The sequence below is a fragment of the Pagrus major genome, chromosome 1, assembly GCF_040436345.1.
Source record: "Pagrus major chromosome 1, Pma_NU_1.0".
Taxonomy (NCBI): Eukaryota; Metazoa; Chordata; class Actinopteri; order Spariformes; family Sparidae; genus Pagrus; species Pagrus major.
The window spans coordinates 14,114,050-14,175,533 of record NC_133215.1 but is presented as its reverse complement, the minus strand read 5'-3'; the positions used below and the strand labels follow the sequence as shown (position 1 = coordinate 14,175,533).

Genomic DNA, 61,484 nt, shown 5'->3' with positions numbered 1-61,484 from the left:
TTTGGCTTTTGTTATATATAACCAGATGGCTTGTAGCAACAGCCCTGGTACCCCATACTTGTGTTGTAAAGAGATGGTCCACTATTCCATGATTGGGACAAATTCCGCATTGCTACCCCTGGAGATAAGCTTCTACAATTGGGCATACCATCTGGTTTCTGACAGACAGAAAAAGGGGGGGAGACAGAGGGATATTTCTGATGAAATTCTCCTGACTATTCAAACCCTGCCTCCTCCATGGAGTTGTTTAAGACAAAGTTTGTTTTTTTTTAACCCTCAACAATCCTATCTCTGGCACACTTCCCAAATAGCAAAATTGATGTGGCTCAGAACTAGCCCACACCAGACGCACTCATCTGGCCTGCATACCAGTGAAATGATGCCGCTTGTGCCAAGTGCCATAATTCTGCACGCAATGCAGGCGGGACAAACATGTCTGGTTCAATTTTGCTATCTGAGTTTGAGAACAAACTTCCCAGCTAAAAAAAGTACAAAAGGCACACAAACCCCTGCTGATTTGTAATATCCAGGGCAGATGTGTGCAGATCCTTCAGGACCAATCCATGCAAGGCACGTGGATGGCACAGACATTTTCAACCTCTTACTGCTGTTTGTAGTCTCCATATGCTTCAAAAAGACCACCATTGTCCGTGTACCCGAAAAGTCGAAAGCCCTCTGCCCACATGACTAGCACTCACCTCCACAATCATAAAGTGGTTTTGAGCAGTTCATTGAAACCTTCATTAACTGATTAACTGAACCCCTTACAATTTGCATTCATCCCAGTGCCAGGACAATAACATCCATCTCAATGTCAGCAAAACAAAGAAGCTGATTGTGGACTACGCGGAGTGACAGGGAGAGGGACCCCAGGATAATCTGCAACCTCTATAGGAGCACTATTGAGAGTTTCCCTACTGGCTGCATCCATTTACATTTACATTTAGGACATTTAGCAGATGCTTTTGTCCAAAGCGACTTACAATAAGTACATTTGTCACAAGATTGCCATACCAGGCATCCCTGCCATCGCACCGCCCTCAACCACAAGGGGAAAACTAAACAGCATATCACCAGGATGGAGCTACCTTCCACAGTAGACCTCTACCCCCAGTGGTGAAGGAAAAACAGATTAATCAGCGACCCCAATCATGTAGTTCTTCCATCGTTAAGCCTGCCTGGGCCCAATGGGTTAAGGCTCCGCCACCAGATGTGTTTTCCAGTTTCCCTGTTCGTCCCGATCGAGGTGCTGCAGCTCTCTCTTAGCCATTTCTTTGGTTCTGTAAATTGCTCTCAGTCTTGCATCTCCCCTAGGGCCATAGCAGCTCGAAACATTCAATTCCAAGGATTTAATAAATCTTAAACAATAAGAGGGAGATTAAGGTTGGTAGAGCATGAGATTAGGAGAGGTAAACATCCTAATCCACACTGTATTTCAGTGCCCTTTTTCTCACGTCAACTTCAAATACATGATAAAAAAAAAGTATTGAATCTTTTGGATGAGGGGTTGATGGGAGCCTAATCTAAGACCTTTAGGGTTCCCTTGACTTCACTCTGAGACTCTTTGTTAAAGGATGCTGCTTAAAAGACACAGTTTTATCTTTGATGACAACTGACACACAAAATTGTCAATAAAAGCTTTATGTGTTTCTTTAATTTTATGACAAGTTACAACAGGTAACCCAGTATAATATCCTCCATGAGATATTATACACATTTTAAAAAGGGAAAAACACAAATGATGCTGTAGAAACAGACATTGTTAACTTACTTATTCATCACGTTACTAATGTCGCAATAATGTTTGATTTTAGTCAATTAATTCCTAATAATTTCTTAAATGTTTCCTGAAAAGACTTATGTAAATTTGGTGCTTATTTCAGGGAAAATAAAGCTTCCAAAAGCCATGGAAACCCTAAACACCTTGTTTCCAGGACATCACAGGACAAACGCATTACAGTGTTTACAAAATATAAATAATTAACTGCATAGGAAATAAATTAATTATCCATTTAAAATTAGTAAATTTCATGTTCACTTTGTCTAATAGATGTCAACATTTCAATAAAAGGGAGGCGATGGACACAAGTCAGTGCAGAAGCTGTATCCCTGAGGAAATCTATACAGTAAGTCTGAATGAAGAGTTTATTGCTGGCATCCTTCTGTCAGTGTTGTGCTTATACACAGTCAATGTTTTCAATCAGTCCGTTCTGCAGTCTCGATCCTGTGCCGGTGTCACAGTTCCCTCTTCATTTCATACTGACACACACAAGACTCTCTCTGGCTGTCCAGGTATGGCTTACATCCCAGGTGCATAACAGCGTCAAACAGCAGAGTCACCGCTGACTCACAAGCTGCCAAGAAGAAGAGAAAGAACAGGAAGAAGAACATGAGCAAATACACGACAGGGGGGAGTGAAATGGTTTAAAAACAAGGGCCTGCTATTACTGTAAGTGACATCAGAAACATTTTTGTGTATATTTAAAACACAGCATGTGCTACTGATCAATACAGAATTCATTATCAATAATTTATATAATTTTGAATTTACTTTTGTTTGAACAAAATTGAAAGTGCCTCAACACAAGAGCCACAATCACAGCAGCTGAGAGAGCACGGTGTCGGGACAAATACAGAACTAGCGTCATTTTTCTAAAACCCTAAGCCAAGTTCAGAGCAATACAGATGTCATCTCATTAATCATAGACAGGATGAGTGTGGTGTGGTGCTCATGAGACACTATTAAAGAATAAAAGTCAATTAGGGTCACTCTGATACAGATAACAGATCGCAGTATCCAGATTACCAGTGTTTAAAAACTAGCTCTATCTTGCCCCCTGCTGGACATACTGTGTTTTCAACTGTCTGTACACTTATTCACTTGCATGCTCTATAACTTTTTTGATCTGATCATTTTATAAGACATCAGATGTGAAATTTTACAAATGTCTTCCAAGCTTCTTCCCTAAATTATGTCCTGAAAGTGTGCCCTCGTCCGCCACTGTTAAAGTGCACCCTACATAGAGCATACTGTATACTGTTGTGGAACACTTGATGTAAAGATGCAGCATCTAAATACCTATTTGTTTTTCGGAAAAATGGCCCTGCTGACTGAGTGCATCAGAGTATAAAAAGCCTAAAATTTTGAGTTGTCATGGTGGGAGAAACACAGGTGTTCATAACATCAACATGGCTCTGTTCTATTCAAGTGTCCAAGTCATGACAATTTGACAGTGAGTCGGCATGAACATACTCTAGACCCCCAAAAGTAACACGAATAACAAGAATCTTTTAAAAGTTCAACTGTATGTTTATAATTGATATCTGCATTTTTCTTCTGATGATTGACTGATTTCTTTAATCGAGTTTTGGGGGAATATCTTAATATTCCAAATACACACAGAAAGATCCATGAATTACATTCATTTATCAAATTAAAACTGAAAATACCTTTTAATCACCATCGTCAGAACAAAAAACAACCTAAGAATGCAAGTGAATAAATGTAGAAAGCTCATCTGCTTGCCCTTTGTGCAAATCCTCTTAAATTCGCTGCCAAATCACCTGCAGACCATCACCTGATCCTCATACCCAATCTCAGTCTGCACCAAATCTGAGCACATTGGCTCGGCCTCTTACCTTGGACACTCTGGGCCAGTCCCAGAGTCCTTTGCACATTCCTGCAGATGGTCTCGAGACAGTCCTGGAACTGCTCGTCACAGTCGTGCTTCTCCCGGCCGCAGGTGTCATAGCAGCGGTCGTGTTGGTTACAACATTTGGTCATGGACGGGATTCCTATATCAAACTGAAAAAAAAGAGAGTGTATTTTGGAATGGAATTTGAATGATGAAGGCAAATCTATTAACAATATATTGCCCGATATTTATATTTCAATGTTAACGCAAACAAAAATGAAGATTTTTGTTAAGGATCAGCTAACTTTTGTTATAAAGGGTTGAAACCAACATATCCACTATGTGGTACATTTAAGTGTTATGGAGAGTAAGAGGAAGTGAAGGCCAGCTCAGTAATTTTAGGAGTCGGAGATGGTGATGGACAAGAGGGTTAGGGTTAGACCAAACAGACAAACGTCATCCACTCCCTCCACAACATGCTGGTTGAGTGGAGGAGGGTCTTCTTATTGCCTTCATGACTCGTGTTTACATACTTTTCTTTACCTTTTAATCTTATGTTAACACTTGTGGTTTTGACATTTGTTTTCTTTTGCGCCATTCTTCGTACAGTGTGCTTCGTTCGTGCACTATTTCTGTGACATAAGAATTCCCCCCTGAGGATGAATAAAGCATCTATCTATATCTATCTAATAGTTGAGCATTGGGCTGTCACGACATCAGATTTTCATGGCCAGACAAATTCACGATAATGATTTTAGCTCGATATCCATAGAAATCTTTAACTTTAACTTCGTTTGTGGTGTGTTTTGCCTTGTTTACCCTCAAAATATGAGTGTATGGAGGTGGATAGTCTGTAATAATAACTGTAAAAAAAGAACAGTTGATATGAACTACTTGATTAATAGTTAAAACGCAACCAGACGAACTCATAAATAAAAGGCACACATGGCTGAACATCTTTGCTGGATTATTCAGATGATATTATCATATGTTGTGAACATGAACATGACATCAATTTATCATTTCTTTTATATTGATATTATGGTTATTGTGAGTATTGCAATATTGCCATACAACTAGTACACTTGTGTATGAACAACTGATGGACACTGTTAGTAAATGATCTCAAACATATACAGTATTTGTATTAGCTACGCCTTTACCCTGATTTCTCGTTACTTGTCAGCCAACATATAGACAGACAGCTTGGCTACGATCCATTTTTTTATTGAACGAATATTTTACACTTTATATTACCTTGTTGTAATGTGAATTAAGTATGTTGTATAGTGTGTGTACATATATCTTTTGCATTTAAAAACCAACATATCTAACTAGAAAGCTAAAATATTCAATGCAGAACTCAGTTTGGGTTGCTGTGTGCACCAGACACGGACGAAAACCTCTGTAAACTCTGCGAGACTACCTGAAATCCAAACACTGGTGACCCACATCCATTAGGTGGTGGATGCTTGTACCCGGGACGAGACACCGGCTTGTAACCTGAGAGAGAAGAGCAAAGGTGATGATGTGTCTTGTTCTGGCACAGTCAGTTATCTTACTGTCAGAGATAAACACATCAGTACAGACGATTTAATGGCTGACTGTGCCACTCAACTCAAGGGGTGATAATGTATAACTCCCAGGTGTTGCATATCTACATTCATTCAGCCTGTCTCCTGGTATTTCATTTTCACTTGATATAGCAAAGAAAAGCACAGGTACGAATTATATCCTTGAAGTAAGCCAGCTGGAAATGAAACACAGCCCCCATTAATGTTATTAGTTACATATAAAATCAGCTGTTGACTTGACAAATGTCTGTAAAGGAGAAAGAGAGAAGCTGGCTCACCGTCACTACACCTGTAATGACACAGCCCGTCATCTCCACCAAACAAGTCCAGTGCTGCGTTCAGGTACGTGTCAATCTTGTGTATGCCGTTACGGATAGTTTTCAGAGTCATCCTCCAGTCCGGAGTCTCTGGCTCATGTTTGCAGGCTGACACATGATGGAGGAGTCCACAGGAGCACAAACCCAGCAGAACAACACAGATGAAGCTGTTGGAGTGCATAATCCACTGAACGCCGACGCGTTTCCCGCCACGATTTAATTTCGGATTATTTTTTCCTCAAAATGCTGTTTTAACGGCATGTCAAGTTTCACTTATAGTTGTTTTCATGTCACTAAGCAGACACCGGGGAGGTACAAGCCTACCTTCAAGTTCTGGTTATCGCTTCCGGGTTTGCCGCCGTCACGTGACCGCTGATAAGCCAATCACGATGATGTCACAGGTAGCGACGGGTGCTCCAGGAGGAGCCTGCCATAAAATAATGTTTGTAACTATAATAATCCATAAATGGTTTTATTGATTTCTCATACAAATCATCCATCATCAGTCCCAAAATTAAGCTAGTTAGCTGCTAACAAATTAGCATCATTTTAAACATATTTGAATATTTTATATTCGTTCTAAAATAATCCAGATTGCATGTATACCACTGAAATTAAAACAGAATAGAGAACATGTAAAAGGTATGTTTCAGATATTACCATCTGTTTTGATAATAAAAAGATGCATTTCTTTATAGTATCCTTGCTCAAAACATCTTCTAAGTCATAATTGGTGCATAGCAAGTACTGTATTTAAGTACCAAATTGAGCAAGTTGTTCTTCGAGTATTGACCTTTTATCCTGCACTACATTTCAGAAGGAAATATTCTATTTTATACTCCACCAGTCATTTGACAGCTGACTGAAAATTTAGATTTTACATTACAAAGCCTATGATAAATTTAAAAAATACAATTTATTTTTATAAATTTAACAAACGACAAAATGTACCATTTTTAAAATACCTCCACACTGACCAATATATAAAACAATAACACAATATGTATCATAACATTATGAGATGATCCATTCTGCATAACAGGGTTAGGGTTAGGCTTATATTTTTCCATTTTTGAAAGAGGATGAATCCGTTTCCTAATTTCCATTCACTTCCGCTGTGCAGATGTGGCGGTGTTATCTCAGAAATGACACGTGGACAAATAAAACCCAAACTGTTTGCATGCTTACATACCACTATATCTGAGAAAATCTGTTATTTAATCTAATTAAATCTTATTTTGGTGGATTGATCCTCTTGATATCTAAATCAGACAAAAATAAATCCAGTCTATGGTAATAATTTTACTTTATTTAAATGATTAGGCGAGCACTGAAGAAAAACTTTGTTTCTTCTATAGTTACTTAAATAACTGCATAAAATTCAAACATTCAAAAATGAAAATGTACAACCATTTATGAACAACAGTTTCAATGTCCTTCCATGTTTAGTCCCAACCAACTTCTCATTTTGAAGTGGACAACATAAAATGTTCTCTAGTAGCAAAATCGCAGGTGTCTCTTCATGATCCATCGATCTTCACCCACACATGGAGGTGAGTCAGAAGCTTGAGAAAGCATGATGTTTTATTTTTAGTTCCATCTTTTGTTCCTGTGTTCTTCAAAGAAATGGATTTGGCTGGAGGACAGCACCTCCATATGAACCTACAAAGTCTCCCATCTTATATTTGTGTCAAGCAGATGATGCCGAGAGCTGTTTGTTGATCTTAAGACGGAGAATTGCTTGTGCAGAATGCCTCTTCTCACTACTTGAAGCACATGCCTTTACAATCAAGTGTCCTTGTCCTTCTTGATTTCAGGAAAACACAAGAAAAGCGGAGTAAAAAAAGGAAAGGTCTGGGGCTTTAAACCGTGTGTGTAGATTGGTTCATTAAGACGTCACAAGGCGGTTCCTGGGGTCAGGCTGGAGTGAGGAAGGAGAGGAGTTGGCGGGGGGAGATATGTGGAGGGGGACATTTTAAAACTTCAACAATAGAGCTAAATTATTTCAGTAAGTTTTTTGCTCCTAGTGTAAAGACTCTTTCTTAAAAAAACATGAACATACACATCTATTCATATACATTTACAGGATCTAAAAGCGTCCGACTCATCCGCCTCTGAATAGGTTATTTAGTCTGTCCAGCTCCCTGCAGTTATCCATGGTCATGAGCTCTGCCTTCTTGCGCATTCGGTCATCCCTGTATACCTTAGCAGCATACAGCAGGTCTGTTTCTGGATGAGACAAGTAGAAAAACAATGTGACTGATAAAACAAGAGTCCACGAGGAATAAAGTGCAAAGCAAGAGCTATTACTCAATTCAATTATCTAGTTCTGAGGGTTTATTATAACAGTGGTCACTCACTTGTCTGTCTCTCCTTCCAACAGTTATTTCTGACATTAGATACATAGTCCTCCTCCACGTTCTTCTCAATCTGCTGCAGCGCTGAGCCCTTAAACTCCGACTTGAAATCTCTAGTGACATAGTAGTCGACATGCAGGTTTTCTGTCTGCCGTTTTACAGTCTGACCTGTGGACCTGGGACAGATAGAGGCAGAAGAAGTGGTTGTGAAAAATGCTGACGAGCATAGTAATTTTCTCATGTATGTGCAATGCTCAAGTTATTATATATTATCTAGGGCTGCAACTTCCGATTATTTTCATTTTTGATTAATCTGCAGATTATTTTTCTTGATTAATCGATTTGTTGTTTGGTCTATAAAATGTCAGAAAATGGATCAGTGTTTCCAAAAACCCAAGAAAACATCCTCAAAACTGGCAATCCGGCTCATAAGGAGCAAGTCACAGGTATATAGGCAGGAGCCGGACCCTTCAAGCAGTACAATCTTAAAATTGATCTAAAACTAACAGGCGACCAGTGATTTAAAGTCTGTGAAGGAAAGAAATGACCTGATTTTGGTTAGCTGTCTGAGTTGTGTGTGTGTGTGTGTACGTACGGTCTAGAGTAGAGGCTGTAGGGTGGGGGGGACACCATCATCTGGCTCAGTATTGACACTAAAATCAGGACCACGATGGGCATCAGCTGGATAAACATTGAGAAACCCCCCTAGAGGCAAACACAGCACAATGAGTACATTTTCAGCAACGCACCCCTCTGACAATGTGCAGTCAAATATGTAGTTTCTATTGGTGCATAGCAATCAAAATTACAATGTACATTTGGCAAATAAAATGCTAATAATTACACACTAAATGTACAACCCAAAATCTGAGCCCATTTACGTACATCACCCCTTTCTTCCGTTCTCTCTTGTCGGTAATCCGTCTGATGGCTGTAGCTCGTTCTGCTGTTGTTAAAGGTGTGTGCGCTTGCTGTAGATAAAAAACAGCACGACTGAGGTCAGATACAAAGTTATGGAAGATGTCAGCAATTACACCCACCGTCAGAGATCAGTATTCAAAACTATATTTCATGCAACTTTAGTGACGAGGAAAAGGAAAGCGGGCACCCATCATCCTAACAAACATGAACTGGTCTGACTTACAACACACCAGAGAGTGGTCGCATAATTTGGAGAGAAAGTCCATTTGATGAGTGACTTTTTATGGGTTCAGTCAAAGTAGAATAATTCATTGTACAAAACAACACTTCTCAATAAAGTCAAGGGCATTTACTACTAAATTAACAACATGTCACATCACAAGAATAAATCAAACTTAAGTGAGAAATGACGACTGATGCGTAATGTAAACTTTCACACTTACAGGAGGGGAAGCCACCTCCAAAGAACATGTTGAAGAGGTCCTCAGGAGTGATGTCAGCCTCAAAGCCCCTGTGGAAGTCAAAGCCTCCTCCGTGTGAGTGACCCGGGCTGCTTGGCTCCTCTCCTCCCGTCAGGTCATACTGCCGTCTTTTGTCTGGGTTGCTCAGCACTGCATATGCATTACCAATCTCTGAAGGAGAACATGGTTGGTGAATCAAAGAGGGGATACTTACTTAGATACTTAAAGATTGCATTGTCTACAGTATTTGCAAGAATCATAATTGTTTTCAATTACTTTTAAAGGCCTCTGTTGCTCCAGTTGCATGATTTTTGTCTGGGTGGAACTTCAGCGCTAGTTTCCTGTAGGCTTTCTTTAGCTCGTCCTCACCCACTTCTTTACTGACGCCCAGCACTTCATAGTAGTCTTTACACCGCTTTATTCTGAAAGACAGGAACAGAGAGTGAAGCAGCTGAGTGGCATGCGGACTGTCCCTGAAAATAACATGTTGATGGTGTTGACCATAGTCACATAAATACGTGATGTTGAAGCACATTTCGCAGAGAAAATGAGGTCATAGATTTATAAAGCTTACCAATCTTTACATCCCCTGTTGTTCACTAATATGACGTTACTATGCTCACACAGACAATAATAAGCATTTAGAAAACCCATTAGCCACACAGATGTTCAATTCATGCATTTAGCTAGACAGAGTGAAAGACCGTATACACTGTATGTTTAGTTCTTCTGGAGTCAAGAACAGGAAGGAGGGATTCAAGCCTGTATATTTTATTTATCATGGAAGGTAGCTAGGCACATACACTGTCCTGTGATGTATATTCCAGTCTGTCATTAGGGCTGGACTATTTGGTCGAAGGCAATATGACAGAATGAATATCAGTATTTTCCAGACATCAATTCAGAATAATTAACTGATTATCAAGTAAAATAACTGTGTTCCACTGTTATACATAGATCATACACATATCCACACATTTGTAAAGAAAATCCAATACATTTTTTATTACAAATAGCTGGGAATTATTAACTAAACTAGTGCTGACCCAAATGTTTCGAAGCTTCCACTGTTGCCATTGTAATCGATGTCCAAATAAGTATGAATAGGCACATAACAGGGGTTTAATTATCCATCAGTCCCGATCGATATATCAATTAAATGATTAACGATCCAATGTGATTGGTGCAAAGTGAAAACACTGATCTGCATCACAGTTTTTAAGATGCGTCTGTATGCGTCCAAGAACAACTTGATATGATATGACCTCCCCTCTCATGAATAAATCAGCAGTGAGAAACGATGGGTCAACAGACTAACAAGGCAAATCGCTCAGCGGTCCACTAACTTGTTGTTCGCTCTACAGCAATATCAGCTGCTCTTTTTCAACAACGTTAGGCTGAAAAAACATGCAGGCTGAATTTCAACCGTGGTGTTCCTTCAGGAGATGACAGCTGAATTTTATTATTTTGTTACATGTTCATGTAGTTAAGCAATGTTTTATGTGTGTTAGTGTAGTCAATTAAAAGTAAACTTTAGTGAGCAGTTACAATTATACATGTGTTGTTATTTCTGTTATTATTGGCCAAAAGCAGAAAAGAAAGTGGTGGCAGCCTCTCCTGTAACTGACTATGCTAAATTAGGCAGATGATCTTGTTTCATATCGACCACAGGCCCCTGAATTGAATCAAAATCGTACAGTGACAGATTTGTGAAATGAACAAATATCAAACCGCTGTCTAAAGTATTTACATTAATCGTATTGTGATTAACACCCCTCGTAAATAATGACCGCAGGTTTGATAGCCCTAAATGTAACAGAATTTATTAGATCTACTAAACATTGAGTTATTGCCTTGCCTACCCGTCACTGAGTTGTGAGAGGAGTAAGCTTGATGATGAGGTCACATGGGAGACAACTGTAATGTAAACAGTGCACAACTGGTCTTATTCTTAGAAGACATGATGCAATTTTTAACCCACTGAAGCCTTCCCAAAGGATTTAGCATAAAAACACCAGGGAATACAATGACTACCTATGTGTAAGAGCAACACACTGTTAGGATTACATAATGACGAGCAGCATGTTTATCCTTTAAATGAACTCAGTTTGCCATCGCCAGCTCTCTACGATCTAATTGGAGGCTATATGCTGCAGATAAAACGCACTGCCTTCCTACCTCTTTCTCTCTGTAGTCGTATCTGGCGGGCTAAAATTAGAGCATGTAGTGGTTACCTGGTATCTAGTTCACACTGCTAAATGTCTCTCACTTTCTCCTCTCATTGGCTTGGCACCAAGCTGAAGAGGTTCCCATGGCAATAGGTGTGTGTGCACAACACTGCAGCCACAGATGAACGGTCTAATCAAGCATAATAGAAACAGTACTGTTGCCACAGGGCCGATTGTAGGAAAGCACCAAAATAGCCAACAGAAGCGGGATTACGGGTTATAGTGCCAACCAGTGGGAAAATAAACACAGCATGAAATGGAGGACCCAGTGAATGGTAAAACTCTCACCTTTGCACACCTTCCACCTGCTCTTTGGTAAAGCCTTTAGAAGAGTCGCCTCCTGCAGACTCGTGGCTTTCCCTTTCTGGCTGGGCGCTGGTGCTTTCTGAGCTTTCTGCTGGTCGCCTACGATATGCCCCATTACCCGCTGAGCTGCCGTTCCTCGTTAACGCGTCCAACAAAGCTGAAGAAGAGAAGAAGAAAATGACAAATTATTAGCTTCAGTATCTTAAAGCAATATCATGCAACTTTTTAAAATTAAAATAACAGCTTCAAAATCATTTTGATGGTACAGTGTCTTGTAATAGGTTGAATTGTGTCTCTGAAATCGCACAAAATGCCAATTTCTACATAATGTTGCTTTAGGCAAAAAATTGTCAAAAAAGAAATCATACTGCAATGTTTTTGACAGATACTGTAGTTGCAATACAGTATATAGTTTATTAACAATAAATGAGAATGATCATTTTTGCATAACAATTTAAATTTTGTATTGAAAAACTACTAAAACCATGATGATGTGACATTTGTTGGGGTCTCTACCAAACCAAACATGTTTTCTTACAACTGGAGAACAAGATTTGTATGCCAAGACATCTCTGCAGCACCACAATCCTCGTTACAATGCCGTTCTGTCACACATTTCACCTGCAGCTCCTGCGTTTTGGATGCAATTCCGATAATAAGATTTTACATGAAAAAGTTTTAAGAGCAATCGGACGGTTTCTCTACCACTGATGACACGAGTTTGGATTTTAAGACCATGAATCAATATAATTTTGATACACAGCTCTAAATGATATAGCATAATTACACTGCACAGCTTTATGTAGAAAAAGAAAAGTATGACAGTTACTTGCGGTTGAGAGATTTTCAAGTAGCCCATGTTAGAACAACAGCGCCCAGGCAAAGTGTCATGATGTGTTGTTAGCTGAACTTCTACCTCACAAGGTCCCGCTGGAACACTGCCCAATCAGACCTTTAAATAGCTCTTAATTCAAAGCATAGTTGAAAAGGCCACACTTGAGCCAGAAAAACAGACAACAAAATCTAATTTGGTGCAGTGCAAGGAAGTACTGGCTTCGATCACTCAATAAAGAAGCTTGCGAGTGCATCAAACCAAGGAACAGTGAGTGTGCAGCGCATTTTGTTTACACGCCCAGTTTTCCTTTCCATAATCACAATCAATTTGAATACGGTTGCCAGATCTCAAACAGAAGGCACAAAGCTGACCACAACCAAGTTGTTGGTCCATAACATCACTGTTATACATTAAAAACACTACAATTCTTTGACAGGACCCATTTGACGGTAACTTGTATTATTAATTGTATAAATACAAAATATGCCTATTGTACTCTGATAACAGGTAGTTTTAGACTTTAAACTCATAATGAATGCAACCTTAACATGTGCCCGCTGTATTTTATTCACAGTGCATCACAGAGACCTGGATAAAACTTGCTATCCCTCTGGGAAATGTAGTCAAAAATACATACTGAAAGACACGGCAACAGTAGAGCAGCCTCATCATCTCTGGCTTGGCAGCAGAAATGCTTTTAACTGTTATTATGTTCCCTATTGGTTAACAATACATTATTCATCATTACACAGTTTGTTCTCATGTAACTCAAGCACACAACTATTGCCTTTTACACAACCCTAATCCCTCTTTCCTATAGCACTCAAGGCTACTTAACATGTTTTCTGCAAAATCCATTGTTCTGCTTTGTATGCTAGCAGTGTGTTACAGCTTTTCCCAACTTCTGCAGCTTAAACGCCCTAATTTGCCCACAGTGATAAAATACATTCCTCTTGAAGTTGTATTTTAATGTATTATTACAGTCTACAATCTTCCATCTTTAATCTGAACGCATTCACAGCAGAATGGAGAATGCCGGGTTAACTTAGCCAGTTAATAACTCACTTACTGACATAGCTGAGATAACTCGAAGACAAGTGGTCACAAATATCAAAGGGCTTTGTGATACAGGCACAACCCGCCATGTGGCTGCTGTGAGGAATGCTGGTGTGCAGGTGCTGCCTTGACCTGCCTTATTCTGTCAAACATTTCTGTGTGATGCCCCGGATTGCGACATCAGGGGATGTGACACACTCCCGAGTCACTCACTGTCAGACCTGTGCAACCTCTCCACGACCTTGTGAACGCCTCTGCAGGAATGGGGAGACATCTCACGACTGTAGGTTCACATACTCACTGACTTTTAAGTGTCAAACAGCACTGTTCAGCATGACTAAAAGGTACAGAGGGACCTGGTGTTAATGTATATATACTCATGTTACTATTTTCACTGTTTGATTACTTCTTTTTCCTTATCAGTATAGCCTATTTTAAAGACGATGACCAGGGCACTACAGATAAAAAACAGCATCATGGCTACTTCTGGCATTTTTATTCACGTATTATCATGCGTTTTATTAATTTGCGCTGTCCCCTCACAACTAAACTAAACCAAATATTTATTTTCCTGTTTACGTCAGTAGAAAACAGCTAGGATTTCTTCTTCCAACACAGATATTATTCTGTTTTTACAGCAAGTCTGTCTGTTAACAAGATATCAGCAAAGTAGGGCTAGGTGGTATGGCCTTCAAATAATATCACAATATTTTTAGGACATATTGCGATACACAATATATACTTTGTTAAGTTGAAATCTTCTCAGAAGCACTTTACAAATGTTACAACTCGGCGACAAAATCAAATATCACAATATTTTACTTTACTTAATGCAGCCTTTAAAACCAGGAACAGGCAAAACTTATGCCATATCATTGCTCTCTTCTGTTTTACTATCACCTATATCTTTACTTCTGTAAAATGTGATCCCTTTTCATTCTGATGTTTTTTTTATTGGTAATTTTGGCCTGTCCTTTTCCAGGTCACCATGGTGGAGTGGAGGTCGCGTGACTCGGGCACCACTTGGCGATGCCTTGCCGGCTCAGCCATCCTTCCTGGATCCACACTCTTCACATGTATTTTATATCATTTCCTTGTATCAGATATTCTGTCAGTGAAACTTGTAAAGTGTGATTTTGTTGTTCTGTACAGCACATGTCTGTCTGTCCGTCCTGGTAGAGGAATCCCTGCTCTGCGGCTCTTCCTGAGGTTATTGCCCAGCTCTACAACAAAGTTACTAAAAGTAACAAACACCTCCTGATCACCCATCAAGATGTTGACCTCTAATCTCACACAGTCCCTTTACTCTCCTTTCAATACACAGTGTGCTTCGTTTTTCAAGGTCCAGCCTTGGCAAGCCAGTTACCTACCAGCTTCCCCTGGAAATCTTGGTCATTACTGCTTAGTACACATAGCTGGACCTGTGCAGGTTCATTACTATGCAACAGGACACAGCACTGGACATCTACCTGCATGCCAGGTTACAGTTTAACAAAGGCTCCCTTCCCACACAAGTCTGTATATCAAACAGCCTTAAGGAACTTACAATCCACAACACTTATGCCAGTCCCATCCTTACTTAAACCCTGTTAGCAGTCATTCCGCAGACAGCTGAGTGGCCTGGATTAGCCTATACTTCGAGGCTCTCTCTGGGTCAATCATTCAATTAAAGGATTGGACTGGAAAGGACTAGCTAGCCCAACTGACGCTACATCCCTCTCCAGGCTCCACTCGCCTGCTTTGCCCTCACCAAAATCCCTGGAAAGTCCACAACCTTGACACAGCAACAAAGTCTATACCTTGAATTGTCAGTAAAATTACAGCTAACAAAATGCTTTACATGTCAGCCCGACTTCAAGACGCTACAATGGCAGTTGTGACAGCTAGCTTTTTCTGCTAGCTCTTGATGGTTTCACGGTTAGCTAACTTTAGCTCGTAGAGGCATTACAGACTGCTTCACTGATAGCTAACACAAGCTGAGTTACAGGCTAACCTTTGGTCACTTGACGTCCTCTTACATCTAGATTATAACCCCAATTTAGGCTACTTACGAAGTCCACTACTGCGAAGCGCTAGCCATGTTAGCTAAGACAACGCTAGGCCGACAACTTAGCCAACGCTAACTCGGATGTGTGTTGCTTTATTTCCTGTCTTTAAGCCACCGTATCTACTTGACTGTCACAATGTATTCTTGACTGACCTTAACTCATCATAGAATAGTTGTAATCGTTATATATTGGTCAACAGGTGACCCGCTTTGAGCTTAAACGGCGGGTGATGTTATCTATCAAACGTCGGCTACTAGCGAGCTAACGCTTGGCTAGGTTAGGCTAGTCAGTCGCAAACGGCCTCACCTTTGACTCTGTCAGTCGGGTACAGCTTATCTGCTTTGTTGAGAAACTTCAACGCTTTCTCTTTATCTCCGGCTTCGAGGGCTTTCGTCGCTATTTTAATACATTTTTCTGCTTCGTCCCTGTTCCCTTCCATCTTCGTTCCTCTTCCTCCTCCGGCAGAGTCAGCTGATCATGTCAAAACACGTGGTCACGGGCACTGACAGGCAGCAGTGTAGTTAGAGATGCATGTTAAAGGCCCCCTACTGACATTGCCTGGGACTGTTTTGTCATCAATACATACAGCAGTGTGTTACTGTTAGTTTGTTTTAAATACGTGGAAAAAGAAAGAATCATCAGATCCTTTACTCAAGTGAAAGTACCAGTACAGAAATGTCAATATACTCCATTACAAGTAAACTCAAAATAAAATCAAATGGCTCCACACAGTTTGCATGGCATAATCCAAGTCTCTGGAAGCCCAAAAAGATTTGAAAAAATGATATTTACACCCGTTTTAAACCGAAATCTTCACCGTTGCATGAGCTCGACTGCATGTCTAGGGATCAAATGCTGTGTATTTACATCAGTTATGGACCTCAAGGCTTCCAGAGACCTGGATTATGCCGGACGAGCTGTATGAAGCCATCTTATGTTTTATTTTTGCTTTCCTAACATTTTAAAACCAGTCTTCATCTAATTCAGTTGCTGTGAGGCTCAAAAGATGTTTTGTGGACTACGAAACTTCACCGGACTGTCAGTCCTCATGAGGGGTGAGTAGATAATGACTGAATTTTCATTTTTGGGTCAACCTTTCCTTTAATCTATAGGGTCAGGCTCACTTCAAAGAGTCACAAGATAAATCTGGGGTTGCGACACTTTTTATGTTTTACTTTTCTCTAATCTTTGCTTTTTGTGCCTCAAACTGTTCTTTAAAATCAATCTATTTGAAAAATGACTGCAGCGTGACAAGGGGCCCAGCAAGACAGGGGAAAAGGGGGTCACAAGCCAAAAAAGTGTCTTTGTATTTAATAAGTTTATAATCTTTTTTTATGTAAACATCTACAGTTGTCAATGAAATGTAGCGTAGGGTTAGGGTGGTGGAGTAAAAGTGCAATACGTCCCCCTGAAATGTATTTTGTGGCAGCACATTGTTGTTACAGATATTTTCTAGGAGTAAAAACCTGGATCCCTAATCCCTAATAACAGATGAAATATAAAACAACATGACTCATAAGATTTATTCAGTAAATACCATTTACCAAAGCAGATTAATACATACTGCACAGAAAGAAAAACAACATATTTATATATTTGTTATGTACAAGAAGATTGTTAGCTGTAAAACATGGCTGAATTGTACCAGGAAATATAGTTTATAAAATCATCCACATCCTTAAAATATTAACAAAGATTTAATTTCATGAATTAAATAAGTAAGACAAGTAAAATGTTTCAAATTGGATATTGCATTATTGGAGACTGTTCCATATATTTTTCTTTCCCCTCATTCACAAGACATTTTGCTTTACTTTACTCTTTACTTCCAATTCTGACAAGCTGTTGTGTATTCACTGGAAATAACCAACATCATCTTCAAAGCCAATCATCAGGTCTCCAGCAGAGTCTACGTCACGGTTTCTTCCTTAAATTTAAAACTCATTTCAGATATATTACAAGATTACACAGGGTTGCAGCTCAGAGCTCTGTTGTACCATACTGACAAAGTAAGTGTGTAGTTATACCATTATCAAAAGGGGCTGACAGAAAGATGTACCATCTGGAGTATTTCAAGTATAGTCAGAGTTGAAAGCACCGAACAGGGTTGTGAGACTTTGGCCCTGTTCGCATTTGGCATCATCAAGCGTCCCGAGTGATCCGATCACAAGTCAACAGCTTTAAGTACGCTCTGTGAGCACTCCCAACATGCCTTTGTGAACACATTGTCTGTTTCAACTAACCATTGAACTACAGTTGTAACGGCAATATCCCAATCTCCCTTACAAATTGCATGATTTTAGGAGTTGCTTCATACAATAAATTAAGACGTGTATATAGTGCGTCTTACCCCCCAGCAGCAGCTGAGTGCACACTTTCAACTTATTTCACCATTTACACCAAATTTATGAAAGAAAAAGTCGCCTGACTCCCTTAAAAAAACCTACATTTTGCGATTGTTGTGTTAAAGAAACTGTATAAACTTTGTGAAATGCCGTCTACAACACAGTCTTAACTATTTAGGGCTACTTGGTAAGTCTGCTAAGGTTATACATGACGATATTGCTATTTTTTGGGAAAAAAATGTTATCTATTTCTGTATGTGGAGTAGGGAAGTGAGACCAATCACTCAAAACGCATGTGACACATTTTATTCCAGGTGTGAATTATCCACTTGTGATCGGATCACTCAGGATGGATGGTAAAACCAGATGTGAACAGCCCGTTTGCGTCAGGTTAACACTGTGTTGTTTGTCTGCCAGTCTTTAAGCAGGCGTACGTGAAGGCGGAAGTTTGGCCGCGAAAGAGCCCATGGTGTTGAGTGCTGCGTGGATGCGGAAGTGAAGCCTCGACTCCATGTTGTAGTCTTTGTAGTTCGTCCTACAAATAAGATCACTTATTAGCTCTTTGTGTAATACAGCAGTACAGATGCTGCTCTGACAGTTGTGCCTTGACGAAAAGGAAGAATACTTACTTGGCATTTTCGATCACGGTGATGGCCGTGTTGATGTCACCTTTCTGCTTGTGCAACAGGCCCAGCTCATACATGGTAAATGGCACCAGGTAGGTGTCGTGCTTGATATCATTTTCACTGCAAATAAACATTAAAAAATTACATTTTATTCAGTTGTATTAGAAAAAAAAATAAAAATACTGTTAAAAGCCCTGAGATTGATGGTATTGTACCGAAGAACTGCATCAAACTTAATTTTTAAAATCAGCTTAAGAACATTAATTTGATTAACTCTTGGAAAATAGTTGATTGTTGTAGCTGAATGACTCGTCGCTGATATAAATCAAAGATGAACAGTGATTTGATTGAATTTGTGCAGTAGACGCCCTCTCCAATGCTGTGTGTGTATTGCAATGGTGTTGAGGTGACCGCACCTGGAAATGACATGATTGAAGCAGAGCTCAGCCTGGACCAGACGCCCCAGCTGTCTTAGACACAGGCCTTTCAGCAGCTGGACAACACACAGGTCATCCAGGTGATACTCTGATGGGTCTACGGATTAAATTAAATGCTGTTAAGTTTCATGTCAGTGCTACAAAGTAAACATACTGGTCAGTGGTTAAAAGCTCTGCTGTTCAGCTCACTTGGATTCTCTCTGAGCTGCTGCTCTGCCTTCTCTAATATGATCAAGATACTTTCAGTCCACTCTGGTCTTTTGCCGACTACCGTGAAACCGTTCCATACGTACATCATTTCCTGTGGTACAGAAAGAAAAAGTTGTTTGAAAATGAGTGCTGGCTTGACAACAATGTTGATTCATTGAAAGTAAGAGCGGACATGTGTCCTCACCAAAGCCGGGACGACGAGTTTCACCGGGTTAGAAGAAGAGTATCGCTGCGCCTTCTTTGCTGCAAACTTCTCTGTTGGGATTGACTTCCCAGCAATCCTTATTCTGAATCCATCCACCTGCCTGCAAACCACATGTTTCACAGTTACTGCGTAATGATTACCGACCTCAAACCAAATTGTGCACACGAGTAACGTTACTTTCTAGCACACCTGAATAATTCCACCACATTTTCCCCCAGTTGAGTCACTTCTTCCTCTGGCATCATGCTCAAGATGGCAGCCTTCTGGAATACATAGATGGCCTGCGAAAGAAGAGCAATCCTCTTGTCATAAAAGGGTAAACAAAACAACAAGGTAAAGAGGGAAAGGTTACATTATTTACCTGCGACCATTTGCTCTCTTTGCAGAGCAGGTCAGCGTATCGATACGCCTCCCTCCAATTTAGCTCGAAGGAGTAGGCCCACATGAGCTCCCAGTAACACAGGTGGTGAATCTGACGCCACTCCTGCTGTGCTGCGATACAAGCCAGGAACTTCTCCTGGGCCTGCAGAGAGACACACGGGTTTCCTGTTTTCTTTCACTTCAACAGAAACGACTTCATAAGCAGAGATTGCATTTACTGTGAATACTCACAAATGTGAAGTTTCCTTTGAGCAAAGCAATCCTCGCAGTGTAGAAAAGCATAAGGGCTCCCTATATGGACAACATACAAGCAATTTCATTCAAAATAATGCAATTTCGCTGAAGGGAGTAAAAATGTGTGACATCTTTCATCAGTATAGCATCAGGGGGAAAAACACACTGCTCACATTAGGGAACTTTTCAGTGTAAGGCTGCAGCAGTGCTTCAGCCTCAGTAAGGTTTCCGTCACCAGTACCTGACAGAAGAACATGAGAACAAAGATTAAGAAAAAACTAACGGAGGCATGGGATTTAGATCCCTGGAGAGAAATTTGTCAGCGTCTTCTTACCCAGAATCACTGTAATGTAGAGGTGAAACATGAGCAGCGTCAGGGTGCTGAGGATGGAGCGCAGGCTGTTGCTGGCTGCTCCCTCTCTCAACGCTGACAAACCCACTTCCTGTAAGATTATTAGCAAATGACTCTATGATTTGACAAGAAAACCTTTATTCTAGAAACACAATCAGCACATTATGAGTTGTACTGAAAAGAGACGTGAGCTCAGTCTTTGTCTATAGACTGATAGCACCTACCCTGTCTCCTGAGAAGCCCAAGAACTCCATCAGTCTGAGGACTCGGGATGGGAGCAGAGACAGCATCTGATAAAAAGAAGTTCACAGACGGTGTATTGATTTGTTCATAAAATAAACTGCATTCATAAAAACATGTCGACAAGATTTAGCAGAAATACATTTTTATGGAGGCCTACTGTATGACTAAAGTTTCCATAGCTCTCACCAGATTAAATGACCCAATGCCCATGTTGACGCCGCCCTTAAAATGAATGTGTGTGCTCTTCTGATTTTCCGTCTCTTTTGTGATATTTGCCATGGCCTGACATTCCCTGGTTGGGGACACAACAGATCGTTTCAAAATATACTTAATATGATAATGTTTACTTTTCATTTTCTCAGCGTCTGGTTATCGCCCCCTTTAAGTTTCTTACTTGTATATCTGATAACTGTTTCGGATTTTCATCCCTCCTTTGATGAAGCCGATTATACTCTCATCCAGGAACGTGAGAGCTGCTTTCTGCAGGAGAACTTCAGCATAGCACAGCTCTGCATGCATCTCTTCTGTTAAAAAGGAAGAAAATATCACATATTGGGTGATTTTTTTTGAAAGACATTGATCATTTTGCAACAAGGTTGATTTAACAACAACAACAACAACAACAACAATCTCTGAAGTTAAAGGGTAACTTCACCAATTTTACACATTAAAGTGTGTTCACAGGTCTTGGGTAGTACTACTGCATACATGAAAAAAAAGTAATATAAAGTAATATTTTGTGGCTTCAGAAGAAGCTGCCATGTAATCTGATAAATTGCCTCCAGTGATGTCACTAGTGGCTAAATTGCATTGTGGGTAATGTAGGCTCCAGGTTTTGATAAGGAAGAAGTATACATGGAATAAAAAGGGAGATGTAAAGCAACACTGATTCTGCTGTGTCAATTTTAATCATTTGTTTTTAAACAGTACATAATGAATTCAACAATGGACTGCTTTTCAAAACCTTGTGCCTACATTACCCACAATGCAACTTAGCCAATGAATGACATCACTGAAGGCAATTTATCAGATTACATGCAGCTTCCTCTGGAGCCACAAAAGACATTATACTACTTCTTTCACATATTCATTAGTACTCCTCAAGACTGTTAGCACACCTCAAGATTATTGACAGTATGGGAAAATACAAGTTGAATTATGGGTAATGTAGGCACCAGGCTTTGAAAAGCAGTCATCTGTTCTGGCTATGCACTCTATAACACTGCTAGACTGATCAAAATTGATGCAACAGAGCCAGAGAGATTGACTTTGTTTATTCCACGTATTCTTCTTCCTTTTCAAAATCTGATGCCTACATTACCCACAGTGCAACTTAGCCTATGTAACCAAATGACATCACTGGAGGCAATTTATCAGATTGCATGCAGCTTCCTCTGGAGCCTCAAAACTTTTAACACATACGCAGTAGTACTCCCTAAGACCTGTGTAAAATTACTGGAGCTACCCTTTAAATTGTAATCAGTGGTCTAGGTTAACAGATGCAAATGTTTGTAGGACAGCAGATAATACCACTAATCCCGAGCGAGAAATTTGCAGCAGCCCATAGCACAAAAGATAGGTGATAAACATTTGATATTAAAAAAGAAAATTCCTGTATGTCAACATGGTGATCGTGTCACACAGGCTCAATAATGTGTATTCATTAAAGTCTGGAGATAGTAGAAGCTCATCACTTACCTTCTGTCAGGCTCTCAGCTGGCTGTCTGTACCACAAGCTGGTTAAAGTCTCCACTATTCCAGTTTTCTTCCGAAATCTAAGTTAAGAGACAAACAGTAAATGGTGACAATTTATTAAAACAGCAGGTTTGTGTCTCAGCTCTTTAGATCAAGGTAACCAATGAATTAATTCCAGTAAGTCTGGGATGCACCACATGTTGTCCCAATGTTGAACGTAAAAACAACATCCTGAGCTTTTATGAAAACTTATATGAAATTGTTGAAACCTTTCGCATGTCTGCAGGGATTCTCTCAGTGATGTCATGGCAGCATCCATGTCCTTCGGCTCAAAGGTCATGCCTGCCTGCATCACCAAGATGCTGCTGTAGCCCATTGCGTGGTACATGCTCTGATTCTTCCTGAAGAAGACAAATGCAGTCATTTTTTTAAAAAAAGGGCATATTAAAAATATGATAGAAAAGATTGTAGTTGAGTGTCTATGACTTACCGGGGTTTTAAGCGTGCCAGAGCATCAGCAAACCTGTTGTTCAGAAAAAGCTCTAAGGCGGTGGAGCATTCCTTCAGTGCAGATTCTAAATCCATTTTAAGTGACCTGGATGAAAGATTGGCAAATTTAGGCATCTATAAAGACACACAAACATCCAGCGTTGTAAAGAGTACCCAAAAGTCATACTTGAATAAAAGTAAAGATATCATGTTAAAGGAGACCTATTATGCTCTTTTGTTTTTTCCTTTCCTCCAGTGTTTTATATGGATCCTTGTGCATGTAAAATATCTTGAAAGTTATAAAGGTCAAGGTCTGCACCAACAGAAACTCTCTCCCACAGAAAACACTGCTCCTGAAACACCTCGTCAGTAACCCCGCCTTTAATTTAGTGACATCGAGACGTCACGCTACGTTACTGTGTCACATAATTGCATAATGTATGCCTAGCAGCTACTTTGGCATGTAAGAAATTATTTAGCACAGTTGCTCTGTCGTTGTTAGCGGTGCATAGTCAGGCATGTGTGAGCTGACCAATCAGAGGAGACTGGATATTCGGGGGGGCCTTAAAGAGACAGGAGCTAAAACAGAGTGTTTCAGACAGAAGGGGAATACAGAGCTGCAGCACTGGACAGTATGAGAAAACTGATGTGTTTTTCAGCACTAAAGCATGTAAACCTATTCCACTAGTAACCCAAAATAAAATTATGAACCTGAAAATGAGCATCCCCTTTAAAGTACTACTTTGGTAAAAGTGAAAGTCACCCATAGAGTGAAAGTCTTAAAGTGCCTGATGCTAAATATACTTCGGGTATCACAAGTAATTTTCTGGCAATAAATGTACTTAAGCATTAGAAATACAAGTTTAAGTAAATTATACATTGTTTTAAATCTATGTACATACTGTATACTATAGGTCATCTGCTTACCTTTCTAGGCAATAAATGTCCAGTGTTTTTTTTTTTTTTTTTTTAATCATCCGATTGCTGATAAAATACATTAATTTAAAAGTGTAATACTTTGGCTCTGACGTAACATGCGATCTGCAAAGTAACTCGTGACTACACTTAATAAATGTTGTGAGTAGAAACTACAATATTTGCCTTCAAAATGTTTTGGGATGGGAGTATAAAAGTAGCGGAAAATAGATATACTCACAGTATTTTGATGTGTAGTACAAGAACCTCAACATTGTACAGTAAGTACAGTACTTAAGTAAATATACTTAGTTACATTCCACCACTGAATACATCTGACATGAAAGTTTAAAAGTTTAAATCTGGAAAACTTCAGGCTTTACTTCTTGAATATGTGAAAAAGAAAGTATTTTAAATGTACTTATGCACAGTTTGAAGAATGAATAAGATCATTTACACATATCTACTGACCTCTAGTGTACTATATTGTGCATTGCAATGATTACATTTCATCATATTTGCAAGGATAATTTGTTCCTGTAACTATATACAGTATATCTTATTATTATTTACATCATGTGCCAATCACAAATACAAGCACTGATTCCTTAAAAACCTATAAATTAAAAATGACTTACATTGCGTCCTCACTGGGATGGCTTAGGTCCACCTGAAGAAAGGGGGGGAATAAAGAAAATTGTAACTTTAAGTCAGTTTTTTTAATTGGAAACTGGATTCGTGTGATCAGACCTCCGTGAGCTTATTGTGCTACAGGTCCAATCACCAATGATCAATGACACTGGTCCACCAAGTGCTCAGATCTTTACTTAGGTGAAAGTTTAAATACACCCATGTTAAAGTGTCCCATTACAATTAAAAAGTCCTGCAGTGAAAGTTGTTTTTTAAGTAAAAGTCCAGAAGTACCATCAGGAAAATGCACAATATATATTTCATACCCATGAAGAGCAACGCTTGATCTTTTTGCAGGTGAACATGAGGCAACATAGAGAGGAAAACATTACTTTTATGTACATCCTCCCTGCTCCTGTCTCACAACTGAATGATGTGATTAAATAAACAAGATTTGAAAACATTTTCAAAATGATTTTTTCTAAGTCTGCAGTTAAACACCTACCTGTTGTAGTGAAGCATCTTCTGTGTCCATTTTATGTTGGAATCGGAGTCAGAGTTATGAAGCAGTGCTCTCCTACTTGCACACAGGACGCTCCTCTGGCCTCTCGCGATATTTATAAGGTGAAGAGAGACGGGAGTGGCCGAGATAACCAAAGCCAACCGACACGTGTCTCTTCACGCCACAGGACGTTTCTCCACGCACGACCAACCCTTTAAAGCTTTTTTTTTTTTTTTTTTACTCTCAAGCTGACTGTTCCGGCAATTTGAGCAATTTTTCCAAGATATATTTTATCCAGATGGCATCAAGATAAACTTACTGCAATCCAAACAAGGTGATGCAGCTTCAACTGAGCGAAATTCAATTAAAGTGCGTAATTTAGGATAAACGGACGTGTTTGATGTGATGTTATTAGCTTGTTAGAAAGATTTCTCATAGACTTAGAGGCAGCTCCTGTGTCGTCCACATACTGAGAGATAACAATGAGCTGCAGCTGCAGAGGCAGGTAGCAGGTGAGACTGATGACCCCACAGGTGCCCAGAACAAGGGTGTAAAAAGGGGATAATGGCCCTGATAATGATCTGACAATGCCTTAACAGGCTAACATTAATGTCTTTAATTGGTTGAGGTGTGGCTCCTTCACACACAGTTAAGTACAGTGATTCCCAACCAAGGGCCCATGCAAGATAAATCTTGGGGGTTGTATGGGGACAGACAGAGGGGGAACACCAGGCCAAAAGGGCCCTCTAACCCTTAAAATAATATGCAGGGGTGATCAGCTTGTCCTGGGCACCAGCTAGACTATTGGGGGCCCTGGTGAGCAGAAACACACATTTTTCTCATGTACATTTTTAATTGTTTTACTGTGTTTTCTTTTCCTTCTTTCATAAAGCTTACGGTAGAAATCTTATTTCAGTGGAATTGCTAACAACTCATACACATTTAAGAGGAAAAAAAGGTTTGAAACCACTGAGTTAATCAGTGTTAATTCATTGTATTTTATTATTAAAGAAGATATTCGCACATCAAACCAACTCAAATGTAGGTGTGTTGGAAAGTGTCACTACAGTCTTGGAAAAAGAAGATCCTGCACGTCGCTCTTGCATCACAATCAATTCATTTTACTGACGTTTCAGTCCCTCTGGATCTTCCTTAAGAGTCTTATTCACCGATCAACCACAGCATTAAAAGGACTAACAGGTGAAGTGAATAACATTGATCATCTTGTTACAATGCAGCGTTCTGCTGGGAAACCGAATACTCCCCCAGTACTGAAATAAATATACTTTCCACCACGGGGAGTAAGACAGGGGAGGAGAGGCAGAGGAAGGAAAGGCATCACCATCACAGATTACTACAAACTATTAATACATTTTGTTACTTAAATTCCTAGAGCTGTAGTAAATGACGCACTCTGACGGCACAATGCCTGTTTTTAACTTATTTGGTAACTGTTTCTAGTAATCGGCATGCATGTAATATCCCTGCCTAACAAATTAGTTATGGTTTTGTCATTTCTCTAACTTCACCACATTCATCTTCATTCTGCCTTTTATTCTTCAAACGGATAGACGTCATTAAAAGAATCTGAAGAGGTGATGGAAGATTAGTTTTTTAAAAAAAAAGTCTTATACAGGCGAATGGAGCAGTTTATGATCAGACGAATATGAAAGGAAATGTCAGGAACATTTATTTTTTTATCTTTTTGTCCTTTTTTACTACTTCTTAAAATATTTGATGTGTCCACGCTGGTGACAGCCTTGGTTAAAGGAATATGTTTTCAGATTGTCTCTCCCACAGTTCACCTATTTGTCCGTCCCATTCTCATGACGCAATAATTGATGTTGAAGGCTTAATCTGAAGACAAATAAAAACAACAAATGTTTTTCCTGCTGTTCTTTGCTATTAGCCATGAAATGTTGTATCTATTTATCTTTTCATAAAAAATCTATCATTTCATGCCCTATTTGTTGTCAGTCAATTTTTCCCAATAGGATTTGAAAATCCTATTGAATATCAGCTATCAATTTGTCATGATACTGTCTCAAAGTTAGAAATTCCAGTATTGTGGCAACATTCAGGAACGCTTGAAGGAAATGTCCACTTGGACTCAGGATGAACTGAATAGATTTCAGTGGTTAAACATCACTGTGACCACATGTCCATCCCATTCTCGTGAACGTGCGGTATCTCAGGAACACCTGGAGGGAATTTCATTACATTTGGCACAAACGTTGGATGGACTGAGGTCACTGAGACCCCACAAAACACACTTCTGGGCTATAACTCGAGAATTCATACGCTAATTATGACAACATTTCACAAATGTCAAATGTCTAACAGGAAAAAAAAAGATTAAGTGATGACATGTTATACCCAAAAGGACAAAGGTCACTTTCACTGTAACATTTTTTGCCATTATTCAACGCCATAAATCAGGAACAGAAGGGGAGATTATTGGTGTCACTAATCTTGAGTGCCCACCTAGAAACTGAGATGATTGTTAGATCTTCTCTGCTGTCAGGTTGAGACGTGTGTGAGGCGTCCACATTTTATAATTTGTAGCTTCATGTTCTGCTTGAATCAGCTTTATTGGCCACGTGAACACATACAAGGAATTTGACTGTTTTTAGTCTCTCTCAATGAACTTACTCACTAGTACACATAAATCAATAGTCCGCCACAAGCTCATTGGTTTTGCTGATACTGAGCTTCAGGTGATTGTCTTTGCACCATGTGATGAAGCGCTCTATCAGTCCTCTGTACTCCTCTGTTATAAATAGTCTCTTAAGTTAAGACAGCATGTTTCTCGTTAGAAATTAGTCACCATATACCAAAAAAGGTCATAACCATTCCATTTGACTACAGACCCCTATGTGTCTTAATACCCATATTTATTACTTATATTGTAAATAAAAATTCACTGCTGTTAATTTTGTACAATATCATGTTTATATGTATATACAAGCCTGTTCTATTTCTTACCTTTTTAATTTATATTGTTAATTTTTGGCTATTGTTATTGTTTTTTGTAAATATGCTGTCCTTTGGCTGCTGTGGCAAACAAGTTTCCCCGTTGTGGGACAATATAGGAATACTGATTCTGACTGATAGATGTGTATGTAAAATGCAACTTGAGTGGTTGGCATTGGGGGCATACAACTGCAAGGCTAATTCTAGTTTCTTGTCAAAATGAGCTACTACACCTAATATCTGAAGGTAAAGGTGATTGACAAATTGCATTACTGTGAGCCCCATTCTTCACATGGCAATGAATTTGATCATTATTTAAACCATGTAACTTATAAAGTCTATTTTAACCACAAGGAAGATCAGTCAAGAGGTAAGGTAAGGCAAGGCAACACAAGGCAAATGTATTTATATAGCACATTTGTTACGTGTGGCCACTATTATCTGTTGATGCAAGTGATTATTATTGACTGTGCTGAGTCGGCGTCCTTCCTATATGTTACTGGCCTCCTTGTGTTCGAGTCGTTGTTTCGTTTACTGTAACAACATTGTATACCCAAAGTGCTTAACAGATTACCTAGAAGAGAACACAAGAGAGACATTATAAAAACAATCAAATCAGGCACAGTAATGAGTGTAGAATAAAACTATAAAAGCAAAAGCAGATGAAATAAAAAATATAAATAACAATTAAAACAAACAATAAAAAGCAGGCCTGTCTTGTGGTTTGTTCATTGCTGACTTGTAAAGATAAAACTAGAAATAATGAAAAATGATGTTAGAGATACAGTGTATTGTTTACTGAAAACAAATTAGGGAAACATCATAGTATATTTTATTACATATGCTTTTAATAGCGCAGCCATATTTAAATATATATATATATATATATATATATATATATATATATTAATATTTAATTTGTAACTACTGGCTTAATTTTGTAAAATTAGGAGAAAAAGGCCAAAATTACACCAACCTGTTGCCTCTCGTCGCAAAAACGACATTACCCATGACCCACCGCGCACAGCGTAGTCGCAGAGGAAAACATGGCGGCGCCCAAGCTGTCGACAGATACCAACGCAAACATCCCAGACTATGAATACGCCGACGTGAACACCAAACCATTTCATATCGGCTCTTTTAGGAACGAGTGGCTGAAAAGCCTGAAGCCGAGCAACTACTCCTACGAGCAGGAGGACGAGGACGCGTTTGACGCCAACTTTGCCAAAGACATGGGGATCAGTGCGGAGACGATGGCTGACCTGAAGTCCGTCTGCAGGTAGGCAGAGCATCGTCCAGCCTAGCTTAGCTGACGGTTTGCCAGCTATTTAAACGTTTTTAGAAACGGCAAACGTGAACTGTGTCTCATCGTGAAAGTGTTTCTTCTTTCCTTTTCCTGTCGCTGCATTTCAATGTTTACAAAGCATCACGGAATTACACGTTAACACCTCAATAAAACACACTCTCCAAGCTAACGTCACTGCTAGTTTTGGGTAAACTCAAGCTGTCATTTTCTTTATTTCCGTGGCCCAACAATGTAAATGAGGTCTCCAGGAAATACAAAACAAGAGAAAATGAAATTGTAGCCACTTGATGCAGGGGGGTTTCAACCCGGAAGTTATTGTCAACAAACACTGTGATTGGCTCTTTACATATACTAAGAATTTGACTCCAGTGTCGAGAATAAATAAGATTTGTCACTTAAGAATAGCCCACAGAGAATTTACAAAACAAAACAATCAATGAATAACAATAACAGCATTAAACCATTGGAGTAAAGACATAACCAGTCTTTTCTTTGCATGCTGTGATGGATGTCACTAAGTGCATTTACTCAAGTACACTTTTTAGGTACTTCTACTTGAATATTTACATTTGTCACATTGACTCAGTCTCACACACAAATTCATACAGTGATGGCAGAGGCTGCCACGCAAGGTGCCGACCTGCTCATCAGGAGCATTTTTGTATTTGGTATCTTGCTCAAGGGTACTTCGACTCGCAGCGGGCGGGGTGGGCTTTTACTCCACTGTGTTTGTTTGATAACTTAAGTTAGGCTAGTAGTTACATGGAAGATTGCTTGCTGCATCAGAGCAGAAGTGGTAGAGCATATACTGTACATCTACCAAGGCCCAACAGTCCCCTCATAGATACCAGCCACCTAAATACACTTGATGATTTTTTTTTCATCAAGATCCAATCAGTATTCCTTGTCAAATAAACAAAAATGATATATATAAAAAAGATCTATCGTGCAATGTTAAAGACGATGAGAAAAAGAAACATTCTTGGATCCTTCCCTTTTTCTATTCTGGGCCAAGACCCAGCACAACCAACCAACCAACCAACCAACTAACAAACAAAGGGACACGGGTGAAAACACAAACCCTTAGCAGAGGTAATAATAATGACCGGATGAAAGACATAATCAGTAGGGGAATCGAACTAAGTACATTTACTACAAGTACAAAATTGAAGTGCTTCCCGGCCCTTTTTTACTTCTACTTCTACAATACTACACTACATTTCAGAGGGATGTTGTTCGCTATGCTACAGTATGATGTGACAAAGGGAAATGTATCTCCTTTATCTGTTAAAAGCTGACTTTTGCCAGTTGTTACCATGTTTGCAAACTAGTAACACAACTTTGTTTTTCTCCTTTCAAGTGTTGATTCGCTCCGTTGCCATCCTGAGGATCAGCCGCCCGATACAGACGTCTTACCTGAAGATCCAACGCTGAAAACACTAGTGTATGATTTTTCCCCAATGTGACAATTGATAATTTGTCTTGGATAAATGAAGAGTGTGTTATCAGATTAAATGCTCTGTGATTTGTTTTGAACAGACAAAGAAAAAAGAGACAAGATCACAAAGCTTCTCAAAAACTCACCAAGAACAGACACGACCTCTATGCAGATGAACTGGTAGGTCTATTGAAGTATTGCTGGAATGCCGTCATTCATGTATGCTTCAATACCTATTGTGCTGATTGACAGTGGAGGTGCCAGACATGTGTAGCCTTTCATGTTTCTTAAGATAGGGCTGTTTGATCCAAGTCTGAAGGCTTCGTTCTCTGTGTGATTTCCAGGAGCGTTTAACTTTCGGCAGGGCACCAGAAGCAGTGACTGACATGATCCCTGAAGGAGAGGTCATTCTAACCATCAACGTCTACTACCCCGCGATCATTGAGAAGGTGAGCCCGGGTGCCAGAAACCCTTCAAATCTGACAATCTTTTCCGGGCATTTTTATCTCAAATGTTATTCTCCACACTGCTGACATTTTCCTTCCATTCCCCCTCAGTTTTGTTACATCAGACCCCACATGACTCTGCTGATGACGGGCTCCCACAGCTTGGCCGAGCTCAGGGATGCCATCTGCTGTGTCAGTGACTTGCAAGTGTGCGGAGAGTTCAGCAACACCCCAGACATGGCTCCGGACTTCATCAGCAAAGTGAGCACACGTTGAGTTCTTTTGAGTTCCGAAGGACTCTGCAGGATCCAAACATGATTATTTTGTCACACTGTGTATCCACACTTAGAGGAAGTGGTCTTCTGTGGGTTTCTTGCAACATTCAATTAAAAGTGTCTATTGTGTGGTTTTCTAAGGTCGTCATTTCATTTGTTCTGTTTCAGGATCATTTCAAGTCAGCTTTCTTTTTCTTCGAAGGAGTTTTCTATAACGACATGCGATACCCAGAGTGTCAGGATATCAGCATGTAAGTTTTTCATGTGGCTTTCATTTGAAACGTTTCCACTTAGTCTTGAACCAATGAACCCTCACCAAACTGATTTACACAGTTTTATTTTTAACAAACAGTGTGCAATTATACAACATTTACACTGTAGAGGCAGGTCAAGAATTATTCAGACAAAAGTTCAATGGAAATATATTCTTAAATATCACTGTGGTGCTTTTGTTAACACTGCAGATTATGAAATCAACTGCTAATAAGAACAAGGGCATCTTGGTTTTAGAGGATTGTACCTGATGCCTTGTGATTCTGGCTCCGGTGAAGATGAAGATCTTGACAATGACTAAAATAACTGTTCTCATAGACAGATGAGAGACCACAGTTAGAAATAGTTGGAGCCGAATATTGCTTCGATTCACACTCTGAAACGTGTGCTGGGATAGAGTTCTTTGTAGACGTGACTCTAAACATTTATGTTTAAACCAAAAGTCACACTTCAAATAGATGAACATGGAAGCTCCCAGAAACTGAAATTTACTTTGGTTTAATATGATGTATAACTTCAAAATGAACAAACATGTATTTGAAGGGACATTTCTATGATGTGCCTATGATACAGGACTACCATTGAATGGGTGAAGGCCCGCAACTTCCCGTCCTACAGCCAGGCCAAGATGGAGGACACGCGATTTGCCGATCTGACAGTTAAAGTGGGCTTCCCGTACCTCTACTGCCACCAGGGAGACTGCGAACATCTTGTCATCATCACAGATGTCAGGTTAGTCCTGTGTTTTTTTTCTCATTATTGTTCAACAAGTGGTCAGTTTTATGATTCAGCAACTTTTTAAAGACCCCCTCACCCTCGTACTAAAAGGGGTAATAAGAATGAATGTTAACATCACATAGCAGAAATTTTAATCATCTCATTATCATGTAATGTTCTGCTGGGAAACCCTGGGTCAAGGCATTCATGTGGACACACACCACCCACCCAAACACAGTTGCAGACCAAGAACACTACGTTCTAGCAGACAATGCTTCCTGTCACACAGCCAAAACTGTTAAGAATGGCCCGAAGTGTGTGGAAAAAGAGCTCAAGATGTCGACCTGACCCCCAAATTCCCCAGATGCTAATCCGATCTAGGAACAGTCGGATGTGCTGGAACAAGTATGATCCACAAAGGCTCCACCCTGGATCAGACTCGACTCTGACCCTTCGAGGGATGGACACAGGACCTTTTGAAGCAGACCCTTTGATTCCCGTGGGTTACGAGTTCCGGCACACCCCACAGATGTTCAGTCAGATTGGTATCTGGGGCGTTTAGAGGCCAGGTTGACACCTTCAGGATTTAGTCACGGTCCTTGGGTGTAACAGGGAGGGATCCTAACAGGCCTCTGATGGGCCATCAGTTGGCTATTCATCTGCCTTAATGGCCAGCCCAAACAATTGCAAAAACAAAGCCACAGAATTCCACAAATTCCACAAAAGTGTTTTTATAATGCAGCATGCAACAATAAATCAATCAATAAATACATAAATGCTGGTAGTGGAGTAACAACTTTGCATTTTGTATTGCTGTATTATTGTTCTATTAAATTATTTTGAACTTCTGCTTTGATAACTATTGGTCAGTGTTTGAATGACACTGTGGCAGTATGATCTTCTTCATGCTTATTTTATTTGGAATCTGGGGGGAGGGAGAAAATATTGCGCTGCTCCATCCCCTCAGCACTCACAGACATTGTGCTGGTTTTCAGGCTGAATTTCTCCTTGTAGCTGGATAATGGTTTGAAGGTAGATCCTGGCACTTATTTATGATGTATATGAAGAACTCAGCAGTGAGCTTAACACACCTCTAATAAGGGTAAGACCAGAGTTGGGCTTTGACGTTTTTGCAAATCAGAAAAAGATAACATAAACATGATTTTGACCAAATTAAAAAAATGAATTAACTTATTCAAGCAACAACAAAACTGTGTTTACAAAAATAAATCAACAGTAACGTAGGATGTTGTATTAGTGACACATTAGCTTCAGACAGCTAGTAGTTTGGCAGTCAACTGATCACAGGAATATTCTACTAAATCACAGACGCACAATCACAAAACAGCTTTAATAAAATGAATATCTAAACATAAAGGCCCAACAAAAGTGTAGATAAAAGACGAACGGCAGAATTTGCTTGATTGCTTGAATTTTGATTTGTGCTAATTTTAGGACGTAACACTTAGTTGAACTATTTCTGCAATGACAGAACATTCAGCTGACACCACAATGTTTGCAGTGTCCTAGGAAAATATTGAAATGGAAGCTAGTGGAAAATATTTAGAGTTCAAGTGCATGCCTCTCATGCCTCCACATTTCTATCTGCAAATTAAAAGAAAATCATAAACAATCAAGTGATTCAGCAGAGCTGCTGCGCTGAATCATTGACCGAAATCTGACACAAGGTGCCTCTCAGCCTGCCACACTCAGCTGTGGTGGTTGCTGCTGCTTGCTTACACACCTCTAACCTTTCTCTTGCCTAACATAAAATAACATAAGTAGTTGCAACAGCTTTGTGTTGATCTCATACAGCCGCTCTTTGGATACTTCTTGACTTGAATTTAATCATTCTTTATATTTACATTGGACCCATTACTTCCCTGTTCATGATCTTTTCATTTGAGCCCGAGTTGCGGAGCCCATTGTAAAGTCTGTTTCAGTGTGAGCTTTATAGATTAATCATTGATCATCCATCTGACATTTGAAAATGAGGATTGAGATATTATACAATTATGGCTCACACCTGTGCATAATGACAGCTCTTCTGATGCAGTTGGAGAACCTCGCTGATTCTCATTGACGGGCCTAAGGAGTGGTGGAGTAGGGCACAAGTGTCCATATGCACGACGATTGTTTAAAGGCGTTTTGATATCCATTTACGGATTATTGTGGGAGTAGAAATGAAGCTCATGCGCCTGTTTCTGCTGTGCTTATTCCATCTTGGAAAGGGCTCATTGCATGGGTATAATATGGTCTCAGTAAAAAATGTAAAATTCATGTCAGTTAAAGATAAGATCCCTTTAGAATTAATTAAGCATCATCACAGGGACTACCTCTATGTTCTTAGCCACAATAGTGCCATGGCTCCACTCAGTTGGCCCAGCCCTTTGGTCTGGACTGAATGTCTCGTAAACTATCAGAAGGATTTCTCTAAACTTTTGTGCAGACAGTCAGGAGTATTTCCTTCTCTACCTTAACAAGCAGTGAAACTACTTTGCAATTATAAATGGTGGTTTCATTTATCACAAGATGTGATTTTGCCGGCACTTTCTGCATCCCTGTTTTATTGCTACAAGCCTTTGAAATAAAGCACTTCGTTGTCAGACAGGATCTGACTGCTCTCACAAGACCTCGTTGCTCATTTCGTTTCATCGTACTAGGAAATCCAGAATAGTAGATGTGTCTCATCTTTGTGTGTGAGCAGGGTAACCACTCATGAAAGCAGCTCTAAATGTCACGAATGTGAGACCAATCTGTGTTAGCACTCAGGCTCTTAATGGCCGTGGTCCTTTTTCCACTCCTTGTACTCATTATAGACTGGCCCACAAGAACGACTGCCGGGACAAGAAGCTGTATCCACTCCTCACACACAAGCACAGGGTCATCACAAAGAAATGCACCGTTTGCCATGTCTTCATCGGAAGGTGCGTGAAAATCGTCATTGCATAACATCTTGGGATTTTTCAAACTGTGAATACAAGTTGAACTCTTTACCAGTGGGGGGAGAAGTATTCAGATCTTTATTTAAGTAAAAGTAGTGATCCAGTACTGTGACAATACTCCACTACAAGTATCAGCATTTACTTAAAGCGTCAATTAATGGTTAATGGTCCTTGTCAGTGTTTTACTATTATATATGTGATGTTTTTTGGATTAGTATTCATAGCGAATTGTTTGTTGCCTGTGAGAACGACATATCTTATCAATGCATATTCCATACAATCCAAGGGATTGTCACTAGTTTGTTTATCTTAAAAAAATCTAATTCAAAATCTCCAAATGTGGAGGTGGTTTCACTGGACAGGGTATTAAAAACTGTTTAATGTAGTCGAGTAACAAGTACAATACTTGTGTTATTTGAATTATTGTGTTGTCGAGTAGAAATGTAGTTACATAAAATGGAGATACTCGAGTACAAGTAAATGTACTTAGTAACATTCCACTACTGCTCTTTCCAGATGGTTTACCACCAATGACCAGTTTGCTCCGAGTGACCCGTGTCTCTTCTGTGACAAGTGCTTCCGGATGCTCCACTATGACGCCGATGGCAACAAGCTGGGAGATTTCCTGGCCTACCCCTATGTTGACCCTGGTGCATTTAACTAACTGAACTGCTCGGGTCACTGATTTAATGCTGTATAATACAGTTCATAGTTCTATATTTCAGAAAGAAATGCTTTGACATTTGTTAATTTATATTTTCTTGAAGAAGAAAAACATTTTGTATTTTTGGACAATAATATGTTGACATTGTTTGAAATAAATTAACATTAACTGGAAAATGTATTTTACTGGCCTGGGAATTTCTTCTTATGAAGGCTTCTTCATCAATGAAACAGCCCAGTAAACAGCAGTCTCTTTGGTTTAGTGCTTAGTAAAGTAGCACTCAAGTAATCATCAACAAATATTTAAATGCACATATTTTGAATGTAATGGTTAGAAAACACATCCTTAGTTGTATTCATTACGATTTTAACAGTCAATTTCTCAGTTAATCTGCTGTGATAATCTGTGGTTTGATTAGATTTGACAGCATCCAGGCTACATCAGCAATCGTCATCAGATGACACGACACAGCAACAGCCCCTGTGGTGAAATGGACAAATGCTGCATTCACGTGCTCCTCTGATGGTCCCATTTCCCGAGTTGGGACGTCGTTCTTACGACTTCATACGTATTCATGTCAGCATGTGGGAGAAACATGGATGCCAAAATTCTGTTTCCAGTTTTTGAGTGACAAGGAAGAACAAAGGAAACTATACAATGACTATATAAAACATGACCAACATAATGTTTACTTTTGTCCGCCATGTTTCAGCGTCATATGACGTCATCCCGTGCAACAAAATTTTCTCCGACCTTCCAAATTGAAAGGGCATTCACATGAATTTTCCCTGTCTGAAAAATGTTTTTCCAATAATTGACAGTACGTTGAACGCACAGAAAGTCAGTCTAGTGTACTAGAATGAGATTTAGTAAGTCCCACCACATAGTATGTCAAATGAAGTAAGTTTAAATACCAGGATGCCCTACTGCATCTGGTCGCGATTTGCAGTATGCAAGCCAGCATGCTTTTCTGACCCAAAGTCCTCTGCATGGAGGATGATATGTCACATTGACCGAACTGCCGCGAGCTGCTTTCCAAATTGCATTCCTTTTCTTTTTACTTCAAAGCTCGTGCTAGTGACTGCAGCGGATAAAAGAGGGTTAAAAGATCAAGGTGCAATGCTATGACGGGTAGTTTGTCCCAATTATACTTAAAGTGCAGCTGCAGCAAGCTCTTAAAGTAAAAAGAAAAATATGCGATTTAGAACGCAGCCCAGATCTCCCACCATAGCAGTGTTTGAGATACCATGCGACTTCTGTGTGAATATTATTAAAGACAACAAGGAGTACTACACTGTATGTACTACTTTATTATCCGATGCTGAAACAGGTCAACAGACAGGCACAAAAAATACTCTTATTTACATCTATGTTAAAAACTGACAACTTTTAAAAACACTTGAACATGGTTGAGGAAACTTGGCAAAAAAACTTTGGCAAATAAATTTCTGTTATTTTTGTGGTAACGAAACACATCACTATGACTAAACCTTAGTGCTTCCCATAATCTTTCAGTGAAGTTAAAATCCAACTGTTAAGTCTGTAAAAGTAAAAAATCAATTTAAATGCATATGAATTGATAGAGCACAATCAAACCATCTACTCCTATTGAAAGATAGGACCTAAGTTCACGGTGCAGCAGATCTACGAGTTCTTATTCTTTAACTGTCATTAGTTAAATTAAAACAGATGGGACATGAGCATGTGACTAAAAGCGTCTGAAAGGTAAAGATAATACAAAGTAAAAAAATAAAATATGCAGTCAGTCAGTTCACCTCTGGAGGGGAGGGGTTTGATGAAACCTTTGAGCAGCCAACACTGACAAGAACAGTCAGCAAACTGGGAACCAGTGATCAATATCAGTCATCAAAAGGAACTGGACAGGAGATCCCAGTTGCACAGTCCAGTTTGGACAAAGGTTGTATGAGTACAGCAGCAAATATCCTCTCTTTCTTCAGGCATGTAGGACACTCCTCAAGTGGACTCTTCCTGAGCTTTTGGGGCACTAAAGTACATAAACAAATATGTTAATGGTATTATTGTACCTCAGACCTATTAAAAACACACCAACAACACTCTTGACATGCTCCTTCCACACAATAATCATGGTTGTTGTAGTTTATCTTGAGTTAATCCCACATATACAGTCCTGAGCACCAAATGTGTATTAATCTGCTGCGAAAAAAAGTCTCCAAAAATACCATTTAGCGCTGTTTGAATAACATTTGCATTTGCACATTTTTTCTTTAAATCAACGATACTTATACTTGTTTTTAAAGATTTACATCTTCAGTAGGAACCATTGGGCTTGGGTCTGACCACCTCTCACCTGCATCCAGGCACCAGTAACCACGTATATATTGAGGAAGTGGATCAGATGATTGATCGTGGATGTTTTGTTTTATTTTGTGATCTTTGCATTGTCAAAACGTTACCAACGGAAACACTACTCTTTGTTTCACATGATCTACAATGACAATTTTCAAAAACAATATTTACGTCCCACAGTTGCTCCTTGTTTTAAAATTTTGTCCCACTGTCTCCAAGAACGGTTGAAAAGTGCTATAAAATGGTCACAGTCTGGAGCCCTCTTCTTATATGATGCATTTGAAACACATTTGTCATGCAGTACTGAAAGGGAACCCCAGACAGAACTACAGAAAAGAATCTGATACCGTTTTAAGGGCTAATTTTGAACGTCACAAAGCAAAGGTCAATTAGATGTGTGTAATCGATTTTAACAGTTTTGTTCTTCAGTTTTTACTAAGATAATAATACACTGTTTTCTGTGTATGTGTTGTTTGTATCAACTACCTGTGATTCTCTCCCACTGAGGTGTCCTCAAGAAGCTTCTCTCTCTCCGTCTCCTGCTTCTTGTCTTCAGGGCTGGTATCACCGTTTGTCATCTTGTCTTAAGGCGGTGCACAAAAAGACACAGAGTCAGTCAGACAGAACATCACTACACAACCTAAAACACCGCAGAGAGGAGAACTCAGGAGCATGTGATGACACACATGCCGTGCTCCCGACCTTACTGGGATAAATACGATTTTCCATCGATTTGGCATGCCTTGCTGCAGAAAAGAGACCTTTCACAAAGACACTCCTTTTGGTGGAAGTACAGTATTTACATCAATGGAGTGAGTCAACAGAGCAAGGATGTGGGTGCAGACCTCTGATCACACTCAGTGTTTCCAATGAGAATGTTAACCACAGAGATCCTGTGACGTCCTCCAGTCAAGGACAGAGGAAACTGACTCAAAGCTTCAATGTCTCCGTTATCTAGTTGGTTTTCATACATGACTGAGCTGCTCATAATCGATTTACCAATAACTAGCAGACAGGCCTTATGATGCAACTTCATCACCGGACCAAGCCAACTGTCACTGTACCAACCACACTACACGCTTTAAAATAACTCAAAGGTAAAGTAAGATTCCTTACTTTTACTCTTCCTGTACATTTTTTACTTGTATACAACATTTACAGCAATCTTTATCATAAATGATGATAATCAGCAGCTGAGCCAAAAAGAAACTAATATACAGTAGGATCAACAAGTCTGAGACCTCGAGTAAAAACACGTCTATTTTTCCCACTACAAATGATAATATCAGTTAAATTTGAGAGTTGTCTTGGCTGTGTGCTTCGGGTCATTGTCCTGTTGGAAGGTGTCTGAGGTCCTGAGCGCTCTGGACCAGGTTTTCATGAAGGATATCCCTGTACTTTGCTCCAGTCAGCCTGCCTCTACCTTGGCCAGTCGCCCAGTCCCTGCCGCTGAAAAACACCCCTAAAGCACGATGCTGCCACCACCATGCTTCACTGTTGGGATGGTACTGGGCAGGTGATGAGTGGTGCCTGGTTTCCTCCAGACATGACGCTTAGAACTGAGGCCAAACAGTTCAGTCTTGGTTTCATCAGACCAGAGAATTTTGTTTCTCACAGTCTGAGTGTCCTTAAGTTGCTTTTTTGCAAACTTTCGCTGAGGAGAGGCTTCTGTCTGGCCGCTCTGCCATAAAGCCCAGATCGGTGGAGTGTTGCAGTGATGGTTGTCCTTCTGGAAGTTTCTCCCATCTCCACACAGGATCTCTGGGTCTCAGCCAGAGTGACCTTGGGGTTCTTGTTCATCACTCTTACCAAGGCCCTTCTCCCCCGATTGCTCAGTTTGGCTGGGCGGCCAGCTCTAGGAAGAGTCCTGGTTGTTTCAAACTTCTTCCATTTAAGAATTATTCAGTCCACTGTGCTCCTGAGGACCTTCAATGCAGCAGAATTTTTTTTTTAGCCTTCCCCAGATCTCTGCCTCGATGCAATCCTGTCTCTGAGCTCTGCACAGTTCCTTCGACCTCATGGCTTGGTTTTTGCTCTGACATGCATTGTCAGCTGTGAGACTTTTGTGTCAAGGTGGAGAAACATCTCAAAGATGATCAAGAGAAATGGGAGGCACCTGAGCTAAATTTTAAAGTGTCATAGCAAAGGGACTGAATACTTTTGTCAATGTGATATTTCAGTTTTTCCTTTTTAATAAATTTGCAAAAAACTCTAAAATTCCACTTTGTCATTATGGTGTATTGAGTTTAGATTGATGAGGGGGAACATTTTATTTAAATGATTTTAGCATAAGGCTGCAACATAACAAAATGTGAACAAAGTGAAGGGGTCTGAATACTTTCTGAATGCACTGTATAATAAATAGTACCCGAGTTGTTTTCCTTGGCTTGCTCCACTCTCTTCAGTGCTCCTTTCTTGGCCTCCTCGTGCTGCCGCTGTTCAGCTATAGACTTGTTGAGCACCTGGCTGAGCACACAGTCACCTTCTCCGACCAGAAACATACTCTTGAACTTGTTATACAACATAGTTGCCTTGTCCATGATGTCCTGGCTGGCTTTGAATCTGCGAATCTAGAACATGGATTAAAAGAAAAAAACATGCATCACCGCTCAGCAAAGCGCTTAAAACACAGCATGGCGTTATCTGGATCTTCAATTTAATATAGTCTTACTTAATCTACCTTTTTGAGCGTGGCAATGAGTTCACTGTGTTTCTGCAGGTGCTGGGTTGTGACTTGAAGTGCACCAATCTCATCTAATGCATCCAAGCACTTCTTCACATCCTAGTGAGGTGGAAGCAGGGGGCCATGGAATGAAAGTGACAGAAAAGCAAGAAAGGATGTATAGGTATTTAGAAGTCAACAGAAGTCAAAAAGCAAAATAAGTAGGATGCTGAAGTAAAGCAGCCAATGATCGAACTTAACCACAGTGTACTGAAAATTCAACATACAGTATTCATGGTGTAAATGTAACTTTTCTGGCCATATCTGTCCTTTATTCATCAGTATCTATGGGGCAAGAAAATGGATGTAGCGAGTAGCATTTTAAAATGGTGGACATAAAAGGGTCCGCCTGCTCGGCAGCAATATAGACACACAAAACAACTTTCCCAAAGAAAGTATCAGTCTCACAATACCCAGATACAGCAAAGCGAAGCTTGTCTGAAGGCTTTGGAGGGACGCTGAACAGTGTTCCTAGAAGTGCCTTCCCCTTCAGGGCATTACTGGAAACTTGATGAAGGACATGGTTTGTTTTTCTGTCACTATATGTCATAACCACCATCCCTGTTAGCTCTAATTGAAAAGGGCATTCATTTTTTATGATCTTAAAACGTCCAAACATTGTTGTTCTGGTGCAGGGTGCAAAATATTTTTTTATTCCCACACTAAATTGCTTTTGAATGTTCAAATTCTACCAGTCACTCAATAGATTAATATTGTTTTTTTGGGTTAGTGAGTGAAGCAAATCTACAAGACACCTGCACATTTTACCAGCACTTGGCTAGTTACTGCCCCGTCCTGGGGTCACTAACACTGTCCAAGTTGAGTGTCTGACTCTCATACTACTGGAGGTCCCTCCATGGTCCACTTGCATTAAATTACTGACCAGCTTTTGTGTCAAAACAAAATTGTTTTGTTCGTACTTTTGAGGTCACGCACACGTCTGTGAGGTTTAGTAAACAAACAAATAATGGGAGCTGTCATAGTGTCATTCATTAGGGTACTGTTACTTTATAGTGTGATGATGAAAGGAATCCATGTAACGCTGCTTTCAGTCTCGCAGCATTTTATGGACTGTGTCTGAGACATCTGTCTTTGTTAGTCAAGTGCACAAAGGAGAAAATCAAATTAGTGTTAAATTGATTTGCAAGGTTGTCAGAGGACAAGGATGACTGATGATGTGTGAGGTTTAGGATCTGACAGTGGAGTGTAAGTGGAACTTACAGCGTTGTCAATTTTCAGTGAAATCTTGATTTCACTGTGCAGTCTCTGGAGTTTCAAGTCAGTTGATATTTCTGTGAAATATAGAAGAGAAACAAAAACATTTTATCAGTGTCAAAAACGTGTTTTGGGATATCTATCAGCTTTACACTCTACACTTATGTTTGGTTTTATTTGGCTGAAATGACTTTGGATTTGTTTTTCAAGCCACCAAGAAACTGAGTTCTAAATGCAGTTAAATTTGTCACAATGAATTGAATTTAAAAAGAGCCTTCACATCAGGCTACAGCGGTGCAAAACAGGGAGACAACTTTATATTTAGTCTGCAGGAAAAAAAACCCTGTGGAGGAAAAACTATGAAAATAAGGGGTCACATTATCTCATGACCTTTTTACTACAAACAAGGTTCTATTACACAGGTCTGACGGTCATCTGATCAATATCCAAATCAGCTCATGTCATTTTAACCATATATTCTATTTTATGGGATTAAAATAGGAAGATATGTTTCATACCATAAACATGAGCTCTGAATTGCCGGAATTCACCTCCCTGTACAAACTAATTGCATTCAATATTTGAACTTAAGTTCTCACCCTTTTTCTTCACTCCTGTCTTCTCTTCATTTTTCTTCCCATCATCTTTGTTTGGCCTGCAAGACAGAATAACAACCATGTCAGAAATCTATTAACTTCTCTTCTCCCTTTTACACGTCAGTGTCATTAAGAACTTCGACAAGTGTAGCTGATAAATGAAATAAAATGTATTTTTAATCCATTTAATATATTAAAGTATTAAGTCATTTCTCAAGTCAAATACCTTTAATTTAAAATTATCTGGTTCTTCCTTCTCAGATCCTAGCTTTTCTAGATACCAGCTTAAATATATAAGAATTTTAGATTAAAACATGAAATAAAATGATAAATTAACAGGTATGAAGTTATGTCACAGACTGCTATGAATTGAGTTGCAGAAATATCTACTGAAATTAGATATCTCTGCAACACTCACCCAGTAGTCTGGCCAGCTGCAAAGCTAACTGAGCTAACAAGCTAACAATAGCTATAGTCATAGTAGTATAAACAGAAAACAGTTAGCATTTAAACAGGTGATATGCTGCCCCTATTTGTTTGGAGTAGGAATTCAATAGGCGGCCAGTTTTTATGCACCTTTAAATAGTTCGTGATTGTTGGCTGCTGGTCGGACCACAAAAAGTAATATAGTATGAGATCATCATTTCAACTGTGATACCCTCTGCTGGGTACTGTTTGTATACGTACTCTTTCAATTCATCTGCTTTCCGTCGACGCACATCTTTGTCCACTTCTGAGTTTTGTTGTTTCTTTCTGCCTTTGTTTTTCTAAAATGAAAAGAAATCACAATCATGTGCGTGAAAGCATCGCAGCACACGGACTGTTGGGCCTCTTAAACAGAAACAATGTTGATGTTTCTAAATGTGATGATATTTGTGAGGACTGGACACCTGCCTCTTCATCGTCAGAGCCTGATGAGCCGTCATCTTTGGACTGCTTCTTCTTCTTGGTTTCAGGCTCCTTCCCCTCTGCATCCTTTCCTTTGCCCTCCTCCTTCTTTCTCTTCTCCTCCTCTCCACTCTTGGACTTGTCCTCAGGTGCCCTCTTTCTCTTTCGCTCTGACTCTGCAGTGTCCCTAAATGGGAGGGAAAATGAGGACTCCATACTCAGGACATCAGACTGTAATTATGGTGACTTTAATAGTTCAGAAATAGCTGTAAGCATCCACGAGTACAGACCATATCCATATCGACTACGGTCGATTAGTGACCAGAATTTTAAAAAATGTTAGCATTATTTCTTCCTTGCAGAATCAATCATTCTGGTCCCACCACCCAGGCAAAGGTAATGCACTGGAAACACAGACTTGTGTTATTTTTATTTTTTGTTTTTTTTTTATTAATGTGTCATTGTAATGTACGTTTTTTCAAAATTCTGGTGGATTGTTGTCACAGTCTTTCTCATTCCTTTGAAAATAAAAAATTATAAATCTTTAAAAAAGGACTTGCGTTAATTTTCGATTGTGTGTGTATGCCGTGTGTATATTGTCGTGTAGTTACATTTCACTTCCTGAGCCTTGCTGTTCCTGCTGCTGGAGCAAAAGTAGCTTCTCACTTTTCGGCTTCCTGCCTCTTCGTTTAGGACCCTCTGCGCCTGGTCACAAAACACACAGACGCAAAAAGGAAGCTGAATGCAAAGAATTCTACTTAAAGGTTAAATAAAAGTTCAAATGTCCTACAATGCCACAATGCAATATGTTTATATCTGATTAATGCTTTCTCTCCAAAATTGTTGTGTATACATCCATGAACATCATGGGATACTGCTTACCTGTGGGACTAACAGGACTAGCAGGAGCATCTTCTTTCTCAGTCTCCTGCTCAACATCACTCTGGAAAGAAATCGATAACGCACCATTTTATAAAATGTTTCATACAAACCATTTTTAAGAGATTATACGCTCCATTAACAAACACTACTAACCTTTTTTTTTCTCCCTCTCTTGGGTTTAGGAACATCTGCAGATTCTTTCTGTGCCGAGCCCTAAAATACAACTTTTTATTAATTTCTTTGCGATCCAGACTTTTAACTATATTCTCTGAAACAGCTACTGAAGTGTAAGGCATACTATCAAGTGAACAATCATCATATTTGCAGTCCTTCTTGGAGGATTTGATCCGTCTTATTTTACCCTCCTTTTGACATTTGGATCATTAGCACCATCTAGTGTATAGCTGTGATATTACACTCTACGCAGTCGTAAATGTGCCAGTGTTTCATTAACAACAACTGTGTCCAGATTACACACACACATGAATTGAACACAGTATACTGTACACTATATTAACTCATATCTATTTAACTATAGTTGTTGCATGCCATCATGACTGTCCTGTAAAAAACATCTGTTTCCAAAGTTTGTCAATTTTGTCAATACTAACTAATTAAACTGACTTTGGAGTGCCAGTAAAATAAAACTGTAATACTGAGATTATTGAGGAGGCATTCGCAATTTATATTAATTCTTTGCAGCTGTCAGCAGCTCCTCCATTTTTCTTTATGCATTGCATGATGGAACAATAATGTAAATTAACAGTACGCTCCAACTCGTACAAGCTTTTTGAGTATTATACTTTGTGTACTTAGTGGGGAATTGGGACACAGTTTTTGATTTATCAAAATAAAGTAAAGAAAGCAGGGGGAAAAAACAGGACTGCACGATATGCTAAAATAATGATCATATTGTGATTATATTTACAGATATAATGATTGCAATATGAATCGCATTTAGATTTGGAAAACACACTTTGCAATATTTGATAATATTTTGATTTACTGTGCAGCCATAAAAAAAAAAAATTAAATAGAAAGAGTGTACCTCTCCAGCAGAATACATAAAGACATAAACTCAGTCACTACTTACCTTTCTCCAAAGCACACAGAAAGCCATGCAAACATAAAATAAAATCAACTTATTGCAAAAAGAAGTTTGGTGAAAATGTGGACAGGGAAAGGCAGGAAATGTAAAGCAATAACACAAGCTTTCAGGGTAGAAAACACACTTTCCAATTATATCAATTAGTTAATCTCCCCAACCTAAATCAATTTGATCCAGAGCCAGCTGTGCTTATCTGCTAATATCTAATCTTATAAATTAATTTTAGTGGCAACACAGAGACAGTTTTCTCAAATAATGCTGCTTGAAAATAGCTATCACCTCAGTGGCATTCACAAAGCAAACCCAGAGGAGGCGCTCTAATCAAAAGACCAACACAAGTTTGTGGCCGCCAAAAAGAACTCTGAATCAAACAGAAACAAACTACCAGTTGAAAAAAACCACCAAAGTGTCACATGCTTTCCCACGGGGAGGGGATGAAGCAACCTGCACCGCTTTACGGAAACCCAACATGCAATGTACGTACATCCTGGTTCTGAGGACCCTGCTCAGAGATCAGAGACCCTTCCTCCTCCTCCTCCTCCTCCTCCTCCTCCTCCTCATTCTCATTCTCCTGCTCAGCCTCACTTCCTGGAACCTGAATGCACCCAAAACACAGCATAGGATGCAGTGTGGTGGAGTGAACGAGTCTTGAAAGGGAGAAAAGTTAGCGAGTATCCTTCTGTTTCACACACTGCTCTCAGCATGCAAGAGACTTAATCTAATAATCTATTAAACAAAATGACACCATCACTGTTTAAGCCTGCACTGGTGTAATTCAGTATGAAGCAGACACACATTAGAGAAGGATTAGAGGAAAACAGCAAAAGAAGGAAGAAGCTGACAACACAGGAACGCATCAGTAGCATGTCAATGCAGTGAAGCGACTGTGTCTATGTTTACTGGAGCAAAAACTTACTTTAGATTTTATCCCCTTGTCATCTGCTTCCTCTTCTCCTTCTGGGTTGCTGTCTGAATCCTTTTCAGTGAAAGATTCTGGGGCCACCGGCTTAAAAAAAAGAGGGAAGAAACTGATTAAATGAAACAGACAAAAACACAATGACTAGGAAGCTCTGTGCCAGCTATGCACATACAATAATGTTATTTTAAGTCTTGTGCACTAGTGCTAGAATTTAAAGAATGACATAAAAGTGTGAGTGCAAGGATGTTTTAGAGAAAGCTCTGCTTCAAAAGCTTCAGGCCAGCCAATGCCTGGTGGATAAATACTGAAAAATGTCATTTGAGGAGACAGAGAGGAAGAAGATGTACCTTGGGCGCAGTGAGCTCAACTTTTGGGTTGTTCTCAATCTCCCATAATCCTTCGTTGAAGCCTTTCCTCTTGTTGGGCTTGGCGTACTTCTCCTTGTTGGGCTGGTACGGAAAGATATCTTTAGGGCCAAGGAATGCACTGTGGGGAGGAAGATAATCAACAATGTTTGTCTGCTTAATTAAACATGTAGTATTATGTAACGTGTTCACTGTGAGATGGAGCAGCAGCAGCACACAGACAAAACAAACGGGTAACTCTATTCAGCCACTCATCAAACATTTATGTATTTAAAGAAACAATTTCAATAGAGCATGAGGACAGTTCAATAAACAAAATGGAATAAAAGGGCAGTGTAAATGCAGCTGTACAGTATACTATTTCAAATATCTCACTGCAAGTCCCCCTTTTTCCCCCTTTGTTTTAATAGTACATTTTACCCAACAATATAACATTGGATTTAAGTTTTCCTTTATTTCCTGCATCATTTCCATTTCCTGGTCTTTGTCAAGGAACCTAAAAAAGAAGGAAGGGTCATTACGTCACTGAATCTTGCTTTGGGGCCAGACTGTGGTGCCTGTTGTATTGAAGTCAATGGGAGATGCATGGAGAAACACGCTTCACCCTAATATATCTACATCGAGGTATATATAAGTATTTTTGCACAAATCCTACAGTGTGCCTTTGATTGTTTTTGAAGGAGACTTGCATTTTGCATTTCTTATCAAGACTAAATCTCACCCATGCAAAGAGCCCTTCACAAGATGGAATAAGCACCTGAAGTGCACCTGAAGGTCCCAAAGAGCACCTGTGGTGATCAACAGAAAGACCCAGCAGTGCTTCCACTCCATTGCCTTTTTTCTCATCTTCTCATTAAATGCTACTTCACCTCAGTATGCACAATATAAGCCCATCAAACTAAAGGAAAAAACAAAGATTACAAACGTTTCATGGGTGCCAAAGAAGAAAATGGGGAACTTGATATTGGATGGCTTCACAGCGCCGTCTGGCACTTCATCGATCTGGTAGGGAAATTAGAAGAAAAACAGGTATTTACTTGCAGCCATAAAACACAAAAACAAAAAACCTGAACACTTTGATATTTTCTCAGGTGCGTGATTAATAACTGTGTCTGTGGATTGCGTCTCTTGGTGGATGAGAGTTGCATTTTACCGTGAAGCATATTAACTTAACTGTAAATGTGTATTTAATAATTTGTCTGACTTTTACACTGATGAAGCCCCAGACTTACTCTTGCAGGCCAGTGTGGGTACCCCTTCATCTTGGCAAAGATCAGATCACCAGGTTTCCAATCTCGAGCCATGCTGAACGTAAAACCGAGCTGGAAGATGAAGACAAGGAAATGAACACCTTAATATATTTGTAATCATTTGCATATAAACAATAGGAATAAAAAAAATAAAGCTCAGGTGCATCTACTCAGGCATGTAAAACGTGTACACATTTCATCCAGTGCCCCTCCCCCTAACATCCTCTCGAGTCCACAGTTCATTCAAACATGACATGTCATGTTCAGTCTGACAAAAATAGTCCAGCATCACGCACAGACACTGAATGTGCTCAAGCTAATCTCGCTGACACTTGGCAGGCGCGGAAAGCGAAGTTAACACGCATGAACGAGATGTAAGCAGAGCAGGACGACCCATCAACAAACAGACGTGCTAGCTAGCTTGTAGCTGTTTAATGCTAACGAAGCTACAACAATTCCCTTCACTGACCTCTAGTTTGTGCAGACGTCTATGAGAAAGCCGAATATTATCAGTGGTTGAGTTAAGTGTTGCAGTTAATATATGTTTTTTTTTTCTACCAGGAAAACACACAGCTCCTTTCCCCTGAAGTCGGATGCACGTTTTCCGCTCCCGCGCAGGACGTCGACAGGCTGTACCATGAGATGCCAGGACGGGGGAGTTTATGTCACTGACATCTCGTTTTACCTGTGTTGGTTTTATTGAAAAGTAGAATAAAAGGCTTTGCGGCGCTTTAGGAAAACTACAAGTACTTGTGGAGTTTAAAATGCGACTCATAATCACGCCAAGAGGGATTTTATTGCGGCAAGTATTTGTGGAAGTGACCATAATGAGCATCTTGCCGCTACAAAGATCGTCTGTGAAAAAAGTGGGCGTCGACTTCCACGCATGCGCTCTCGTCCCAAAATTTGCGACTGGATAGTCACGCTAAACATCATTTCACCATAGAAGCTTTTTAATGAAATTACACAGTAACATTTCTTTATCTATATATTAAACACCTGTTATATATTTTTGTTTAAATATATAGTTATATATGTATTCGTGGTTAAGTGTACGTCTCGGATGTTCTTGGTACCTGCAAATAGAATCAGAGTGAGAGCTCTGCAGCTGCTCCTCTCTGCTGGTACTGATGCTGAGGCTGATGCCAGATTCACTGATCTTCTCAGCTACACTTTAATCTTAAATCCTCAACAAAAAAATGCAAAGAAATACGTAAACAGGCGTGTTAATAATCAGGATACATTTCCTGCAAGACACATTTATGCACATCTTTTCTTTTGTTTGTTACACTGTGTTGACATCCTGACTCCATTTGTTTGGCATCCAGTGACCTCTAGTGGCAAATTCAGGCCTAACACATGAGCTGTAAGCAAATGTGATGGATTGCTGTCCGGATATTGGTATTTGGTATTTACCCAATAACCCCAAGAGTATAATTATTAGAACTGCATGCTCACATTAAGCTTTTCCAGTTGTTGTTGTTGTTGTTGTTGTTGTTGTTGTTGTTGCTGTTTGTCTCTAATAGCTCTTTTAACAGTTAATCAACTAATTTCTGTTTAAAGTTTAAATTTTATTCAGGGCTGCGGCTAATTATCATTTTAATCAAATCTGAGATCAGTTGTTTGCTTGATTAATTTGTAGTCTAAAAAAACCCCCCAAAATTGGCCATCACAACTAATTGCATCAGTCCGAACAGCTCAAAAGTCAAGAATATTCAGTTTACAGAGATAAAAAACAAAAAACAAACAAAAGCAACAAATTCTCACATTTGACAAGCCAGAGCTACTAAACGATTCATTGATTTTCAAAATATTATATGATTATATTAATGTCAATCAAGTGATAAAAAAAAAAAAACATCATGATCCAAAACTTTCTCCTAACAATTTTTTCGTTCTTTCTCCAGGGTTGTTTTTATTATTAAAAGTTAAACGACATGAAGTTTTAAAGATGAAAAAGAAGGGATAATCAAAAGGTTGCAAACAATATAGTCACTCAATGCTCTGAAGTGCTTTATACTAATAAAACCCTGCAGATGGCGGATGTATATGAAGGTGACCTCAACATTTGTGGCCACACAGATACACAAGCAGGCTTACATAAATCCAAGTTACTATATATGTGTGTGTGTGTGTGTGTGTTAAAGACAATAGAAGATGCTGATAGTTGAAGGACAGCCTCATCAGCCACAGAGTCCCAGAGAGGGGGATAAGGGAGAAGAGGAGGCCGGGATGGGCCAGAGGAGAGCGGATGAGACAAAAGGAGACGAGAGAGGTGGAACCCAGGTCCGTGCCCAGGAATAACTCACAGGAGCTACACTGTAAAAAAAAAAATCCTAAAAAAACGGTAATTTTCCGGCAGCTGGGGCGCCAGAAAAATATTGTGAAATAACGGAAAATTACTTTCTCATAAAAATACAGTTTTTTTCCATAATTAAAATACAGTTTTTAGTTGTAATTTTAACAAGATTTTGCCTCATTTTAAAAACATTTTCACATTTTAAAACAATTAAATTACCTAAAAATATGGTAAGTAAATGCTGGATTACGAATAATAATGCTTAAATTTACAGAAATGTGCTGTTTTTAATTGGTTTAATGACATTATTTTATGTAAAGAAGTTGTATAATAATTTGTGTTTGATGTAATAAAACAGTATATGACACAAAAATAATGTGATTCATCTTTCAAATTATATCAAAAAACTGTAGAAAAACTAGATATTGGGTTTAAAATTGCAAGAATTTACCATTTTTAGATCATATCAAATGTTATTTTACGTTGTTTTTAACGTTTAATTACAAACATTTTACGTTTTAAAACAATTAAGTTACCCATAAAGATGGTAAATTAACATTGTAATATGAATAATAATGCTTAAATTTACAGAAATGTGCTGTTATTAGTTGGTTTTAATGGCATTGTTTTATGTAAAAAAACTGTATATTACTTTATATTAGATGTAATATAACACAATAATTTGATTAATCTTTCAAAACATGCCAAAAAGACTTAACTCCACGTTGGGTGTACATTTTTTTCCTTTTACATTAATTTCCTGAATATTTAAAAGGACGTTCAACTAAAAATTCCTCACCTAATAACACCAGAATTATTTTTTATTTTAAATGGTTTAAACTGTTTTTTGGCCAGTGGGAAAAGGGGCTTAAATGAATTGTTGTACTCAAATGAGAGTAAGCTGAACAAGAACAGCTACAATTTTCCATTTTCAGTATTTTTATTGTAACAGGTAACCATTATTATAGCAATATGACTCTGAAACAACTGATTTGGAAAAAAAAAAGTTGAGTTACCAATTCAGTGTTATTTCTATCCAAGGTATCCATAACTTGGTCAAGTCACTGTACTGTACATCCACAACATGGATTACAAGCCTACATTAAACCTCACTGTAAATTAATCCACACTATCCAAGTCATCCATAACCTGGTCAAGTGACCATACATTCAAAACATTGATAACAAACTTAGTCAAACCTCACTGTAAATGAATACACACTCTATCCAAGTCATCCATAACCTGGTCAAGTAACCATAAATCCACAACATTGATTACAGACTTTGTCAAACCTCATTAGAACATTGATAACAAAGCTACATAACAAATAGCTTACATGAAACCTCACTTGACATTAATCCACAATAGTCTGTGACTTAGACAAAGTATCCATAACTTGTGAGCACTTCTTATTCCCTCCACTCGTAGTCTGCAATTTTGGTGATGAGTGTGAGAACCTTTGGACTGACGGCAAGTTGTTTTTTGGTGGCGTTCCGCTCCACTTTTGATCCCTTGTCTGGATTTATCTTGAAGAGGCACCTGTCAAATGAAAAAAAAAACAACTTTAGTAAGTGTGGACTGTACTGTAATGTAATGTTGTCATACATTTGCAAAAAAGTTACACAACAGTGTAGACAGAGCTTGCTTGTGAAAGAGTATTTGGACATACAGGAACTGTGGAACAGTGATGTAATGAAAAGATTAACATGTGAGTACTGTGTATGTGAATTGTGTATGAATGTGTTTGAATGTTTGAAGGTGGTCAGAGGGGGTTTGGTGTGAAATGGCAGCCACGCTTCCCTCAGTCTGCCCCAGGGCAGCTGTGGCTACAAACGTAGCTTACCACCACTGGTAAGAATGTGTATGAATGAATAATGGTTTCTGTAAAGCGCTTTAGGTGATTGAAAAGCACTATATAAATCCAAGCCATTATTACTGTTATTAGTATTAGTATTAGTATTAGTACTATTTCAGGGAGAATAACGTAACTTCGGTCAGGAGGATCTGCTACTCAAAGGTTTCTTGGGCATTTGAGTTTTGTTTTGTCATTATTTCATAAATAAGAATTAACAAGCACTTGTTTCTGTAACTTGACATGAGCATGAATCAAGGATAAATAAGAGACACAGTCAGTCTAAAAACCTGAAAAACAAAAATGAACTCTCAGGTAAAGTTTGGACCATTTTCATCCAGTAGGGGGCAGTTTTCACATCATTTTTTAGTGATAGATTAGTGATAGAAAATGTCTTTTTTTTTTATAAATTCCTGAAATTGTATTAAAAAAAAATTCAAAGAGGTCAATAATACATTGTCCTACTCAGTGTATGGGTCAATCTTTCATAACTCAATCAGAAAAAGAGAAAATAAGGTTGTTTTTCTCTTACAATAAAATCAGAACATTAAAATGAAGTTTTTGATTTTATTATTTTGTTATTGTGGCCTTTTGATAAATTCAGGAAATGCCTGGAGACTTGTGGAAGTACAGGTGCTTTACTTTCAGCCTACATGCACAGCAGGAAAGCCTGACCGGAGATCTATCTGCCAACTGCCTGCAGACTGCAACTACTCATGGCAGGAGACGGGTCTCCCAGACCGGACAGGACCCAGCACCATCTTCAGTAAAGTTCCTCCAGCCTCCTGAGATTAATAACATTATCCAACAGCTGAGCAGAACAGTAAACTAACTTCAGCCCACAGAAATATCCACAACACAGGTCCATCTCGGCAGCTCCACGCTGCTTCTCTCCGCGACCCAACTCCACCTCCTAGTGGGGCCTCCTCAGTGGCAGTGCTGGCTCCTGTCTGGTCTGAGTGATTCCTGGCATGAGTGCTCATGCACAGTCAGGCTTTCCTGCTCTGCATGTAGGCTGAAAGTAAAGCACCTGCACCTCCACAAATCTCTAAGCATTCCCCCAAATAAATATAATATCCAAATAAAATAAATTGATGGGTGGATCATGAACTTAAAGGTGTGAGAATGTACCACATTGTGACCAACAGGTGAGTATTTCAGCATTTCAGCACTTGAGCAGTGCTCAGTTTTACAGTATGTGCATTATATATCTTATTTTGATGTATTGAATTGACTAGTGGTGTCTTACCTCTGTAAGAACTCCAAAGTTGATGCTTGGGCTGCTGGGTAAGATATGTTCATACAGTAGTACGAACCAAACATCAGCAAAAGAGCATCACTGAAGATTCTGATGTGGCCATTCACAATGGTCTGGTCAACAGACAGCATGAAATTCTCTGCCGCCAAAGTCGAGTTTCCTGTTGTGTACAGGGACAAGAGAAGGACAAGAGAAAAATACAATTAAATTATCATCTTACAACTGAGTCCAGTACAACAATAACAAAGTAATAGTACTAATAGTTTTCTGTTTTTTGGTTTTAATTTATTGTGGTGGAGAAAGATAAATATTCATACCGCAAACAACAATACATGGTGTACTTGGAAGTCCAGCACAGTCCACTTCAGAGGGCAGGGTTGTTTGATCCACTTTGTAGAACATCTGTTCTTCTTCTTCATTGAAGTACTTGAGGAGTAGTGGAAGAAACACAGCAACATTCACATCTGCAGCATTTTTGCTTGATGTTTCCATTTCCCTGAAGATGGTCTCCATCTTCCCTGGCTTGTCAGCCGATTTAAGAAATGAAATGACTCTGGCACATTTATTTGCTATGTTTTTGTCTTCCATGTCCACACCTGTAAGCTCTTTAAAATGAGTCTTCATGCCAGTTGTCTCAAACAGATATGGCCATTCCTTTATCAAGTCAGAAGTCTCAGTCCCACTGATAATGTCCTTTCTCTGAGTGAAGAAAGTGACTCTCATCATATTCTCAATGGCTTTGCTGTCACAGCATCTTTCTCTCCACATTTTCTTTAACTCTTCTTGTGCATGTTTCTGAGATTCAGGGGTTTCATCAGGTGGCAGCTGTGTTGGTTGCCAGTTTGTACACCCATAAGTGTCTAGTCTTTTTTTCTGAGTTGGGGTATCCTCTCCTTCACTGTTGCTAATACTTTGTCTCTTTAACGAAAGTGAAGTGTTTCCTCTCTTGAGGTTGTCCACTCTGCTGACCATCTGTTTGGTGAGTGAGTCATATCCACTGCCTACAACTTCACCTTCAATGACATCAGTAAATGCCACAGGGTAGGCCTTTGTCATCTTCCTTGCTATCTCACTGATATGTTTCTTCCCAGGTGTTGGGCACATGGTTAAGATTTCACTGACAATGAGCCGTATGATTTCAAGTCTATCACTTTTTGTTGGCCGCTTTCCCCTTTCCAACTTTCTGATGATCTCAGATGGAATCTTCTGCCAAGGAATTTGAAATTTAAAATGCCAGCTGTTGTCAGACAGTCGACGAGGTGTGATATCTGTACTTGAACTACTTGTTGACCGTGGTGAACTTGGAGTTTCTGAGCTGTAACCACCTGGAGAGAACACAGAGAACATTAGCTGTTATTAAATAATAGGTGGGTTTTCATTAAGCCTTTTTCCTCTTTCGGGATGTTGGTTCCAGGCAAAACTATATAGAAATGACTGTCATTTGTCCTCTTTTTTTTGCAGTGTTCAGACCGAGACTTAATGGTAGTGAGATGCGCTGAGTCAAGGCTTCAACACCCATGGTTCTGGTCGAATTTTATTTTTCAGACCCATAAAGAACTTGTACTTACTTACTGATGCAACAGTTAAAGCTATCCAATTTTACACATTGTATAATGTAACATGCATAATTTTAACTCAAACATCTATATTTCCACAAATAGTCAGTGGATATCATTTTAACCCCAGCATGTAGTTAGTAGTCCTGATACTGATTGCAGTAATGGAAATGGGAGGAAAAGAAAACAACTAAGCACAGCAACAGTGGAAATATTACCTGCATGGTCACATGGGTGAGTTCATGAGTTTTCTTTATCAGCATTGGGCTGAAAATTTTCATTTTTTCTCTTACTGTTGTTGGCTGGGAGAACTGACTGTTTTTGTTGTGTGTTTTTATTCTTTTGTTAGGTTGGAGCTTTTATTGAGTCTGAAAACATTTACAAGTGATCCAGTTTACGAGCCAGGACCAGGATAAAGGTGCAAGAATATCCAGCCTTTTCCAACACCACAGCAGTCACACTAGAGATGACACTGTTGCTTTGGGACAGACAAGCTTGCGAGATCTCAATATAACACACCACATAGAGTAGCAAAGAAAATACACATCAGACTGACTATACATGGGAACTAAATGAACAACACATTCTTGTTGGGGGGATTGCTACTGGTGGATACAAAAGTCATTTTTTTCTGTACATTGTAATAAAATATCCTGTGTTCATCCCTGATTAGTTGTGTGTGATTTGCTACCGAATCAGAATCTAGAGAAGATAGACCCAACTTATGATACTGATTTATAGGCACACTGTCAATTCACTGCTGGTGATTGTACTATATTACAGTTAGTTACTGGTAGATTATAAAATGTTTCAGCCCATCTAACCCAAAAGAATGATTCTGTGCAATAAATGCATATACTCACCAGAAAGGGCCATCTCGTCAGACTGTGCTACTGGACTTGTACTGGTGCTGGCTCTGCTGAACTGTTGGTTGCTCTGGTTGCTTGGAGGACTGTCCAAGACATCTTGCTGGCCTTAATAAAGGAGAGATAGTAGTAATATTTAAACCATACAGACATCACATTGCTCAATCTGGGTATATTAATACCCAACATAATTATATACTCAGTAGCCAATTGATATATTTCAAAGTGTTCCTTTCTCAATATAATGCAGTACAGTACACCACCACTAACACTCACTATGAAATCAATAATGAACAACGTATAGTTTATAGTTATCACCTTTTTGAAAACATCAACAAAAATGTAGAGAAGATTCTTTGAAGTATAATTCATAGTAGAACTGCTGTATTGGACTGCATTAATTTGAACAGGTGTACCTAATAAGTATATTTTGACTTTGTACATTTTTCTAATGTGAAAGTTTATTATGTACAAATTGAAACACATACTTTTCTTTTTGAGCAGTGACAGAAGTTTCCTGGCTTCAACTGGTCTCAGGACAGAAAGGAGGTCACTCTCCTGCAGGTAGCTCAGGTCCTCCAGGTCCTCAACTCCTAAACCTTGCAGATGCTCCAGCAAAGGCTCAGGGTCTCTCAGTTTAGGAAGACTTGATTTGATGAAAGACAGGAGCGGACTTTCTGTATCCATGACTAGGAGGACTAGAAGGGATGAAAAATACTGCTCAAGCATTACTGTCAGATTTTAATCTCTCAAACTCCAGATTACTCTGAGTCAACAATGCTATGCTTAAGTGAAATTACCCTTGTCCCACAAAGGTTGTACACAGGCAAAGGATAATAATCTAGTTTCTGCTCAGGCTTCCAACATTTCATGCTCTGCCTTGCTTGTTTCACTTCATACAATGCAAACGCTGGCATGTAGGACACGTCATGAGGTGTCACGATAAAATACACATGCTGGTCCTGCGTCACAAGCATGAGCTCAATCTGTCCGAATTCAAGTGCCTCACCTTGGTTTAAACACAGAAAGAGTCCCTTTTTGTACTGAGTGCCTTTCCACTGCACCTCTGTAGCTGACTCAACTTTGGGTTCTTTGACTAAGGTTTCTCCTACTGCAGAGCGCACTGCTTCGCTGTACAGTTCAGCATGGAAAGGAGTGGAGTTCTTAACCACCAATGAGGGTGCAAAAAAGGAGCCGGAATGTAGGTATGCCTGCAGTAGCTGATGGTTCTTTGCAAGTGTGTGACATACATTTTTGAAGTTTTGTGTCCTTCGCACACATCTTTTGAAATATGAATGCTTGCTCTCAAACCTCATTGTCCACAGCCGAATGAGTGGGCCAAACTTTAGTATTAATGCAGGGTAGTGGGTGAGGTAATGATGCTTTGGTTTTAGTTTTTGTGAAGGAAAACATTCTTTCCTTCCTTCCAGATAATCACCGATCAAAACACTGAGCAATGCAACCTGGGGTACTGATATAGTAGGGGCACATATCAGTTCCACTAACTCTTTCAGCTGGACAGTCAGTTGCCATACAGGATCCTCTGTGTCTGTGATCTTTTCACCAATGATAATGGGGAGAAGTCTCAGCAAAGACCAGTTTTCTGTTGCCTGGCCACCTAATTTCACACCCTTCTCTGAAACTTCAGCTGGTTTAGAGCTACCATCAGATCCCTGGTAACTAAACTGTTTGATCCTTCGATTAAGCTGTGAATATGTGAAGAATTTCTTCACCTTGACAAAATGGTTCAGGTAAATGGCAAGGTCAAATGCCACGACACCCTCAAAGAGATCATGGCCAATACAGGGTGGGAGGCCTGGCTGGCAAACATGAAAAAATGTCAGTGAATTAAAGACAGAGTTACATTTCACACCTCTGACTACACTTGCATCACCATTTTGCAGTTCTTGAACAGTGTCATTGTACTCTTGTACTGTACGGATTGGAGCATGGTGTTCCAAATTGTCTAGCTCACTTCTGGTTACATGACAATATCGGCAGAAATGTTGAGATGTACTGAAATTTTCTGTGAATCCACCAATGTTATGTGACCCTAAATTGTCACCGGCAATGCAAAAGACAGTTGCCTTAACAATGTTTCCAGAGATATTCAGTCCATTTGTCTCCAGTTCTCCAAGATCGGTTATCAATTGAGAGAACACTTTCTCGTGGCCAAAATATTTGAAATCAACTTCTCGGCACAAAAGCAAAAGCTGCAAGTTGTCAATAGTGGATCGATGAAAAGGTTCAAAATTTGCAAGAGTGAAGTAGACTCCAAGCATCTTATGTTTTTTCTTTGCCGAGCCGAGGGGATTTACCACCTCAAAAGCATCTTGATAAAGTATCACTTTTAATGTGAGACCTGACTCAGCAAAAAGAGGATTGGACTTAAATACCGATCCATCACACACATCATTTAAAATATGAGGTGTACTCTCATTCTCAGATGTAGAACCCTGTTCCAGCACATCAGTATTTTTTAGCAGAGTTGTCAATGTATGCTTTATGGGAACATACTGAGCATATTGCTCCTTTCTATTTTCATCAACCCCCCAAAAAATCGGTTGTGGATGCACGTATGGAAAATTCTCCTCAAAATACCGTTTTCTGTTGTAGTCTGTGGAAAGGGAGGAGCTGCAGGATCCATGAATATCTACATCATCTAGGGTCTTCAAAACATCTTCAATTTCAGTCTCAGATAGTTCAGTTTTTGTTTGAAGAGATGCTTTCAGTTGACTTTTCGTGTACTGCAGGCACATTCCATTAAGACTATTCAGTTCTTCTACGATCAACTGGATTGTAGAGGAAGGGATAAGTTGTTTGGCCTGTAGTTTCATATAAAACATGCACAGATTTTTCATGTACAAACTTTTCATTTGTGCAAGGTCTGGGACATCTGCCTCAGGCTCATCATCAGCTGACCCTTCATTTGCCTGGCTTTCAGCAACAGAGGACTGAGACTCACTAGGAACTGAAGGAGGGCAGTATGCACCAGAGACATGCAGAGCTGTGGGGTTTTTGTGCTTCCTAGATAGGTGGGCTGTGAAAGATGATGTCACTGAAAAAGTTTTATCACAGTCTTTAAAGGGGCAATGCACTACCTCTCTTCTTGAAATGTGAGATTTTAGGTGACAGAGAAGGTCTTTAAGGTCGATCAACTGTTTCTGACAATGTGGAAGCTGACATAGAAAGGGTGCCTGCAAAGTTTGAGACTGTGACACGGTAGATGACCGCCGATGATGGCGGTAAACATGACATTTAAAAGCATTGTAATTTCTGAACCGAAACTTACAACTTTCCATACAACATGCATACTGATAATGTGGCTCATTTTTATGAAGCCCTTGATGCATCACGTACCCTTTTAGGGTATTCACTGAAGCACCACAACTATGACAGGTGTAATGTTTTGACATCCTTAACTGCAGTGCAGTACTCACTTTTTCAGTTTACTCCATGAAATCAACTCATCATTTATCTGCAGAGAGAAAGAAAAAAATAAAAACACATTTATGAAACATGAAATTTGCCAAAATCAAAATAAATGCTATTGACTGTGAAATAGTTAACCTAAACTGTGTTCGCCAATCTCCCCTCAATTAACTAAAAGATGACCATTAGCTTATCCTTTACATATTTTTCAGTATTGTTTGAATTTCATGTTGACCAGTGACTAGTGTTGCACCAAAATGAAGATTTGAAAAACCTTGAAAAAGGCAAGAGGAAGATCAAAAAATTTGTTTTAAGAAAGAGTAACTGGTTGAAATAAACCATTACCAAATCTCAGTATCATTTATAAAATATCTGTTCTCTCTTCTTTGGAAGAAAGTACACTTAAAATGGCTCTGAGCACTCGTGAAAAGAAAGGAACAGGTGGGGGCTAGAAGAGTTTTTTTGTTTTTTTTTTGCAATAGTGGATTATTGACGTTAGAAAAAAATTCAAAACCAGATATTGAAAAGTTACATAAAATTAAGCTTCCTATTCTAGCCAAAAATCATGGCATTTCAAGTCATACAGTGGAAGTTATGGACAAAAAAACTAGTGAAAATGTATCTGTTCATTGTTGCAGCTCTAAACAACTGTTCATCCTTTTCTCCGCCTGTGTCAGTTAGTTCGCAAAAGCAAACGCAATGGCAAGGTAAAGTTAGTAGCTGGTCTGGCTGAATACTACAGTAAATGCAGCTGGCAGACGCCGGCGGCCATGCTTTTGGCATCATAGTTAGCTAACATTTCAATTGACAACATGCCGGCGTATTCTGTGCCTTTTGCGGAGTGAGTAAACTCAGAGGCATGGTGGTAAATAAAACTAATGCTACTCAGCTTCAGTTTGATACTTGCCGTCTACCGTCGTCCTTCCTCGAGCCTCGACGTTAGCTGCTGTCCGCACAAAGTTCTGTCGGGCGAGCAGGAAGTCTGGAACCGCAACCGCGGCGCGTTGGTTGTTGATCTTGCTCAAGTGTCACGTCGAAACAGCTGATCAACCCAAGCGGGAACCGCGCTTTTTTTTTTTTTTTTTTAACTTTATTCACAGAAATGTCCAGAACAATACTGTTGTGCCAGGGAAGAAAAAAAAATGCTTTATTGAAAGCATTTAATTGCAGCTCACTTAGTGCTGATGCTGCATCAGTTCAAGTCCAACTCTTTTTTATTCACCCTCTCAAGCTTTCCCCTTTCCCTGTGTCTCTTTAGATGTCCTTTCAAAATAAATATAATTTATTAATATAATGTTACCATCTAGAAATGAGAGTAATTGTATTTATTTTCAATGAAAATATTAGTCAAATAACAAAGAAATTATAGTAAAATTACAAATTTTTACTATTAATTCCTCAGTAATTTTAAATTATTTTTTCCTCTTTTTTAGGGTTTTAAAGTTGAATTTTACAGTTTATTCCCTTAAATAACAGACAAATATTTGTGAATTTACGATACATTTGTGAATGTATTTTAACAATAAATATATGTATTTCTAATGGTTTTTTTTTGTAAAAGAACAGAAATATAGTGTATTTTCACAGTTACAGTTATTTAATGTTATTTTACATTTGACATGTAAAAACACAGTCTATTTTTGTAAATTAAATGGTATTTTAAAAATACAGAAAAAATCTGTAAAATAGACAGTAAAATTCTGTTATATTACAATTTTTTTTTACAGTGTACCAGGCCCCCTGCCCAGCCTGCGAGGTGAGAGACCTTGGTGTTGGACCCCGGCCAGCTTAGTGGGGTTCCTGCTCAGACACACGGCTGTAACAGAGGCCAGGGATGGAGCTATAGAGAGATGACAGTGTGTGTGTGTGTGTGTGTGTGTGTGTTTGTGTGTGTGTGTGTGTGAATATG

The 61,484-nt window shown here is 39.3% G+C and overlaps 6 protein-coding genes across 8 annotated transcripts; 1 reads left to right on the top strand and 5 right to left on the bottom strand.

Moving 5' to 3' along the window:
• Positions 1–1,634: 1,634 nt before the first annotated feature.
• On the bottom strand, positions 1,635–5,851 carry pla2g12a (phospholipase A2, group XIIA). The gene is made up of 4 exons (XM_073465828.1): positions 5,488–5,851; positions 5,062–5,138; positions 3,640–3,805; positions 1,635–2,354 (listed from the first exon to the last, which is right to left on the bottom strand). Exons 1-4 carry the CDS (start codon positions 5,705–5,707, stop codon positions 2,236–2,238), a joined length of 582 nt encoding a protein of 193 aa, XP_073321929.1. The 5' UTR covers positions 5,708–5,851; the 3' UTR covers positions 1,635–2,235.
• A 964-nt stretch (positions 5,852–6,815) lies between these two features.
• Positions 6,816–16,222, bottom strand: dnajb14 (DnaJ heat shock protein family (Hsp40) member B14). Its single transcript, XM_073477604.1, has 8 exons — positions 16,045–16,222; positions 11,782–11,956; positions 9,542–9,687; positions 9,248–9,436; positions 8,769–8,854; positions 8,479–8,588; positions 7,887–8,059; positions 6,816–7,755 (listed from the first exon to the last, which is right to left on the bottom strand). The coding sequence occupies exons 1-8, from the start codon at positions 16,175–16,177 to the stop codon at positions 7,631–7,633; spliced, it is 1,137 nt and encodes a 378-aa protein (XP_073333705.1). The 5' UTR covers positions 16,178–16,222; the 3' UTR covers positions 6,816–7,630.
• Positions 16,223–17,242: 1,020 nt separating this feature from the next.
• LOC140995841 (tetratricopeptide repeat protein 39B-like) lies at positions 17,243–25,515 on the bottom strand. The gene is made up of 19 exons (XM_073465967.1): positions 25,006–25,515; positions 24,827–24,847; positions 24,509–24,540; positions 22,957–23,061; positions 22,736–22,867; positions 22,470–22,546; positions 21,166–21,295; positions 20,958–21,063; positions 20,753–20,818; positions 20,511–20,619; positions 20,350–20,417; positions 20,174–20,233; positions 19,923–20,084; positions 19,751–19,842; positions 19,541–19,661; positions 19,336–19,447; positions 19,126–19,243; positions 18,713–18,829; positions 17,243–18,618 (listed from the first exon to the last, which is right to left on the bottom strand). The coding sequence occupies exons 1-19, from the start codon at positions 25,033–25,035 to the stop codon at positions 18,504–18,506; spliced, it is 1,773 nt and encodes a 590-aa protein (XP_073322068.1). The 5' UTR covers positions 25,036–25,515; the 3' UTR covers positions 17,243–18,503.
• A 3,505-nt stretch (positions 25,516–29,020) lies between these two features.
• On the top strand, positions 29,021–36,219 carry snapc3 (small nuclear RNA activating complex, polypeptide 3). Its single transcript, XM_073471619.1, has 9 exons — positions 29,021–29,254; positions 30,642–30,725; positions 30,821–30,899; positions 31,064–31,168; positions 31,277–31,426; positions 31,609–31,691; positions 32,287–32,445; positions 35,250–35,357; positions 35,892–36,219. Exons 1-9 carry the CDS (start codon positions 29,022–29,024, stop codon positions 36,037–36,039), a joined length of 1,149 nt encoding a protein of 382 aa, XP_073327720.1. The 5' UTR covers position 29,021; the 3' UTR covers positions 36,040–36,219.
• A 1,114-nt stretch (positions 36,220–37,333) lies between these two features.
• psip1a (PC4 and SFRS1 interacting protein 1a) lies at positions 37,334–48,951 on the bottom strand. 3 transcript variants are annotated; one of them, XM_073471588.1, is made up of 17 exons: positions 48,871–48,951; positions 48,295–48,384; positions 47,988–48,064; positions 47,045–47,183; positions 46,695–46,784; positions 46,263–46,373; positions 44,824–44,883; positions 44,671–44,731; positions 44,400–44,493; positions 43,795–43,975; positions 43,588–43,667; positions 42,904–42,959; positions 42,311–42,381; positions 41,048–41,149; positions 40,736–40,937; positions 38,854–38,950; positions 37,334–38,044 (listed from the first exon to the last, which is right to left on the bottom strand). In XM_073471588.1, the coding sequence occupies exons 1-17, from the start codon at positions 48,949–48,951 to the stop codon at positions 38,014–38,016; spliced, it is 1,623 nt and encodes a 540-aa protein (XP_073327689.1). In that variant the 3' UTR covers positions 37,334–38,013. The 3 variants fall into 3 exon arrangements, with proteins under 3 accessions (XP_073327689.1, XP_073327698.1, XP_073327706.1); XM_073471597.1 differs by having other exon boundaries at positions 48,782–48,932; XM_073471605.1 differs by lacking the exon at positions 46,263–46,373.
• Positions 48,952–51,689: 2,738 nt separating this feature from the next.
• Positions 51,690–56,697, bottom strand: LOC141004232 (uncharacterized). The gene is made up of 5 exons (XM_073475687.1): positions 56,632–56,697; positions 56,141–56,251; positions 54,039–55,046; positions 53,713–53,881; positions 51,690–52,150 (listed from the first exon to the last, which is right to left on the bottom strand). The coding sequence occupies exons 2-5, from the start codon at positions 56,151–56,153 to the stop codon at positions 52,021–52,023; spliced, it is 1,320 nt and encodes a 439-aa protein (XP_073331788.1). The 5' UTR covers positions 56,154–56,251; positions 56,632–56,697; the 3' UTR covers positions 51,690–52,020.
• Positions 56,698–61,484: the final 4,787 nt, after the last annotated feature.

Bases quoted from the DNA above. Each gene is read 5' to 3' on its own strand.
- pla2g12a (XM_073465828.1), bottom strand. From the start codon at position 5,707: ATGCACTCCAACAGCTTCATCTGTGTTGTTCTGCTGGGTTTGTGCTCC. The intron at 5,139-5,487 runs GTGAGCCAGCTT...CTTCTCTCTCAG, and splicing joins TCATTACAGGTGTAGTGACG to GTTACAAGCCGGTGTCTCGT. The intron at 3,806-5,061 runs GTAGTCTCGCAG...CTTTTTTTTCAG, and splicing joins CACCAGTGTTTGGATTTCAG to TTTGATATAGGAATCCCGTC.
- dnajb14 (XM_073477604.1), bottom strand. From the start codon at position 16,177: ATGGAAGGGAACAGGGACGAAGCAGAAAAATGTATTAAAATAGCGACG. The intron at 11,957-16,044 runs GTGAGGCCGTTT...TCTCTTCTTCAG, and splicing joins CCCGACTGACAGAGTCAAAG to CTTTGTTGGACGCGTTAACG. The intron at 9,437-9,541 runs GTAATTGAAAAC...GTTCTCCTTCAG, and splicing joins AGCAACAGAGGCCTTTAAAA to AGATTGGTAATGCATATGCA.
- LOC140995841 (XM_073465967.1), bottom strand. From the start codon at position 25,035: ATGGACACAGAAGATGCTTCACTACAACAG. The intron at 20,819-20,957 runs GTGAGAGCTATG...TCTTTTTATCAG, and splicing joins GCATTGGGTCATTTAATCTG to ATGCTGTCTCTGCTCCCATC. The intron at 19,244-19,335 runs GTGAGCTGAACA...TTTAATCCGTAG, and splicing joins GCAGCTCAGAGAGAATCCAA to ACCCATCAGAGTATCACCTG.
- snapc3 (XM_073471619.1), top strand. From the start codon at position 29,022: ATGGCGGCGCCCAAGCTGTCGACAGATACCAACGCAAACATCCCAGAC. The intron at 30,900-31,063 runs GTAGGTCTATTG...TGTGATTTCCAG, and splicing joins ACCTCTATGCAGATGAACTG to GAGCGTTTAACTTTCGGCAG. The intron at 35,358-35,891 runs GTGCGTGAAAAT...TGCTCTTTCCAG, and splicing joins TGCCATGTCTTCATCGGAAG to ATGGTTTACCACCAATGACC.
- psip1a (XM_073471588.1), bottom strand. From the start codon at position 48,951: ATGGTACAGCCTGTCGACGTCCTGCGCGGGAGCGGAAAACGTGCATCC. The intron at 46,374-46,694 runs GTAAGTTTTTGC...GGGTGCATTCAG, and splicing joins ACAAGGGGATAAAATCTAAA to GTTCCAGGAAGTGAGGCTGA. The intron at 43,976-44,399 runs GTAACTACACGA...CCTCCCATTTAG, and splicing joins CAAGGCTCAGGAAGTGAAAT to GGACACTGCAGAGTCAGAGC.
- LOC141004232 (XM_073475687.1), bottom strand. The intron at 53,882-54,038 runs GTATGAATATTT...TGTACACAACAG, and splicing joins ACCATGTATTGTTGTTTGCG to GAAACTCGACTTTGGCGGCA. The intron at 52,151-53,712 runs GTAAGACACCAC...TTCATTTGACAG, and splicing joins ACTTTGGAGTTCTTACAGAG to GTGCCTCTTCAAGATAAATC.